General features: G+C 31.5%; 1 protein-coding gene and 1 pseudogene across 2 annotated transcripts; one reads left to right on the forward strand and one right to left on the reverse strand.

The window, feature by feature from the left end:
• Positions 1-7,621: 7,621 nt before the first annotated feature.
• On the reverse strand, positions 7,622-9,555 carry LOC106770159 (annotated as a pseudogene).
• A 25,390-nt stretch (positions 9,556-34,945) lies between these two features.
• Positions 34,946-60,534, forward strand: LOC106769788 (chromosome transmission fidelity protein 18 homolog). 2 transcript variants are annotated; one of them, XM_014655542.2, is made up of 23 exons: positions 34,946-35,713; positions 36,380-36,441; positions 36,616-36,753; positions 36,880-37,155; positions 39,769-39,855; positions 42,376-42,477; positions 42,565-42,630; positions 43,446-43,553; positions 43,644-43,705; positions 44,618-44,662; positions 52,007-52,080; positions 52,769-52,836; positions 55,966-56,034; positions 56,136-56,230; positions 56,316-56,397; positions 56,522-56,600; positions 56,681-56,768; positions 56,862-57,015; positions 57,626-57,814; positions 57,910-57,969; positions 58,654-58,916; positions 59,923-60,028; positions 60,307-60,534. In XM_014655542.2, the coding sequence occupies exons 1-23, from the start codon at positions 35,194-35,196 to the stop codon at positions 60,358-60,360; spliced, it is 2,847 nt and encodes a 948-aa protein (XP_014511028.1). In that variant the 5' UTR covers positions 34,946-35,193; the 3' UTR covers positions 60,361-60,534. The 2 variants fall into 2 exon arrangements, with proteins under 2 accessions (XP_014511028.1, XP_014511030.1); XM_014655544.2 differs by having other exon boundaries at positions 35,571-35,713; positions 36,380-36,454.
• The last annotated feature ends 414 nt before the right edge of the window (positions 60,535-60,948 follow it).

Here is a 60,948-nt window from a genome sequence, read left to right on the forward strand (position 1 = left end):
TTGTGATAGAGACTACAAACATATTTTTTAATAATATTTTTTGTAGTATTTTTTTTGTCCTTTTAAAGTAAGTTCAATTGTTATTGCTCCACTCCATTAGTATACTAATTATGATAATTGGATAATTTGTTTTAATTATGTAATTACTTGTCATTATTATCATAGTTGAAATGATCTTAAACTCCAAACTAGGTAAGTGATAAACTATTTTACAAACTTTTCAACAATGTATTTCATTGAAGAGGTTGAACAATCCAAAAACTAAATAATATTCTACATTATGATATTAGTTTTTAAAATACGTGTCAAAGTTGGAGACAAAGACCAATTTCAATTTTGTATTAGTATAATGACTAAAAATATATTTAATTATTTTTTTTATAGTATTCCTTATTTTCTTTTAATTGTCTTTTTAGTTAAAGTAAGTCGAATTATTATCGTCTTCACTTTATGAGCATATTAATTATGATAATTGGATTTTTTTTTACTTAAATAATTATTAATTATTATGGTCATAATTAAAATAATCTCAAACTCTAAATTAATTAATCGAGATTATGTGAGTTATCTTATAAACTTATATGATAATACATCTAGAATGATAGGTTAAATAATGAAAAAGCAAACCATATTGTATATTGTAATTTTACAAACATTTTAAAAATTTGAAAAATTGTTTTATAACAATAACTTGTAAAATATAAATTCAACCTATTTTCAATGTTGAATTAAAAGTTATTTTAAGAATAAGAATTAGTTACTTAATTTTAGTAAAACACACACGCACACACCCACCTACCTACATACACATCTACACATATGTCCACACACACACTCACCCGCACCCACACGCATGCTTGCCTGCCCGTTCACACACACACACACTAATTAGACAAGTCTAGCAATATATATTAGAAAAAATTATTTATACACAAATTAGATGAGTTTATTCACTCACTAATTAGACGAGTCTTATAATACACATTACACGAATATGAATATACACTTATTAGACAAGTCTAGCAATACACATTATACAAGTGTATTTGTATAGTGATTAAACAATTCTAGCAATACATATTATGTGAGTTTATTGATATATTAATTATACGAGTCTAGCAATACACATCAAACAAGTATTTCCATACACTAATTAGAAGAATACAACAAAAGCAAATTACACAATATTGTTCATTCAATAATTAGATTAACATAACAAAAAATATTAGACAAGTCATTACATACATTGATTAGACGAGTATAATAAAAATTATTCTTGATAAGTTTGAAAATATAGTGATTAGATGAGCAAAGCAAAAAACATTATACGAGATTTTCGATGTATTGTTTAAACGAGTCTAGTAATACACATTATACGAGGCATTCATATATTTAATGGATGACTCTAGCAATATACATTAGATAAGTCTTTCCACACACAATTAGATTAGTCTACTAATAAATATCAGATAAGTCTCTTTATTTTGCTTAAATGAATCTTACAATACACATTAGATGAGTCTCTTCATACATTAATTAAATAAGTACAACAAAAAACATTACATAGGTATAGCACTTTATATAATAATTATCTCTTATTTTAGATTATGATTATGACATGTTGGGTTGTAAACCATATTTCTTTCCCGTGATTCCTAATAATAAGCTTCATTGTAATTCAAGTGATTATTTACCTGACCTAAGTATTTATAAACATTTATATTTAACTATATTTAGACCTAATATTTGTTATATAATTCATAAACTAAGTCAATTTGTAACCTTGTTATGAGTATCTAAATGTTGTATATTTTCTTCTTAGAGGTACTTAAAAACACATTGTTGGTCAATGTCTGTTATTTAAATCCAATTATGATTGCTCTTTACATACATATGTGGATGTTGATTGGGGTTCATGTCTTGACACTAGGAATCTATTACTGGTTTTTTACATATATTTTTTGGGATTTCTTTGGTTTCATGGAAAGCAAAGGAAACAACTCACCATTAACAAATCTTTCACAGAAACTGAGTATAAATCCCTTGCATTTGTTACCAATGAAATCACTTAGCTTAGAAATTTACTTACTGACTTTCACATATTTACATACCTTTTGTTGCAATATACTGTGACAAAAAGGTTATAATCAATATTGCATCCAATCCAACACATCACAAATGAACAAAACACTTGGAAATTAATCTCTATTATGTTCGTGAACAACTAGACAAAATTGCTATCAAACTTTTTCACATTAGAAGAAATCATCAACTCGCCGATGTCTTCACCAAATCTCTGCCAAGACATGTGCACCGAACGACTCGGCCACAAGCCCAACTTCTAAAGCCACATGGATGAGTTCCACAAGAGCTTGGCCAACTGACTTGTTCAATAACTCGACCATTAGGTCGTTTGTCCATGGTCGATCTCCCAATGGTCATCCATGACAATTTAACTCCTTAATGAAGATTAAGGTATGATTGAGTCGTTATTAGGCCAATAAAAGGTAAAAACCCATATCAACTATTATATAAAGGACTTAAGTACTTTAGATCAGACACACAATATGCATCTTTAACCATCCAAACGGTCACCTACTGACTTAAGCATCAGAGTGCCTGCTGCATGTACCCTCTTACATGTTCTGGATAAGCAGAACAAAATGTAGCCAAGCTTCCTAATATCTTGGCCAGTCTCCTCAGTATCCCATTTGATATGCTATAGTGTTCGGTAAGTCTCCTGCACTTCCTGTCTGGTCTGCTATAATGCTTGGTTAGTCTTTTGTACGTCTTGCTCGGTCTATTAGAGTGCTCGATTAGTCTCCTACACATCCTACTCGATTTGCTACAGTACTTGATCGGCTTCCTACACGTCCTTCTGGTCTACTATAGTGCTCTTCAACCATCTCCAACCTCAAAATCGGTAAGACCCCTACACCTAAAAACAACATTCATTTTTATCCATCATTTCTAAGATGATAGTTGACAACATTTTCCTCCCATCTTGAGGGGTTATATTTGGCTTTATAGTCTTTAGGCCCATTTTCCTTTTTTCATTTCTCCTGCCTTTACATTGAGCGTGTAACACCCTTAACGGAATGCCACTTGTAAATAATAAAATATGAAAAAACACAGACTATACCAGTCATTTCATCACATTATCTCTATATACTCAAATCATAACTCTGACTAAAACACTCGTTACAATACGATACATCCCAATATTGAACTCATAACTCAGGGAATACATACAAGCTTATGTTGTTTCCTTGAATTTTGTCGTACCTGTTTACCAAAACAGGACGACTTGAGCCGTCTTCCATCGCAACTTCAGACCTATCTCCCCGACTTCTCAAGGAATTAGGAGTAAAAAATTCGGTTAGGCGCACCTACCGAGAACTATACTCAAACGAGCCAAAATCATTGAGCGAGGCATCCAACCCTTTCATTCCTCGCGCACGAGAAAGGGTAACACTCGAATCTCTATCTCCGTAGAGACCCAACACTTTATCATATACCAATACGAAATCAATCGCTCGAAAAAATTCCAAGGAAATAACAAACACTTGCTCTCACCACCACACCACCAAAACCATACACATTTCACAACACCATGTACATATTTTAATATTTATAAGTGGCATTCCGTTAGAGGTGTTACAGGGCGTGTGTGTAGTGTGTTAAAAACATGATACTTTTGTATTCTCTTTCATGATTCAATTATACTTTCCTTTCTTTTACCATAATAAAAAAACCTTTTTAATATATTATAAATAACTATGTTTTAACAAATGGAAAATAATTTTATCCCTTTTGATTCTTCTTCCTTCTCTTCCATAATCATTCTTCCAACGATTCTCTAGATTGAGTGAAATTCAAGCACTCAAGTTTATGAACACGTGGATAATCAAAAGAACCATGCAGTGAATGCCATACGCTAGATTGCAGAGTCATGTATGCATGATTGAAAATTCTAGAAAGGATCGATGTTGCTTGCCCTATTCTTCAGAACCTTCTTGAGTGGAACACAACCCACAACTTTAAGAGCCTTCAATTACAATGTAACATGTTGTGTTAATTATTGAACTACTTACAATTGTTTGTATATAAGCCATGTTCCTCCATGTACAAACCTATAATTTGAATGAGCAATAGGAATAAGCAATTGGTTTTATAGGTAAGGATGATATTTTTCTTCCCTTTAAGGTGTGACATGAGATAATGTCCTTAAAAAAAGGCTTTATTGGTGCCACTGTTGTTTATCCTCTAAGTGCTAGTAAAGCGCCTTTTTAATCTCATAACTTGTGTTGTGAAATTTAAAATTGAGTTTAGGTATACAAATTTTAACATTTGATCTATGTTTTGCTAGGAAGGGACCTAAGGATTCTTTGCTTCTTAGGTAAACAGAACTTGGACAATGTGAAAAATCCATTATTTTTAATAGGTTTCATAGTTGAATTTGGCTTTGAAATAATCGATTATCTTGAGTCACAATTGATTATCATAAGTTATGAAACCTAAATGAAGAAACATTGATCAATTAATCTCAAATGATCGTCGATTATTGCAAGTTTCATAACATTATGATTTCAAAAACTAGTCGTTGGAATGGCTAGTTTTGCAATTATGATGGAGAATCTGACCACTGAGCACCTGGGATTACAAATAGGAACTTAAAAATTGATTATTATATCAAAATCTCTCTTATTCTGAGTTCTCCATCTTTAAACCCTAATCTCTTCTCCCCATCTCCAAAATTTTTGAGTTCTTAAAATCTATACTCTTCTCCACCTACATTTAGTTTCAAAAAACCTCATTACCATGATTGAATCTTCCGTAAAAAAAAAAAAAAATCAACAAGAAGAAGTGACTAATCAGCTTCTAAAGATGAAATTAGGCTTACAAGCATTAAAGGATGAGTTTTTGACCTAGAAAGAAGACAAGAATTTATCCCTTTTTGGAAAGACAAAAAATTGATAGCTCTCAAGTTCATCGGCACAGCTTGGTTCAACACTATTGGGTTTCAATTTGCAAATTACTGGTAGACCAAGGGCTCAAATACCTTGTGGAACTACAAGGTTCTTATTACCATGATCTCATTCTAACCTTTTACTACAACTTCAAATACAAAAATAGGGTAACATTCACCAAAGTAATTGGTATTGATATCATTCTTGACAATGATATATGGACCAATGTTGCACATCTTCTTGTTCAAAAAGATGCAATAAATGTACAAATAAGGCTTGAAGGATTCAATAGGGTGTTAGCATTTAGGTCTTTTTTAAAGAATCCTCAACAATTAATAAACATGCAATTCTTGGTTGGTGGGCTCAAAATGGATGAGCGACTCATCCATTATCTAATTGTCTGGATCATATGTCCTAGGGCGTCAAATCACACACAGTGCTCTGAGGCAAACCTCTTAATCATACATGGACCACTGAATCATGTCACTATATATTGATTGGTCCATTCTAATAGTTGACACAATGCTTAAAGCAAAGAGGTTTTTTGCCTACCTTCTTCCTTACTCATTGTTGATTTCAAGGATATGTGAGTATAAAGGAGTGACATTGTTGGACAACTGGTTCAACGCACTCTAGCATCCAACAAAATTAGCACAAGTGCCCTTAAGTATTGTTTTCCTTAGGTTGCATTAAGGTTTTCCTTAGGTTGCATTAAAATTCGTTTTAAATCAGAAAACCTCATCTTATACTCAAGATAATTTATTATCACAAGAAATTATGATAATTTTTAAACAAGTTTTTTACCGTTGTGCATTCATTAAATGCATAATCAATTACCATAAGTGGATAATTGATTATTACACATTAATTAGTTAACAATGGATTTTTGGATGTATCATTCAGTGAGATCTCTATAAATGATTGAGACTCTCATTCTAAAATACAACATACGAAATAAGTGTATTTCAAAATTCTTATCTACAATGTGCGGTGATAAATGTTTTAGGATTTACAGAACCCTTGTGCTTTGGTTTTAAGAACTTGGCGTGTTGACATATAGAGCGAGAACTTTCACTAGGAGTGCGATTGAGTGTTGTTGTTGTTGCTGAGTTGAAAGTCTGTCATCCTTTGTGAAGATTCAAAGGAGGTGTTCATCCTTTGTGAAGATTCAAAGGAGGTGTTCATCCTTTGTGAAGATTCAAAAGAGGTAGTCATCCTTCGTGAAACATTCGAAGGAGGTGTTAATCCCTTGTAGGTTATGGGAGAAGTGAGTTTAATCTCTTGGGGTAACAAGAGAGGTGTTCTAACCTTAAATTGTTTTATTTTCTTTGTGATTGTAAGAATTTGTTAGTTTGTGTTAGTGAAGCGTTAATTCTCGGCTGAGATTAACAATTGGACGTAAGATCTCTGTGATTTGAACCAGTATAAAAATTACCTGTGCAATTTTCTCTCTTCCTTACTCTTTTATTTGTTTAATTTGGTATTAAGGAATTTATATTTAAAAAAACATTATTAAAAGAATGATTTGTGATAACAAACCAATTCACTCGCTCTTGGTTTATTGAACGTGTTAACCTGCGCCACTCTGACAAAGCTACTTACCATTATTTTTACATAAGTCATGTTTCTCATTTACAAACCTATTATTTGAATGAGCAATTGGGTTTATAGATATGGATGATTTTTTCTTCCCTTTAGGATGTGACAAGAGATAATTGTTGATCGTCCATATGCTAGTAAAACAATCTTTTCAATCTTATGACTTTTGTAAAATTTAAAACCGAGTTTAGGTATTTGATCTAGTTTGCGTTGAGGAGGGACATGAAGATTCTTTGCTTCTTGGGTAAATACAACTAGGACAAGGGGAAAAATCCACTCTCTTTTTAGGTGGAGTTAGAGGTATGACTATCCTTACATAATTTTTTTTAGTTCTTCCTAAGATGAAATACTTGAGGTATATATGAGGAGCAAGGCGTAGTAGAGTAACTGGAGAAGAAGAAACACAAAAGATAAATTTACAGAGGATAGAGGGAAGTAGCACCACATTTACAGAGGATATAAAAACGAAATAAAAATCACAATATAATATAGTTTAAAGACAAAAATATATTTATCTTTAAAATAATTATATCATTCTAATACATTAATAGTTTTTTCATCAAAGTGTTAATAAAACTGATTTGATATGCAATGAAAACTTATAGATATGGTTCTATTCATAAAAATAATATTTTGTTTAAATTTTATTAATATAGATAACATAATTAAATACATGTTTATGGATGTATTAAAATGAGTATGAACATTAATATACAAATAAGACGGGAAAATGATAAAAGGTTTATTTAAAAGATAATTGTATAGTAAAATTGATTTTTTTCATAATAAAATGACGTAAAAATTATTAAAAAAATATTTTTTTGCACTGAAACAAAATATATCAATATTTATCATAATGATTATTTACCTTGGTTTGATATATATGTACATATTTAACAAATATTAGACATAAGGCCATTCATAGATAATATAATTAACTAAAGAATAATGACCAATGAGATTAAGAATATAGGCACAAATGTAACAAATTAAATCTTGCAAAATTGATCAAAGGAAAGGAAAAAAGAAAAAACAAAAACTCTATTGTAAGCAGCTGATGCCACGACATATTGACATAAACATGACCAAAATTAATGCTAAGACGATGCCAAAAACAATCAATTTGATCTTCATATTTTGAACCCACATCTTCCTTTTAACCTTTGTGCCCTGTGTTCTAAAGTCTTGTGCCTGCGACAACAAAACATATTCTCAATTTCTGCTTCTTTTCTTACTGCTTTTAAAATCATTTCTATAATGTTAAATATTTCTGTTAATTTCTATAAAGACTCAATTAAAAATTACATAAAACTATTTTTAATCTTGTAAGGCTTTTATCTTGTCTTTCTGCTCNAGTCCTTTCAAAATTATATTGAAACAATATTTCATCGTTATGTTAATTTTTACTATTTCATAGGCATCGGTAAAGATAATATATATAGACTAAATGAAAAATCATATATTTTTTTTCTTTATTAATGTTTTTTTCCTATGTTCTGTTTTAGTATTTTGTAAAACAATTTTGATGGCATTTAGTTTTAGTATTTCCTTTTACTAGTCATTAGTTTNTGGGTGACTGGAGAAAAAAATAAAAATAAAATCCATTTGTAAGAACTAAATTAACAATTATGTAAAAGAACATGTGATCACATGACATGTTGCAAAAGTAATTAATATATCTAAGTAAGACATAAGCAAGAACTAATGTAAAACAAATAAATATTAGGAAAAAATTATCATATTATAGACATTAAACATATATTCATCTCAGATAAAAAAAACAAAGAAAAATTAATGGAACCTGTGAGCGAAGACTGTCAGTCTTATCCACCAACATCTCAATCTTTTCTCCTCGATCAAGCACCTACGAATAAACCAAATTCATACATATATATTTCAATCAAATCAAATCATCAATAATAATAATAATAATATTTAATGATAACTCTAAATTAACCATTTTTATATAAATCTTGCCTTCTCGATGTTTTCCATCATTACANCCTTCACTTCAGAAACTTGAGCCTTCACTTTGGCAAGTTTGTTGATCTCTTCAGGATGATCAACACAGTATTGCATTTGCTGTTTCAGTTTTGGCCTGAGCATTTCAAAAACCATGTTTAAATTTTCCAAATTCTCATTATATATAACTCTTTTATAATTAACAGCATATAAAATATGATTTGTTTTTGGTGCAAGTCCATGAAAATGTACCCAAATTCTCTGTTTAGGCTCTTAGCAGAAGCAGTTGCAGCTTTTCCTGCACCATATTTTTTGCTGAATTCTTCCTTCACACGTTCCAGAAAAGCAATAGGAAGCTGTCTACCAGCAGATTCAACAGCCACCACACAGTAGGCTACAATATCCAAAATTTCAACCAAATATTTTACAAAAAATCCGTTATATTTTCATTTGTTTTCACATCATNTTGTTCTGTCTGATGTTAATTCACCTTTTATCATGGTTATCAAACATGTGCAGTAATTCAAACCAAAATGGAAAAAACAAAGTATAAAGAAAAGCTAGAATCATCAAGATCTAGATGAAATCACAATGAAGCTATAATGGATGATGNAATNCATGAAATGGAAAGATGCATGACGTACTGAATCCACTTTCAACAAGATAATTGAAAGTGTGGCCATCACAATTGTAGGTGAATCTGTTGTTTGTAGAAGGAAGCTTCTGNAGGCATTGAGAAGCAATGGTGGTGAAGTTGCCAGAAAATTCAGTGTACTCAGCAAGAATCATGGTGCCTCGAGCGACAAAGCTGTAGATCAAAGATTGTTGCCCCATCTTCAAAAACCACNGAAAAAGTTTTGAATATCTGAAAATGCAAAGAGAATGAAGAGAGGGGCAGAATGAAGAAGAGACAAAAAAAAAAATGGTACAAGACTTTTTGTTTGTAATGATACCCCAAAAATGCGGCTATTCAACCTCTTCGCTAACAATTTCTAATCACATTCTGCCACATCTCCTCATTTTTCTCTTCTACGAATTAAACTTTTTCACTCGCCTATTTTAACTCAATGCTCAATTTATATATATATATATATATATATCACACTCGATTTAAATGATTATATTTACCTACTATAGTATTTTTTAACATTTTACAACCTCATTGAAATTTTAATAATTATAATTTCTTTTGTCATATTTAATATTAATGAAAAATTGAATAGTCACCAAATTAATGTTAGTTGTTGTTACACAATGTAAAATTAAAGTACTGGTCAAGTTTTCGAAATGTTTAAAATCTAAATTTAATAAAAGTAAGTGATTTGATTTGTCAGGTTATCGTTAATGTGTAATTATATATAATTTAAATTAAATTAATTGGTTACATAAGAAAATAAAAGATAATTATTCATAAACTTTGACTGCACACTATAAAATATTATAATATAAAAAATTAAAACGAACTAAAACATACATTTTTTTTTATAATTTACTAGATACACTAGCAGGAAAACTAAGAGTAGTAAAATAATGATTTAGAAAATAATAAAAATAAAATAATATAAGATAAAAAATAAATTTTAACTTTAAAATCTACCAGTAACATAAAATATAAAAAAAATAGTAATAAATAAAATAAAATAATATCGGTTTCTTAAAGCCTATGATATTGTGAGTGAGCACTCTTATTGACAATGGTAGCAATAGTGCAGAAAAGACATTTAACGTCACCTATTATACGTTGGATTTCTAAATATCTAACGTAACAAATGGCCGATGATATTTTTGTAAATAAGTTGACTATTTAGATCTCGATATGGGGGCCACCAACGTCTATACTCACGAACACGTCAGGCCCCCAATTGGACGCCAAAAATGTGGTAGAAATTAATTTTTTACTGCTCTTAGACATCCGACTAAAGAGCCACCAACGTCTATTGTCCATTTAGACGTCAGATTGTTCAATTGGACGCCAAAATGGATGCGTCAGAATCCCAAAAGTATTTTTTTTTCACTATTTAGACGTTGTCAAAATCCCAAAAGTAATTTTTTTTTCACTATTTAGACGTCCTATCCCGCCACCCCGACGTCTAAATACGAATTAGACGTCAGTCCCCTAAATCTGACGCCTCATGGCCTGCAGAGGTAGTGAAAAGGTGATTGTTCCATTGTTTTTGGACGACGGCTCATCAGCCCCGACGTCTAATATGTATTTAGACGTCGTCTCCTCTCATATCGGACGTCGATAGGCTCCGCCCAAATTAATTTTTTAAATGTTTTAAACGTCATATTAGTAGGGCCCCGATGTGTGAACAAATATAAACATCAGCCACTGAAGGGGACCAACATCTAAACCCATTTTATTACCCAAAGTGCGAACTCGTGTGTAGTTACGCGCACTATTCATCATCTTCCTCCTTACGTTTTCTCTTTGTGGCTTTGCTTTTTCACGTGCGTTTTCTCTCTTTTGGATAGTTTAAACTTACTTTTACTTCGATTAAATTACTCTTTGATGAATTATCTTCCATTTGAACCGATCAAAATGTGTTTTCGTTACGTTTGCAATTTCTGGCATGTTCTTGGGCGACATTTTTTACCCTTTTTGGCCTGCGAGTTCTTGCATTTTTGGACGTGCACTCCTCCATTTCCCTCCACTGCATTTTTAATCTACTAAGAAGGTTAACTTTCTTGTTGAAAACTTTTTGTGTGTGCATGTTATTGGCTTTTGTGTAGGCATGTTATTGGCTTTTCTGTATGCATGTTATTGACTTTTGTGTATGCATGTTATTGGCTTTTGTGTATGCATGTTATTGGCTTTTGCGTAGAGCCGTCAAAATGGGTCACAACCCGCGAGCCAACCCGGCCCGTCACGGGTTCGGGCCGGGTTAGGTTTGAAAAATACAACCCACTTATATGCGGGTCGGATTTCAACCCGGCTCATTTAGACCCGGCTCATGCGGGTTGAACCCGTGGTGAGCCGGGTTGACCCACCAACCCACCTACCTAATTTTATTTTTTTAATTTATTATTTTATTTATGAAACCCTAAAAAATAAAATACTTTCTTCACTCACTATGTATACCAAAAAAGTAACCTCTGCTCTCACAAATCACTCTCACGATACTTGTTCTCATTTGACGGTGCTCTCACCCTCACTTCACTGAAATTTTTTAAGGAGAAGGTAAAACACCCTTCCTTTTTTCTTCTCTTTTCTCCACATTTTTGTTTTCTCACTTCTTTTTCTTTTTTTTTTCAAAAACCCTATAATGACAAAGATAGGGGTTTGCGAATTTGTTTTTTGTTCTGCGGGATTTGAAGACATGGAATGATTTTTTTCATATTCTGACATGCTTGTATCAAATTTTGTTCATTTTATTTAAATAATTTGAGTATATATTATTTGAACAAGCTCTTTTTGATATCTTTGAATTTGGGAAATTATGTTACAAATTCAACTATTAATTTTTTGTTGATGTTGTTGAGTACTGATGCTCTTTTTTTTTACTAATACTTTTTTATTGATTGTCGGAATTGTTCTGATATTAGGAAAATCTTTATTAGTGAATTTGGAGACAACAAGAACAAGGGTCTAGGGTTACAACAAGAACAAAAAATGATGAATATAAAAAACTTATTTGTATGTTTTTTGTGTTTGTTTTTGAATGACATTTGGATTATATTGTACTTTTTATTATTATTTTGAATTGTCTTTAACATAATTTTTTAGGAGTGAAAATTGCTTAAATTTAAATTACAGAAAGTTTGTATTTTTTTATTTTAAAAAAAATGTAATTAAATGGGCTAGTGAGCCAACCTGTTTACCCACCAACCCGTTTACCCACCAACCCGTGGTGGGTCGGGTCGGGTTCAAGTTTTTCTGGCTCGCTAATAAATGAGTCGGGTTGGGTTGGCTCACTAAGTGACCAACCCGTGGTGGGTCAGGCCGGGTCGAGCCAGGTTACCCGTTTTGACAGCTCTACTTTTGCGTATGCATGTCATTGGCTTTTAGGTATGTATGTTATTGGCTTTTGAATGTGCATGTGATAAAGTTTTGTTGTGTTATTATGATTGACATGTTAGATTATAAGTATCAAATAAATGAGTGAAACTTAGTTCCCGTTTGAAATTTAACACAAACGATTAAGATTAATCGTTTGTATTAAATTTTGAAATTTCTGATTGGACAGTTTGGGAAAATTATTTTTCATAATTTTCTATAACATGTACGTTGGAGTTTATGGATAAGATTGATAAAATTTCGGTTTAGATTATTTGTGTTGTTCTCCGGATGCATATTTGATTGTGATCATCCCTAACCACTCTCATTTCGTGTATTTCGAAGTCTAATGAGAAATTTTGCTGAAATCTTATCAAATTTATTGTGTTAGACTTCTTTGCACGTGACTTAGCAAATTATGAAAAATAATTTTTCTGAATGGGTAGGGCCTAACCTTGTGAGAGTTAAAAAATTAAAACTAATGAAGTATGTTATGAACATAGTATGGATCGAAGCTGGATGAATGAACGTCGCATAAGTGAAGAATATGAGAAGGGTGTTTCAGAGTTCTTGCAATATGTTGAACAAAGCTCATGACAAGATTACCCATGTTAAACAGAGGACCGGTAGAATTATATTGAAATTTGAGAATATTTGACCTCCCCCCATATGCCAGTATATATCACATTCAATTATGCATTGAAGATCATTGGGGGAGACAAGATGTTGAATATTTCCATCCTTCAACTATGGTGCATGTAATATAGTTAATTTTGTCTTCTATATTAGTTATATTTAGTTTCTTAGTTTCTAACAACTTGACTTTGTTGTTTTAAGTACATGGACACAATCATTGTAGACCAAGGTCGGTCTTCCATGTACGAATTTTTTGAATCTCGGACCATTGAACCTTCTGGTAACACAATTGAGACCAAACAAAATTATTTGTAAACATGGATGGTTGAGTTAAATAGAGACGTATACCTCATGCCATACATTGATGGGTGTGAGTTGTTTTATGTAAAAGTTCATTAAAGTTTACTTAATTAGTTTACTAACTATTTATAATTCATGATAGGTCTCACTGGTAGCTGATGGTCATCATTCCCAAACAATGCAAAATTATATGGTTTTGTTCGTTGCACAAGAAGATGAAAGTTGACTTGAAAAACATGCTTCAATGGTAAGTGTTTCTCTTTTTATGTTTCAAATTGGCTTAATACCTCCCTTAGTCCTTGTATTTATGTGAAAATCTCAGTTCGTTCCTAAAGTTTTGAACTGTCTCAATTAGGTCATAATTTTTGTAAAAATGCACACATTTTATCCCAACCGTTAACTGATCTCAAACGGCGTTAAGTTTAGCTGACGTATGCTGACGTGTTGGCTTAATCCCTTCTTGGTCCTCGTATTTATGTGAAAATCTTAGTTCGGTCCTTGATGGGTGTCGCGGCCCATACAAATTTGATTGCATAATAAGAATGCAGTATAGTGCTAGGAATTGACTCCTAGGTCGTCTCTCAAGGACCAATTTTGCGGTTCGAGTCTCAGACCAAACACAGTGGGGGGGTTTTGAAATGTTGTTTGTGGATGCGGAAAAATTAAAATGAAATTAAAACAATAAAAACGAAAATTCACGCTGGAACTAGGCAGCTCTGACCTTTGCTCAATGTTTTAACCATAACTTTTTCTACAGAGCTCTAAATGAGATGAGGTTTTTTTTCCTGGAAAGTAGACTCAATTATCTTTCATTTGATATATAAAACGTAGCATTTGGANCTCTGGTNTGGTTGTAGTTATTTTTTTAAAATCGAGTCCAGAGAGTGAAAATGCTAAACCAAATACTAGACTAAACAAATATCTAAACACAGTTAAATTAAATCAAATGCAAAACTAAATTAAAGAAATTAAAAACAACTAATCCTACAATGTAAACTAATTTAAAGCTAAGGAAAATAAGCCACATTTTTTTTTACCAATTCAAATGACACATGCACCTACTAAGTAAATTAAATTAAGAATAGACTAAAAGTTGAATCTTGACCGTGACTTGTGCTATCTCCAATGCAATCAACACACTTCTTTATCCTCAAGCTAAAGCAATTTCCAAAGCATTTAATCCCAACATGAATTCAGCTACTGGACGTGACATATCCCTCTTTCCAATTAAAAACTAACATCTTATATACTTCAAAGTCAACATGTGAATAAAATTCTAACAATGCACAAGCAAAGCAAAGATAGTAAATCATTTAACTNTTTGAAACCGTTCCCAAGGAAACAAGTGGCACCTGGACCGTGCCNTTTATTTCTCATTCCAAAGTTAAACCCATGCTTTCCAAGAGACAATAATCACGATGAGACAATGCTGGACAGATTCCTTTTACCAAATAAATTCAATTGAAAATGTACTCTACCATTTCATCCAATTACAAAGCGCATGGCTGCTGGAAACATTGGCTTGATGGGACCCTTTCAGCAAATAAAAAAAATGAATTCCTTGGACACTTTCCAGCCCTCAAACCGAGAGTAACATTCCTTTCAAAGAAAACGTTTCCAGCCTCATTCAAATTTGCGTGTCAGCTTCATACTTTCATTCTATGACAAGCTAAAAACAAAATTCCAGGACAACACAAATAAAAAGGAGAAAAAGAGAATGGAAATGTTCTTTTTCATTCAACCATCAGAGAAAAAAAAACGTGAACACCATTGCCATTTTCTCTCCTTCACCACGCTGTCTATGAAGCAAAAATATGTTTTTGCCAAAAAAACAGAAAAGTCCGTGGCGGCTGTAGCCCCAAGGGCCGTGTGTCCTATTCACAAAAATTAGGGTGGGATCCACCCTAAACCCTAGTGCCAAGTCACCCTTTTTTTATATTGGGTTCTACAATATTTTTCTTGCAACAAAAGGGTCCAAAGACACAAAAAAATTCATTTACACAATCTAAACTACTAAGCTAAACTAGATTAATTCTAAATTGTCTTGTGGAGAGTCTTCACTTAATTGGTGCCCTTCAAAAAGTCCCACAGTGTGATTCCAAAATTTCCCTGAAAATAAAAATAGGAATAATTAAGCTCAATTAATTCAAATTAATTAAAATATGAATTATTGGTCTAATTAAGCCCAAATGGTGAAAATGACACAATAACTAAGAATTAAGCGCAAATCATCAACACAATTCGGCGCGAAAAACTAAGCTAATGGTATAAAATATTGATTCATCAGTCCTCAAGTTTTGAATTGTCTCAATTAGGTCATAATTTTTGTAAAATGCACACATTTTACCCCAATCGTTAACTGATCTCAAACGACATTAAGTTTAGCTGACGTGGTAGCCAGAGGACATGCTGACGTGTATTATTTAATTATGAGTTATTTTTTAAAATAAGCAGTGTTTCACGTGACACAATGCCTATTATTTAGTTTATTTGAATTAGGGATTTTATTCATCTCTTTGAGAATCAGGTATTTTACACAGATTATCTCGTCGGCTCAAAAAATAAAGTCACTGAAAAACTCGCGTAACCAGTTCAATCAGTCTCACAGTCTTTTCTGCAAATGAACCAACTTGGTAACCTATAGGTTCATCACCAGCTTTTAAGCTATTTATTCCACTGATAGTAGAAGATAACTTTTGCACAGTGAGATCAGTTAGCGATTGGGGTAAAATGTGTGCATTTTTACAAAAATTATGACCTAATTGAGACAGTTCAAAACTTCAGGACCGAACTGAGATTTTCACACAAATACGAGGACCAAGAAGGGATTAAGCCAAAACGTCAGCATACCACGTCAGCTAAACTTAACACCGTTTGAGATCGGTTAACGGTTGGGGTAAAATGTGTGCATTTTTACAAAAATTATGACCCAATTGAGACAGTTCCAAACTTGAGGACCGAACTGAGATTTTCACACAAATACGAGGACCAAGGAGGTATTAAGCCTTTCAAATTCATGTTGACCTTCAATTTTTATGATAAATATAGTTATATTAATATTACCTTATGTTTTCAATGTAAATAGAGCTATGGGTAAACTCCGAGGTCAGCTAGTTCAAATCTTGTATCCGAAAGTTGTAAATCATTTATAGTTCTAATTCATTTTCTATGTTATTGAATGATCTGAAAGCTTGACTATTTAGTTTGTCATTTTAGTGTAACAATCAACTAGATTCATGGAAATGTGACTACTATGTCATGTCTTGGATTAAGACCATCATTCAAGCTGCCATTACAAATGACTGGATTGAGGTAATGATTCTTAACTTCAATACATTATAAATCAAATTCATCTTTGAACATATGAAAACATAATGAATCTTTCTTCATTTTGCATAGTTTCAAGAGTACATCTCCTATACCAATAGACACAATTAAAAAGATAAGATACGAGTGGGCAGTTTATCTTATGCAAAGATGGATCTAGGAAGATTTATTATTGTTGTTGAACATTTACATTTAGTTTAACTTTAACTTTTGATAGTTTAGGTTTTGGTTTGTTTTTTAGTGCTTTGTTAATTTGAAATATATATATATATATATATATATATATATATATATATATATATATATATATATATATTTCATATTAAAATTATTGTTAGAAAAATTTTAAACCTTTAATTAGGAAGTGTAATGAGAAACTCTCATTTGTAATAATTGTTTTTTTTCTAAAAAATATCATGCTCACCCTTACCGACACAATGGACTAATATATAAAAATTTCTTTTGTATTAAGAGTATTTTTAAACAAAACAAATTTAGTTATAATTTTAGTAAAAATATCCATCATAGCAGTAAAGATAAAATGTAAATGAATATGTTTTAGAGAAGAAAATAGTAAAAGTTATAATCCATTGAGTATCAAATTTAAAAAAGATATTTCATATTAAAAGTATTGTTAAAAAAAGTTTAAATCTTCAATTATATAAAAAAATTTATGAATTTAACCATAAATTTTAAATTCCAAAAAATAAAACACATATTTTATTATACCAAAATAAAGTCTATGATATATACAAACAAAAGAAGATAAATGTTCTTTATATAAAATAAATTTCATTTTTTTTTAATTTCTCCAACTAATTAAACATGGAATTAACCATAAAATTTAATTGAAAAATAAAATATATACTCTATAATACCTAAAAAAAGTCCATGAGATACTAGCACATAACAAAAATGTAAATGTAGTTGAAATTCAATAGTTTTAAATAAATTAATTATAGTATTTTTTTTTCTAGTATCTTTAACTCATAAATTAAGTAATATAAAAATAAATAAAACAATGAGACATAATCAATAACATTATTGATTGATTACCTTAACAATATATATTGTAATATCACTTTTTTAACTGTAGAAATACAAGAAGAGATTAAGTCACCTACCTAGATTAGTTAGAAAAAGGTGTGTTTAAAATATCCATATTTTGAAAAAGGAATAGATAGAAAAATATCATACTCATCTTTTGCTAGATTTATTTGATGGTAATTAATATTTATTTCAAAAAACTCTTGAACAACTTTTTAACACTAAACATTTTTGTAATAGGCTTAAAATAAAATTTCTTAAGCATTATCATATAGGAGACTAATAGATTGTTATTTTCTTTTCTACGAACATAAACATTTTTCATAATAAACTCAAGGATATAATATTAATTTAGAATGCAAATTAAAAAACATAAAAAAAAAACTCACTAGGGATACTATAGAATATAAAGAATTTATGATCATGTTTATTGACAAATATAAAGATTGCAAGTTTTTCCATATCACCTTTAGAAAATATCCTTCTTAACATCATCTCTCTTCTTATCACAATAAAAAAAGTTAGTTAGAAAAGTTGAACACATAAATTTTTAACTTTAAAAATGCCTTAACATTATTGACCAAAAACTCATATCAGAACCAATTTAAAGTTTAAACAAGAAAACGTTATTATACATAATTCACAATTAAGAATAACATAACTTTTAAATTTAAATAACATATATACAAATCAGTTATGTTTCATCTAAATGTTACTTACATAAAACACATTACCAAATTAAAGAATAAGAAAAATGAAAAAAAGATATTTATGCATTAAGAAATTAAGGAGGTAAGAGTATATATAACTTACCATCTATCTGGTTCTTCTTCTCCCCTCTAGTAAGATTTTCTTTCACTCTTTCTTTCTCTGGTTCTTCTTCTATCTGGTTTTGGCTTTTCAATAAGAAAAAATAAACCACCGTTTATGACTGTCCATACAAGTGTCTACCACTTTTATCGCAGCTAATAAATGTGTCTATCTATTAAGAAATCTTTCTCTTGAATTTTTCTAAGAAAAAAGAAAAGTACCGTTGTTACTGCCAATACAGTATGTGACACCGTTATCACAGTCAATAGAAGTCTCTGTGTATCACGTATTTAAGTAATCGATTTAGACTGTTTTATTATATTTAATTTTATTTTATGAATTTTAAGTTATGGTTGTATATTAAAATTAACAATATTTTTTCATCTCATATTATTATTATTATTATTATTTTCTAAATTATTATTTTACTATTTTTAAATTATGAAAAATGTACGTTTTGGTTTGTTTTAGTTTTATATTATAATATTTTATAATTTGCAGATAAATTTATGAATAATTATCTTTTATTTTTTTATATGATCAATTGATTTCATTTAAATATATATCTCTGATGGTCATATTGAATTTAATTCTTTTTTAATTTTTTCTTTTAAAAAATCAAGAAATAGATAGATTCTAATATAATTAAAAAATAATTATTCATAAATTTTATCTGCAAATTATAAAATATTATAATATAAAACTAAAACGTACAATTTTTTTTTTTTAATTTAAAAGTAGTAAAATAATAATAATAATATGAGATAAAAGAATATTGTTAATTTTAAAATACAATCATAACTTAAAATACATAAAAAAAATTAAATATAATAAAACATAATTGCTTAAATATGTGCTAGACAGACATTTCTATTAACTGTGATAACGGTGTCACACACTATTGGCAGTAACAACGGTGTTTTTCTTTCAAAAGAAGGATTTTTTAATAGACAGATTCAATTGGTTGTGGTAACGGTGTTAGGCACTTGTATGGACAGTAATAACGGTGGTTTGTTTTTTTCTTAAAAAGCCAAAACCAGAAAGAAGAAAAATGAGAGTAGGTTTCTTGTTTCAAAAGATACCCAACTCATTTTATTTTATGAGAGAAAGAAAGAGTGAAATAGAGAAAGAAAATCTTGTTAGAGAGGAGAAGAAGAATCAGAGAGATGGTAAATTATATATACTCTTACCTCTTTAATTTCTTAATGCATAAATATCTTTTTTTCATTTTTGTTATTCTTTAATTTGTTAATGTGTTTTATGTAAGTAACATTTAGATGAAATATTTGAATAAATATTTCCATAACCGGTTTGTATGTTATTTAAATTTAAAAGTTATGTTATTATTAATTGTGTCAATTATGTATAATAAAGTTTTCTTGTTTAAACTTTAAATTGGTTCTGATATATATGAGTTTTTGGTCAATAATGTTAAGTCATTTATAGTTAAAAATTTATTTGTTCAACTTTTCTAATGAGGTTTTTTTATTGTGATAAGAAGAAAGATAAAGTTAAGAAGGATATTTTCTAAAGGTGATATGGAAAAACTTGCAATCTTTATATTTGTCATGATGATAAATTCTTTATATTCTATATAGTATATGTAGTGAGTCTTTTTTGTTGTCTTTTTATTTGCATTCTAAATTGATAATATATCCTTGAGTTTATTATGAAAAATGTATATATTTATAGAAAAAAGAAATAACAATCTACTAATCTTCTATATGATTATGCTAAGAAATTTTGTTTTAAGCCTGTTGCAAAAATGTTTACTGTTAAGAAATTGTTCAAGAGCTTTTTAAATAAATAATATTAATTACCATCAAATAAAGTTAGTAAAAGATAAGTATGATATTTTTCTATCTATTCCACTTTCAAAATATGTTGTTTAATTATTAGTTACGATAAGTTGATGATAATAAAAAAGAATTTTTTTTTATTTAAATTTAAAGAACATAGACCATTTCATAGAAAAATAAACACATTTTCTATTTATCATTATTAACTTATGAATTTTTACAATTAAACATGAGATTTCATAAATGTGATAGATAGAAAAATTACATGCTTTTTTCATTAATTTAATTTGATGGTAAAACATCATTGATATTGTTAAATTTTAAAATTTTTGAAATATTTTTAACTGTAAGCATTTCTGCAACATACTTAAAGTAAGTTCATTGCCATAATGATATGTAATACACCAACACGAGACTAGTAGGCTTTTCACTTTGATTTTTTTTTTCTCTATAAACATAACTTATTTTTTAAAATGAACTCATGGATATAATATATCACGTTAAAACACAAATAAAAAAACAAAAACAAAATCACTGACAAAAACTACAGCCAAAATCACATTGAGAAAATATACTTGTTAACCTCAATGCACTAGAAAAGTAAAATGAATAGATTTTAAAAATTATTGTACTTAAAAAAATGTCCATTCCTAGACATAGGCATTTTAAACACACCATTTTTCTAACTAATCTAGTGCATTTTCGTAAATGTTTGAAATAAGTAGGATTTTATATAATACCTGATCTTTTTTCATTGATTTTTTATTCATTGATTTTATGAAATATATTAAGTGTTGATTTTTTTTGTTATGTACAGCTGCATTGGCTGCATGTTTTAATCTTCTCCGTGGATTTGAATAGTGAGATATGTTAATATATGATTTTGTTGTAAAAAGTTAAAGCTGATCTTCTTGTAATCTTTCGTATTTTTGAAGAAAGTTATTCTAAATAGCCTTTATTCTTTCTGTTAGAGTGCTTGTATCTTAGAAATAATGTGTAATATTTTTCCTTTTATTATATTTTACCATTTGAAATTAAAGCAAGTAAAATTATCCATCCTATTTTAATAAGATCTTACCATCACATCTATCGTATGCATCATATCAAATATATATATATATATATATATATATATATATATATATATATTAATTTTCCACGAGAATCAGTCTGTTCTTCTGCTGCAAGGTAATTCTCAAAATTCACGAGCACAATTTTTGTTTTTATTGATGATACCATCTTGATTTTGGGATTTAGAAAGTTTTCTAAAAGAAAGCAACGATGTAGATATGAAGATACAATATGAAACTCCTACTTTACCTGAAGAAAATTGGTTTGTTTACAATTCAACAGAGAAGGATCAGACTGATAAGTATATTTATTCAATGTGAGTTCTTTTTCTAAATTTAAGTGAATTGTTCTTGTGGTTTCATATACTTGACATCATATTTGAAAGTTTGAATTGCTTATATTTTGTCAATAAACATGATGATGAATTTTTAATGTCTTATTTTTCGATGTTTATATTTGTAGACTAAGCCACAACTATTGAATTTATGTTTCTTTTCTACCTTGGTTGCAGGGCTAAAAGACTCTAGAGTCACAATTCTCAATGTAGGTATTGGAATTATTTTATTCTCTGTTCATATCTGTGCATTTATGTTTATATATTTTTATACTTATATTCCTTTTTTATATTGTTCTGAACAATTATATATATCAATTGTACTCTCTCCTTATTATGAATAAGAAATACAATATTTTATTCTTTCTTCTTTTCTAACAGTAGGAGTTTATGTTTCATGTTAATTGTTCTTATAACATAATGCAAGTTTGTACAAGTTTACGTTTCATGTTAATTGATCTTAACATAATGCAAGTTTGTAAGAGTTTATGTTTCATGTTAATTGTTTTTATAACATAATGTTGGCCAAAACACTGATGACACATGGGTCTTCTTTCAGGCTTTGTTCATTTAAGTAGATTTGAGGGAGAGTAATTGAGTAAATTTAAAAAGATTTTATTTTTTTTTTTGTTTATTTGAGTGAATTTGGAAGTAATTAATCGAGAATAGATTTGGAAGTAAATTTTTTTAATTTATCACATAAAATAAATCCTACGCTAATTAATTTTTTTTAAGGCCTTAGTGATGGAGTATTGGTATTTGATTAATGAGACTCTTGTAAATTTATCTACTAATAATACGTTTTCAAAAAAAAAGGCAAGTTTTATTTTTATTGATGATACCATTTTAACTTGGAATTTAGTAAGTTTTTTAAAAGAAAGCAACAATGCATATATAAAGATACAAGATGAAACTATTACTTCATGTTTATAGGAGTTTATATTTTATGTTAATTGTTTTTATGGAAACATTAGAAAAAAAAAAGTTCTTAATATTCATGAGTTCAAATAACAGACATAAAATCATATGGGAATATTTGTTCACATGCCTCATCCAGATGTTACTCATCTCTCGAGAACAATATGTAATATCACTCTTAAATTATATAAATACTTAGTAACATCACTCTTAAACTATAAAAATACAGAATCACATTTAATAAATTTAATTTTAACCCTACCATGGTTAGACAATAGTGAGTAAAAGAATTACAAAACTAGTAATATATTTTCTTTTGAAAAACTATGAATAAACTTAATATTGAATGTTTTAAAGTGACTAATTTAACTCTAAACTATTTACTTAAAATATGCTTTTTTTTCATCCAAAAATGAGAATTTAAAGCATACACTAAGATGCTCCAGTTGAAGAGTAAATAGTTTTTATCATGCATTTCATTAAATTTTTTTCTTATCTTTGTAAACATAGTTGAAGAGCATGTACTTAAAAAATTGTCCATTCCTAAACATAGTCATTTATTTTAAACACACCCTTTTTCTACCAACAAATTAAATGTATTAATGTCTTTTTGTATTTCTACAAAGTGATGTTACCATATATTGTTAAGATAACCACCAATCAATGTTGTTGATTATTTCTCATTATTACTATTTATTTTTAAAAAATTACTTAATTTAGAGATACTAGAAAAGAAAATACTATAATTAATTTAGTTAAAACTATAATTTCAACTAGAATTACTTTTTGTTATTTTTGAATAAAATTTTATGGTTAATTCCATGCTTAATTAGTTGGAGAAATTAAAAAAAAATGAAATTTATTTTATATAAAGAACCTTTATGTTCTTTTGTTTGTATATATTATATAGACTTTATTTTGGTATAATAAAGTAGGTGTTTTGTTATTGGAATGTAAAATTTATGGCTAATTTTATGTATTTCTAGGTGTATTTAAATTATCATATTATTTTAATCTAGTTGACATTACAAGAAAATGTGACATTTTACCGTGTCAAATATATTTTTACAAGGATGAATTTTCTCCTGCCATTATCTTTCCTGAAACAAGACACATAAAAGATGTCTTGAAACTGAAGAAGATATCACAACAGAAGAAGAATACTGAAATAATAGTTGGAACAAGGACAGTGATAATCTAATAATCTAATTGTTTAGCTACTGCAAATGTAGATGAAAATTGCTAGAGTATCTCTATGAAAAACAAAAGATATCTTGCAAGTAATTTTCTAGAAGTTTGAGTTTACGTGATTGTTGGTTAATGACAAATAAATCAGTATTAAAAATGATTTATTGACGTCAATGTTTTAAAATTGTGAGGCGGAGGCAGAGAAATCTTGTACTAAGATGAAGGTGGAAGGCGTGAACAGGTGTGGACAAGAGAGGAGAAAGTGGAGAAAAAAAAGCGTTGTGTTATGTGAAGAAAAAGTAGATTAAAGATGAATTTAGGTTTAACTGATATAAAATGAAAGTCTTCTTTTATTTGAAAAGAGTTAAAATATTAATTTAAGTTTGATAAAAAATTTAACAAATACAAAATTAAATCTGTTTATATTTTAACTAATTTAAAACTAAAATTCAAGTATATGATGAGATTAGAGATGATAAAAAAATTTGTGGGGGGTATCTGCAGGTAAAACCCGCGGCAAGTAGTTACTACCTACAGATATTTACTATCTGCGGGTGACGGATAGCGGGTATTTTAATACCCGCTTCTAAACGGGTCGGGTACGGATAGTATACTATCCGACTCGTGGGTACCGTTACCTGCAAAAAATAATAAAAAAAATAATTTATATATTTTTTAACTAAATTTAATTAAAAATAAAATAAAATTATATTTTATTAGGTTAAAATTAAATTTTAATTTATATTATATTATATTATATATATATATATATATATATATATATATATATATATATATATATATGTATGTATATATTGTTATTTTATTTTAAAAATTATAGAATATTTTTTTAATTTTTTGCGGATATCCGCGGGTACCCGGCCGGTGGCGGGTACATTTTTATCCAGCGAGTCGGGTTGCGGGTAGACACTATTTGTGCCCGACCTGACCCGTTGTCATCCCTAGATGAGATTAACAAATTTAAAATACAGATTTTTATTTACAAAAGTGTGTGTGTCTATATATATATATATATATATATATATATATGGGGTTTGCTAACTTGCGTACACCTGTTTTAAAGTTGGTACATTTTAGCAATGTGTACCGGGTTTCAGTAGACAAAAATATCCTTATATCATGAATTCTAAGTTTTAAGGTTAAGGGTATTTTAATAATTTTCATTCTCAAAATTAAAAAAATAGAAAAAGAAACCCCCAAACCCTTGCCCACTTCTCTCAACCCTTTCTCTTTCGTCTCTTTCACTTCAACTTTTTCTCTGTCATCCCTACTCTAGCTCCAATTGAAAAAAATAAGAAACATTTGCCTTATTTTAATAATTTTCATTCTCAAAACTAAAAAAAGAAACCCCTTACTCATCTCCTTCATCCCTCTCAATCCTTTCTCCTTCATCTCTCACACTCAAACATTTTATCTGTCATCTCTACACTAGCCCCAACTAAAAAAACAATAATTATTAAATAAAATGGTTAGAGAAAAAAAATAATTACATAAATAAAAAAATTAAAGTACCTAATTTTTTCTTTATATAATTTTAAATAAAATTTCAAGATTTAGAATTTTTATTGTTTGATTTTATTGAGAACTTTCTTGTATTTTGATTTGTTTTTTCTTTAGTAAAGGAAAACAAGTTAATGAATTTCTACCAAAAAAAATTAAATGGTCACGAAGCAATGTTACGTAGTAGTCTTAGAATGTAAAGGAAGGATACTCATAAGTCTTGGTGCAAGTTGTACCCGTCGGTTGTAATATATACAGTGAAGATAATGAAACTAAAGAGATTTTGAATAAACTTTTTTCGGAAGGTGAATATGTCAATGACTCAACTCTTTACAAAAGTAAATCGTTTAATAATGAGTATTTTTTTAGTTGAGGCTAGTGCAGAGATGACAGAGAAAATGTTTGAGTGAGAGTGATGAAGGAGAAAGGATTGAGAGGAATGAAGGAGGTGAGTAAGGGTTTGGAGTTTCTTTTTTTAGTTTTGAGAATGAAAATTATTAAAATAAGGCAAGTGTTTCTGATTTTTTTCAATTGGGGCTAGAGTAGGGATGATAGAGAAAAAGGTTTGACTGAAAGAGATGAAAGAGAAAGGATTGAGAGGAATGAGAGAGGTGGGTAAAGGTTTGGGGGTTTCTTTTTTATTTTTTTAATTTTGAGAATGAAAATTATTAAAATACCCTTAGCCTTAAAACTTAGAGTTCATGATATATAAGGGTATTTTTGTATACTGAAACCCGGTACACATTNCTAAAATGTACCAACTGAAAAACAGACGTACGCAAGTTAGCAAACCCCTATATATATATATATGGGGTTTGTTTATGTATGTTTGTTTTTCAGTTAGTACATTTTAGTAATATGTACCGGGTTTTAGTAGACAAAAATACCCTATCATGGATTCTGAGTTTTAAGGTTAAGGGTATTTTAATAATTTTCATTCTCAAAACTTAAAAAAAAAAAAAAAAAGAAACCCCGAAACCCTTGCTCACCTCCCTCATTCCTCTCAACCCTTTCTCTTTCATCTCTCTCACTCCAACATTTTCTTTGTCATCCCTACGTTATTCCCAATTGAAAATATCATAAACACTCGCCTAACCCTAATCTACCTTCCTCACTTATCCAATTTGTTTCTCCCTCATCTTCATATTTTCTCTCACCCACACACAACAACCTACGACACCACAATTTGTTGTTCTTGTCTGTTCGTTCATTTGTTTTCCAGTTTAATAACAAAATAATTGATGATGTTGATGTTTATTTTTTATTGGAGAGTTGTGTATATATTTTCCCTTATGATTATTATTAAATTTGTAAAAACTAAAGTCTAGAATAATTTCAATAATTGTAGAGATAGTCTCTTAGTCAACAGAGATGACACAATTATTAGTTGATAACCTTAGGTCATTTGCCAAGAACCATGGCCTACAAATTTCACTCTCACCATATGTGAACAATAATAACCATGGAGTACAAGAAGACCTTCATTGTATTGACATAGGCGATGATGTAGACACAAATACACATAATGCTAAAATCCAAAGCCATAAATTTGTTAAACGAAAGGGTCAACCTATGGCAAAAAGGTTTAGGTCCACTTCTGAGAGACTAGCAAGGAAGAAACCATAAAAAAAACACATAAGTCGAACGTCCATTAATATAGTAGGAAGTTGTTATTTAATCATTTGTTAGTGTTAAAATTTGTAAAATAGTGCAATTTAAACTAACTTGATACTGACTATTTATAAAGGAAACATTGATGAACGTCTCAAATACAATGTAGACCAATAACATTGATGTCACAATAAACACACATTACACAACAAGAAATTCAAGTGTACGAGTATAATTCAATTACAATTTCATATTTTATTCATTTCACATCTACTAGGCCATACATATATTTACATGTCATGCATTGGATGTTGTGATGCAGGTATCAAGTGTGTCATCCCTTGGGTTCATGTCATTGCTCACATCCTTACACAATGACATGCATAATACCCAAACATCAACAACGCAACACTTACATCATTTTTCAACGCCATATTTCACAGTGACGTTTAAATTCCACACATGTATCGAATGACCATTTTTTGTTATGTCCTTTGAAAGAAATGGTTACTTCAACCAAAATGAATGTCATATTGACCCTTATTCAACATATGTCATATTTATGTCATTATGTTTTTCAATGATTATACCCTACCACTTGTACCCATATTAACCATTTTTGTTTTTGTACGAAATGACTGTCACAACAAATCAAAAAACATGAATTGAATAATCACTTATTATAGTAAGAAATAAGACCACTTGAAATCATCAACATTTTCTTATTGTGCACAATGACCATTACAACTAACCATATAACCTCACGTAGATAACCAGTTACTGAACCAATATATAAGAGCACTTGAAATCATGTTTAGCAATTTATTGTTCTACAAAATGACTATATCAACTAACCACAGAACGTTGACTGGATAACCATTTATTACACCAATCAATCTGACCATTTCTATCCATGTTAACAATTTTGTTTTAAAATATAATGAGAATTTTGGAGCACCAATCATTTATTTCAGTGTGCGTCTGACGTTACTGTGTTATGAATATCAAGTATTCTCCATTACTCAATTCAATACTTTTAAGTTAGTGGTTATCTATTATGAAGGATATGGTTACATTAGGTTCGCATTCTAAACATAAACAAATTCATAAATAATGTCTTTACAAATGAATTTCATTGAAATTAAATAACTAAAATGAATGAAAACTTCATCATCGGAATTTTGGGACACAAATCATGCTCCATCGAACCTGACAAATTAAACGAATGAATTTTAAGAGGTCACTAACAAACATTAATGAACCATCAATTAAACCTTTATTCATTGAAAATTTAAAAACTTAAGGTTATTCAAAATTACAAATGTGCTTCATAACAATAATATCAATTAAAATTGTTGATAGGGGGAGCTTTGTCTCTTTATATCTTTGTTTTTTATGATGAATGTTTAAAAGATTAATAATGGTTTCTTGCACAACAAAATGGCATAGCAATTGTTTATATCTTTAACATGTTTGTGCTAGATGATTGAATCCATTAATGTTGAATGATTCAAGTTTAAAACAAATGAAAAATCTAATTTCTGGTATAAATAATAAATTACAAAAGGTATACAATCTATTAAATTTAGCTAGATCACTTAGAAAGCTAACAGGGGTAAATTGCCCTGTTATAATCGATTATACCAGGTACATAACCGATTAAAATAGAGAGAAAGCCATAATTTGTTATATAAGTGAGATAATTTGTTAAGGATGACAAATGGATGACTAATATGGTTAAGTGTTGATATAATTGATTACATAAGTTTGATAATCGATTAAAACAAAAAGAATAGTTTAATTCATTACATAAATAGTCTAATATGTTAAGACTGTTAAAAGAAGCAATAATAGGCTTAAGTGTTTAAATAATCGATTACACACATAGGATAATGATGACCTAGCAAAGCAGTAGGTTGGGTCATGGAACTCGAGCTAAGTAGATGTGAAAATAAATGTAGCAAAATATGTGGAGCTTTATGGTGAAAGTGTGGTGTGAAGTGCTTAGGGAAGATGATCAGCTTAGATGACCCTCCATCGTTCGAAGGAAGCTAGATGGATAAAAGGGAGAAGCAAAGTAGAGATCACTCTTGGTTAGAGGGGGCTGGATGCAAATCAACAACAAATCTCTACAATAATCCAAAAGTGTTGATACAAGGGAGATAGGTGCTAATTTATAGCATTTCCAGCAACCCAATTCAGTGCCCTATGTTAGGCTTATGATTAGTTGTGTTTAATGGATCAATGGCCACGTGTACAGGTGTGAAACATGTGTTGGAAATAGGATTTGCACCAATTACATGTTCTGGAAAATGAGGAGCAATGTAGCGGGCGCTCAGCGCCCCAGAGTTTGCACTAAGCGCTACCCGGTTGAGCCTTTGTAAATCTTTTATTGGTTTATCCCTCTCTATGGCCAAAGATTGCCATTGAAAGTGAAAATCAAGGTCTTAACTTCCTTGGTGGTATCTTTAAGGTCCTTGTAAAGCCTTCTTTGCCATTCTTGTAATAATTGGGCTTTGCTAGTTGGTGGGCTTAGGCCCAAGTCATCAGATAATCTGTTCAAACAGAAAGGAAAGCATAACAAATTACATGAATAACATAATTGATTATACTGCGACGTGATTTGAAAATCCTATATATATGTGACTTGAGACCTGTTTCCATAACGTTAACATTTTAAAATACTGGTAAATCTTCTAAGTTTGTGTACAGGTGCTCTCAAAGAAACGTTCTTGGAGGAATCAAAGCTTTCTTGGTGATCAAACAACAAGGATTCATTCAAGGCAATTAGACTACATTGGTTCTAATTAATTATGCACTTTGAAGAATGTGTTAAAGACCAAGTTCTTCAAACAATTTGTATTGTGTACCTGTGCAGGGTTAGCCCGGTTTAATGTCAGAGCAGCTGCAGCGGAATGGTTAGCATGGAATAACAAACCAAGAAGGACTTTAATATAAACATGTGCCTTTTAATTTCTTCTCAATTTATCTTACTACGCAAATAATAAATATTAACAAAAGAGTAAGGTTGAGAGAAATTTGCACAGATGATTTTTATACTGGTTCGGATCTTACCAATCCTACGTTCAGTCGCTTATCTCAAATCAATATAAACAGTTCACTAAGCACAAAACAATTACAAATTTAATCACAAGGAAACAATTTGTAAGAGTTTAGAAACCACCTCTCTTGATTCCACAAGAGATGAACCTGCACCTCCTTTGAATCTTCACAAAGGATGAGACACCTCCTTCGAATACTTCACGAAGGATGAAACACCTCCTTCGAATACTTCACGAAGGATGATCCTCTTCCACACACCTCCTTAGATGCACCGATGATGAACCAGCTATTCCTCCGTCACCGTAGTAGCAATGTACCAACACCACAGACAAGAGTTTCCTTAGTTGAGTAAGAGCACACAATTCTCAAAGAGTTCTGAGTATTTTAGCACAAGGGAAGAGTTGTTATTGATGTATAAAGGGAGCCTATTTATAGACTCAAGCAAAAACTCTTCCATTCTTCGTAACTGGACATTTAACGCTTTTAATCGATTAATATTAATGTTAATCAATTAAAATGAGTACAACGACTAGTTTTAATCGATTATTCTAAGGATTAATGGATTAACTAATCGATTAAAAAGGTATTAATCGATTATTCCCTTGCTAGTTGAGTTTTCAGCACCTGTAACGTTTTAATCGATTAATACTTGATTTAATCGATCAAAACCATGCGTTTTTTATTCTGAGCTGAAAATATAAAGTATGAAGGTACAAGAATCAAAACCTACTACAAATCTAAGTCCTAAACATTTAAACTACAATTATTACAAAAGCTTTTAATAACAAAAATAAGTCTTCAAAAGATCTTTGTGAATCATGATATATCTTGACTTGATTTGGACATCATCAAAACTTCATCTTCATCATTTTGCTAACATTCTCCCCCTTTTTGATGATGATCAAAAACTCCTCTGAATTAAAGCTTTTAGTAATAATCTTAGTAAAAACACAACTTATGGAAGAAAAGAGCATTAGAGAATAATAATAAGTTTTAAACATTTTCTCCCCCTTTTTTATCATAATTAAAAAGTTGTGTTTCATTTTTTTAGGATAAAGAACTTTAAAAAAAAAGCATACATTGAACCATACAAGATAGGAATTTTAATGAAAAAAAAAATGGCTAAATTTTCAAAATGCAAAAAAATGCACAAAATGGATCAAAATGTAATCCTAAGAGATTTCTAAAAATCCTAGATATCTTCTAAAGTTTACCCCTTTAGATATGCTTTCAAATTCGTAATGATACTCCTCTAGGTTGTTGACAAATCGTTTAGATCTTCATCTTGAGGATTGTCATCATTCTTTGCTTCATTTGTTGTCTTCTGCAAGTCTTCATTATTACCTAGATCTGAATCCATTGACTCAAGAGGTTTTGACTCAAGGTCCACGATTTTATCAAAGACAACAAGTTTTGGAATAAAATTTCTCAAATTTTGTTTTTTTTTTAAAATTAAAATATTTTAAAAAATCTTAAAAGTTAAACAATGTCCTTTGGGTTATATAAAAAAATTGAGATCATTTTANAANCCAAATATATCTACCACTTGGAACACCAAAATGCTTAATTTTACATTTATTTGAGGTATGACCCTTTTTCATACAATAAAAGCATGATATAAAGTTTGTGTTTCTATAAGTTGTTCCTTTTTCTACCCATATTCTACGGGTTCTATTATTATGCTTATTTTTAATTTTAGGAACATACTTATTTTTAACAACCTTATTTTCATTATTTTTACTGCATTCTCCTAAGGCTGTGTGTTCTAGCAATTTCTTAAAATTTTCGCAAGATGTACATTCATCACTACTAGTAAATTTACCCTTTTCAAAAAATAAAACTTTATTTTTCAAATCTGTATTTTCTTAAAAAATATTTTCAAAATTTAATTTTAAATTTTTATTTTCTTCAAGAATATTTTCAAATTCTAATTTTAAATTTTTATTTTCTTCAGAAATATTTTCAAAATTTAATTTTAAATTTTTGAAATCCCTTTTCAATTTCTTATGAGCTTTATCGAATTTTTTAGATTCTACAAGTAAAGCAACATAAGTTTCATGTAATTCACTTTCACTATATTGAATATAATTATTAGAATCGCTAGATGTACTTACTTGGCTTCCAGCGTCGTCTGCCACTAAACAGATGTTTGCCTCTTCATCAGATTCGCTCGAATCAGAAATTGTTTCATTATCATCGTCTCATTCGATGTAGGCTTTCTTTTTCTCAAAGAACTTCTTTTCTTTTATTTCTTCACTCTTCTTTTGATTTGGGCAGTCCACTTTTAAGTGCCCTCTTTCTCCGCAACCATAACATTTATAGTGTGAGGAAGATCCTTGATTTTTTTTTTCTTTTCGAATTTTAATCTTCCTTTGTCTTTTGATTTCGTGAACCTGTTGAACCTTTTTTATCATGAGTCTCAAATTTTCTTCATCTTCTGAGTCTTCATCTTCTATTTTGTTCTTGCTCCTTTGTACCTCAGATTTTAAGGCTAAACTCTTTTTCTTTGTTTTTGCCATTGTTTTTCCTTCATATCTAGTCTTCCAAGGTCAAGTTCATGCTCTCTCAACTTTCCAAATAATGTCGCCATAGTAATTGTGTTGAGATTTTGTGACTCATAAATCATAGTCACTTTTGGTTGCTACGACATGTCTAAAAATTTCAAAATTTTTATATTAAGTTCATCATTTTCGAAAGACTTACCTAGTCCAATGAAATGATTAACGATGTTTGTGAAGCGTTTCTGAACGTCTGATATTGTTTCTCCTTGCTTCATCCTGAACATTTCATATTCTTGGATCAAGGTATTCTTTCTCACTCTCTTCATATCATCTGTTCGTGGGTTACTCTCAGCACTTCCCACATTTCTTGAGCAGTCTTAAAAATAGATATCCTGTAAAACTCATCAACGGTTAAGACGGACGAAATAATATTATGAGCTTTTACATCGTTTTGAAACCTTTTCTTTCTTCAGCAAATTGTTAGTAGGAACAGACGAACCAGATGTAATAACATCCCAAATCTCACAATCAATAAACTCAATAAAAATTTGCATTATAACCTTCCAGAATGCATAATTTTCACTTGTGAATAATGGTGGTCTATTGATAGAAGCACCCTCTGCAAAAGTTTGATATGATACTGCCATTTGAATAACTATCAAATCGAGCTTTGATGCCAATTGTCAGAGCGGCTGCAGCGAAATAGTTAGCGTGGAATAACAAACCAAGAGGGACTTTAATATAAACGTGTGTCTTTTAATTTCTTCTCAATTTATCTTTATCTTACTACGCAAATAATAAATATAAATAAAAGAGTAAGGTTGAGAGAAATTTGCACAGATGATTTTTATACTGATTCGAATCTTACCAATCCTACATCCAGTCGCTTATCTTAAATCAAGATAAACCGTTCATTAAGCACAAAACAATTGCAAATTGCAATCACAAAGAAACAATTTGTAAAAGTTTATAAACCACCTCTCTTGATACCACAAGAGATGAACTTGCACCTCCTTTGAATCTTCACAAAGGTTGAGACACCTCCTCCAAATACTTCACGAAGGATGAAAAATCTCCTCCGAATACTTCACGATGAAAAACCTCCTCCGAATACTTCACAAAGGATGAAACACCTCCTTCGAATACTTCACGAAGGATGATCCTCTTCCACACACCTCCTTAGACGCACCGAGGATGAACCAGTTATTCCTCTGTCACCTTAGTAGCAATGTACTAGCACCACAGACAAGAGTTTCCTTAGCTGAGCAAGAGCACGCAATTCTCAAAGAGTTCTGAGTATTTTAGCACAAGGGAAGAATTGTTGTTGATGTATAAAGGGAGCCTATTTATAGACTCAAGCAAAATCTCTTTCATTCTTTGTAACTGGCCATTTAACGTTTTTAATCGATTAATATTAATGTTAATCAATTAAAATGAGTACAACGGCTAGTTTTCAAAAATAAAAAAACTCCAACTGCTAGTTTTAATCGATTATTCTAAGGATTAATCGATTAACTAATCGATTATAAAAGGTATTAATCGATTATTCCCCTGCCATTTGAATTTTCAGCACCTGTAACATTTTAATCGATTAATACTTGACTTAATCGATTAAAATCGTGCGTTTTTTATTCTGAACAACAAATATAAAGTATGAAGGTACAAGAATAAAAACCTACTACAAATCTAAGTCCTAAACATTTAAACTACAATTATTACAAAAACTTTTAATAACAAAAATAAGTCTTCAAAGGATTTTCGTGAATCTTGATATATCTTGACTTGATTTGGACATCATCAAAACTTAATCTTCATCATTTTGCTAACATTTAAGAGCTGGGATTGCTCTTGGTATTTGTAAGAGATTGAATGTGTTCATATTTTATGTTGTTATTTTGATTTTGAGTGGTGAGAGAAGTGTATTGAGAGAGTTGTCTTTGTAATCTTGTACATTCAATCATTATAGTTGATTCCCTTCAATTAAGATTGTCGAAAAAAGACTCAATGTAAGCTTGTGATAACTGAACCCATATAGATTGTTTGTGTGTTATTCTTTCTCTACTTGTTAATTCATTATTTTTTGACTCCTAGGATTACTTTCCACTCCAAACAAAACTCTTGTGTATCCAATATATTAGACTTCATCCTTTGAGGTTCCTTTGCACTCTCAAGGATTGAAATTCTCTTTGCTCATAATGTTCAATTCAAGAGAACCGAGAAGGGAAAGAAAAATTGAAGACGATGGTCACAAAACTACACAAAAAGAAGTTCTCTCCACTCTACATTTTTCTTTTCAAAATTACCCTTTCTGAATATTTTAAAAAATGAACGCCACATGATGTAAGAGTAATTATACGTCTCAAAGTATTACTTTTGTATAACATAACCCAAAACACTACAGAGCACAGACATTTCACCTTTCTGCCTCATTCCCGCCAAAACCTTCTTCAGTTAACATATACACAAACCCTTTCTCTTCACACAAATTGAAACCTCATTCTCTCTCTCGTTTCTTTGTACAACGAATCAAACTCTAACAATGAACATAGATGATATGGAAATGGATATTCCGCTCCCTGATGAACTCGAGTTTCTGGAATCAAATTTTCACGAACCCGAGCAAAATCAAGAAGAAGGAGAAGATCATCATTATCACTTCGCAGACCTCGAAGCCCCGGCTGAACCGTACTCTCCGCAACCGCCGCCAGATCTCGAGGCTCCTTCGGTGGATATCGAATCAAGCGGTCACAAGCGGTCGCGTTCGAGTTCACCTCCCGAAGAGGACAAGAGAGCGAAAGTTAGGGTTACCGTCGAGGAGGTTTCCTCCGCCGAGGAGGCCGCCGACGAGGACTGGCTTCGCTACTCTCCTCCACCGCAGGAGCCGGCGGCAAAGGAAACAACGTTCGCGAAGGAGAAGACGTTGTCGAGATTCGCGTCGGAGATTGACGGCGAGTGCATGCCGATCACCGCGCCCAACGGCGACAGGGTTTATGCGAAGCTCACCCGGTTTCAAGGAGAAGAGCGCGTGAAGACGCTCGATTGCAATGGATATTCTGCTGGTAATTTTCTGTCTCTCGAACTGTTACTCTCTCTACGTTTTTTTATCACTTTTAATGGTAAGATTTGAGATTAGTATGATGTTTTTATTTTCTTTCAATGTTTGAGGTACATGGTTTTTAATATTTCTATGTCTACATGAGTAATTTATTTTCATGAAGAGCTGCTTAGGGGAGAGGCTAATAGTTTAGTGGTTGGGATGAAACTGGTAAAAATGAGATTAATGTTTTATCTGAAAGAAAAAAAAACCCTGAACTGAATATGCACTAATATTATTTGTGTTTATCACAATTTCAAGTCCTTTGGGCATTTTTGGAGGAAAGGTTTTGGAAAAAAAAGAAGGAAGGGTAACTTTTTAACTAAGGGGACTGATTTAATTTTTGTAAAGTAAATAGACGCATATAATCAGGGGAGATTTTTTTCCTCTAGGTAAGATATGACTTGCTTATAAAAAACTATTAAATAAATACAAAATATTCGATTTGATTTTCAATATAAATAAATATATTCCTTTTTTTTTCCAATGCAAAATCCGTCACCCAAACATGACTTAAGGATTCCAACTTTGTAGAAATCCTATTATTTAGGTGTGAGGTTTTGTCTTAAATTTTGATAACGAGCCTTGTTGAATACCTGAGCTTATTTGCATGAATTGTATTTGGTTGCAGAACTTAGTTCCGAACCGATTAATGTTATACTTGAGAGGCTGGAGCAAGAGGCTTTTGCTAAGGTTTGGACTCAAGGTTAATAATGTGCTTTCTGAGCTTCTAAGGGCGAAACTTGAATGAAAATTTCAATGTTTTTGTGTTGTGTTGTTTATTACTTGGAATGCATCTGAATTTGGTAATTAAATGTAGCTTTTTGATGTTAGTGATTGCTTATTCCTGTTCTTGTGATGCTGAAGGCCTTGGAAGCTAGTTCTGAAGGTCAAAGTGTTCCAGATGTTCCTGAAGTGCAAATGGTTAATGAGCAACTTTGGGTTGATAAATATGCTCCGAAATCCTTCACCGAGCTTCTTAGTGATGAACAGACAAATCGTGAGGTATCTAAAGTACCATTTAGTTATGGAAATAATTTATTAGAACTGCTGCAGTTAAGGACTTCATTCTTTGGTTTTCTAGGCTTGGCTTATGTTGCCGTGACTAATTTGATTGGTTGACTAGGACAGGTACTGTTGTGGTTGAAGCAATGGGATTCTGTTGTGTTTGGATCTGAAATTCGAAGCACATCAGATGATGTTTTGTCTGCTTTGAAACGCCATTCTTCTATTGTCCACCATCAGAAACCTTTGAATTCAAAGTTTCCTAGGAAGAACGGAGGATCCAAATGGAGTAATGGGGGAGGGTATGTAAATTCTGTAAGTATGGATGACGGTGGTAGTTCAAAGAGTATTCAAGATGCATGGAGTACGAAGTCAAGGAATATTGGTCCCCCAGAACAAAAGGTATTCATAAGATTCTCAGTTTTCCATTGTTATTGTGCGCAACAACAGGGACACTCCCTGTGTTGATTTTTTCTTGATTCAATAAAAATCTCAGTTCCTATCAGAACATAACCATCTTTGGTTAGCTTGCAACCTCCTACCACTGGTGAGAAAATTGGACTAGTCGCTAACATGTTGGTCTTTGAAAGTATATCCTGAACATACTAGGACCGAGTAAGATAAAAAGATCCATTAAACTAATAACAAACTTTAATCCCAAGAAAATAATCCAAATCACCTAGTTTCTTGAGAGAAAATCCTGAATTGAGTTTCCAAATAAGAGTTTACATAAGATGAGTATTATTTCCGGTGGTGCTAATATCATTTATTGGCAACATATTGAAGTTGTGATAAGGCTGCTTGTAATCTTTCTAACCAAGCTTGGGTTGCTTGAACCGTTAATGGCCTTATTTAGTTAGCACTCCAAAGACTTATCAAGCACTTCAAATCCAGGTGGTTGACACATCTACCTCCTTTTTATGGAGCCCATTTGAAAAGGCATTGTTCACATGCAACTGCTTTAAGGGCCAATGATGAGAAAGAGCCAAACTAAGGATTGATCACTGCTGCAAAAGTCTTATGATAATGTAGACTAAATTGCTGATGGAAGCCTTTGGCCACAAGATAGCTTTTTTCTTGTTAATAGTGCCATCTAAGTTTTCCTTAATGCAATAAACCCATTTGCAACTAGTAGGCGCGTGTCTAGAAGGAATTGTAGTTAAAGCTATGTATTTGAGGAATAAAAGTAGAATATATTGTTTGCATGCAACAGTGAAGCGGGATCATCAAGGGCATGTTTCTGAGGAATAAAAGTAGAATATATTGTTTGCATGCAACAGTGAAGCGGGATCATCAAGGGCATGTTTCGTTGATTTTGGTTTAACATGACGGTTGGAAATATATCAATTTGACATAGGACAATTAACTACATATTAGTCGGAAAAATTCTTACCTTATAAGACATTCTTGGGAAGGATGAGTTAGGTTTAAACTCACTTCCTAATATGATATCACCTATTATTGGACTATTATCCGACCACCCTCAAATAATTAGTCCCACACATTAGATGTCTATATGGCATGAGAGAGTTGTGTTGGGGATTCTACATTGACTAAAAGTAAGACTAATTCATAATATATAAATAAGGACAATCTTTGTCTTTTAAATTGGTTTTGTGAGGATGAGTTGGGTTTGAACTCACTTTCATATATTTTGAGGAATAAGAGTAGAATATTTTGTTTGCATGCAACAATTAAAGTGGGATCAACAAGGGCATGTTTCATTGATATTGATTCAACATGAGTAAGTAATTGAGTATGATGAAGATGTCTTTAAACTATGCCAAACTTGGTTTATATTTGAATAGGATTGACGATTTGTGAAAGATGTGTATATCAAAAGTTGAGGATGGAATGAGCATATAGGAATCAACATAAACATCTTGAAAATGGTGTAGATTGGTCATGGTTTGTAATGATGAGTAAGGATGGTTGGGGTCACAAGGAGAAGCATATGAAGTTAGTAGAGATGGGACAAATTGAGAGGGTTAGAAACTAGGCAAGTTTGGGGTATATAAGGAAGACAAATAGAATGAGATGATGAGTGTTAAAGATCCCACATCGATGTCAGATAAAATCAAATTATTGTCTAAGTGAAGTGCAAATATTACCAGTTTTGTGAGATTGAATTGGGTATAAACCTATTTACGAAAGGATGATGAGGTTGCAAGTAAGGAAATAAAGTGGGATTAGGAAACTTGTGCTCATTTTAAACATAATCTTTGGAAACAAAAATGTGACCACGGGAAGACAAGCACTTGTCTCCTTTGTGAGAGACAAATATCATAGAAAGACACACTCTTGGGACCTAAAGGAACATTTTTGTGTTTTTCATACGGCCTAAGGGAAAAAAAGAACAACTATGGTCTTAGAAAGTGATAGTGAAGTTGTTTATTGATAATTTTGACAAAATTGGTTCTTGATAATACTATTTTCAGTTCTATGCAAAAGAGACTTATAAGTAATTTATCAAGACCAATAAAAGTTGGTTAGTTTTGATTAGTGATGTCATAAATTTGAGTTTTATTTCAAAAGTACACAGAGATTATGTTTTGCCATTGTTCCAATGATTTTTCTGCATATATAAGCACAAGAATAATGGTTTGCCGTTCTCATACGTATATTATTACCATTGTTCCTGTAATAATTTTCTGCCAATGTGTGCCTTATGCTGTTAATAGACCAAGAAATACATGTCTACTTTCATGGAAAATGTGTGGATATCTCATTAACAAACTTTACAATAAATTAAGCCATGTGGAATTTAGCAATTAATACACTTGAAATGCATGTATCCTATTGTAAGTATAAAAAAGTGCTCTCTTTTGTTTCTATATAAAGGACTGGAGGTGGTATTATTATCCTTGTAGTCTTGCAATTGCAGTATGCTCTTTGGTTGTTTGTACATGACATAAGATGGAACTATTTTATATATATTAATGTTTTATGATATCAATCATACTAGATGCCGAGTGTTGAATCCCATTGGTAACTAGATTTTTAAAATGATTACAGATCCTTCTGCTATGTGGACCACCAGGTCTTGGAAAAACAACACTAGCACATGTAGCTGCTAGGCATTGTGGATATCATGTGGTAGAGGTATTTTGAATTATTTAAATATGGAATCACAAGTCTTCAAGTTGTGAACTCATTTACTTTTTTAGAATAATTTAAATTATTTTCTAAGCAATAATTGTTTTTGTGCTGTAACCATATGTATTCTAGGTTCTAGTGATGAAGTCTTTTTTTTTTTTTATTTATTTTTATTTGGTTTGCTCTCTCTTTGCACTTTTGTTATGTATTCTAAGTTCCAGTGAAGTCTTTTTTTTATTTGTTTTGCTCTCTCTTTGCACTTTTGTTACAAGATACACACCCCCATAAATATGAAAATGAATCTAAAGAGATCTAAGTTGATATCTCTGAAGTTCCTTTCCTCATTTTTTTTGAAGTTTGTATTAGAGCAAGTAGATTCTGCCATGCTTGTCACTATTCGACAAAGGAGAAGGAAAATAAAATGTAATTTGCCTCTGCTTGGCTGATGACCACCATATCTACAGCACCTTTTCCGAGTAAAGTCAAACTTGACCAGTCACAAAGGATGTTTCTTCGCCACCTGGCAGCAAGCACACTTCTTTGCGTGGCTTACATAGCTGGGTGACATATACACTCCAACCTTCTTCTCATCAGGATGATGTTGTGACACTTCCGTTGGTTTTGTTGACTTCCCTTGTCCCCATTTCACCTGCCTTTTGTCTTCTAGCTTTGTTGGAATGCAGGTCCTCTTCAACCTTTCTTTTGGTTCCCGATTATATCTTTCCTCCATTTCCTTTTCTTGGTCAGAGGATGGGATATTTTTCATCCCAAGTCAAAAATTTTGGATCCTCATTACCCTTTTCCAAAACATGACAAAGGCATCCCGTTACCTTACGATAGGTCCAAACAAGTCAGGGACCATTTGAGAGTGCTTTCTTTGTCTAGTCTGTATGAAGCCTTGGAATTCCCCAGTATTGTTTGAAAATTTGGATCCTCCATTTTGGTTTTTGGATAAAAAATCAGGGAGATGCAAATCAATGACTTATTATCTGATGAGTGATTTTACAAAAAAGTAGCTATAAAGATTGTCAAGACGAAATTGCAGCAATGGAGGCTGCACCCACCTGAAGATAAAGTGTCAATGAAAGCCACATGTGGTAAGAACAAAGACAACAACTCTAGGAAAACCTAGAGCTGAGATGCTGCAACAGAAATTGTGTATGCAGTACGCAATAATTGTTGGATTATTTTCCTTGATTCCAAAATTAAAGGAGCATTGGTGCAGAGATCTGAACTAGGGTTGGCTTGGGGTTATGGAAGCCACAAAAAGAGAAAATTATGGTTGGCTAGGATTCGAACCTAAATTATTATTAATAGTTGGAGATCCCACTTTGATTAGGAATGGGATCAAATTATAATATATAAGTGGAGTGCGATCCTCAAGTTATAAGTTGAGTTAAACATAAGCCTACATGTTAAGATGACATCAAAATTTCTCCTAGTCAAGTTTTTTGGAGCTATTATGTCATTGTTATCGGGCTCTTGTTGGACCATCCGTAAATATTTAATATCGCACTTGAGATGTTCTTTCCTTTATGCAATTGAGTGTGTTGGAGATTACACATTAACTATGAATAAAACCAAATTATAATATGTAAGTGGGTTACAATTCTCACCTCACAAGTCAATTTTGTAAGGTTGAGTTAGACATTAACCCACTTATTAAGATAACAAGTTGAAAAGATGAATGTTGGAATGTTGAATTTCAGAGGTCCACACATATATAGTTGAACAAAAGGGATAATTGAATTTCATAAACACAAATTGCAATAATAATTATCTTACAAATATTAATAATGATTATATTACAAATATTAACTTGTTCATGTTTGTATTATCATGTGTGAAGTTTGCTATACATGTAGTAGAAAAGGCTAGTTCCCCATAATATGGTGAACTGATATTTGAATCTTTGTCGAAGAAGATGCCTACGTTTAGTTCCTAACCATACATTGAACAGAATTGCTTCAGAAGGAGGGGTATTTGTAGGAATGAAAAAACAGTGGTGACTTATCTCTGATGATGAATAATACTACTGATCATTTGTATTGGCTACAACTCACATTTGTTGTCTCTGTCCCAGTTTCAGTTTAGCCTTGTCTTTAGTCCAGTATTCCTTGGTTTTTTCTTAGTTGCTGAATGCCATTATGCTATATTTACTTTTTTTCTCTTTTAGCTGTTTAGTTATAACACCCTTAAAGCTTTGTGAGATTTACATTGAAGGAGAATGTTATAGTATCTGGATAATGTTCTCATGTTCTTATATATGTTAGAATATTTAAAGTATCATAATGATCTCTAAGGAGTGGCTTTGGTCATTGTATATCAGGATATGCTTCCTTATTTAATTGGGTCTAGATGTCTAGTATTATCATAAATAGGAGTTAGTGGTAATAGTTGTATTTCTTATCAACTCGCATCAATACCAGATCCTAATTATTCATAGGCTTGCTCTCTCTTTCCTCCCACTCTACATAAATTCCTATAATTTCAATGTATACTAAACAAGAGTTTTAAATTTTGTAGATTAATGCTAGTGATGATCGTTCCACATCAACAATTGAAGCCAAGATTCTTGATGTGGTTCAAATGAACTCTGTCTTGTCTGATTCAAGGCCGAAGTGTCTGGTATCTTTTCTTCCTTTCAATATTTTCATTTTGTATCTTAGTATCGACGCATGAAGGTGAAATGCTTATCTGTTTCCATTTTCTTAGGTGGTGGATGAAATTGATGGAGCTCTTGGTGACGGTAAGGGTGCTGTGGAGGTTCTTCTAAAGATGGTTAGTGCTAGATGCAAATGTTGATCTGTCTCCTAAAGTGTGTTGTCTAAGCAAACCTACTTAATTGTAGTCATATTGAAGATTCCTTTAATATTGTCCAAGGTCGCAATTTCATCTCAATGATCAAACAAGTTTTATACCTTGATGTTTTTGTGGTTTCAATATAATTCATTTACTGGTTGTGTTCACTATTCATGCTAGACATGTGGTTTCAATATAATTCATTTACTGGTTGTGTTCTTCTAAAGATGGTTGTTTTCATCAATGAGAACAATACAAAGAACATAAGTTTTCTTACTAGACATGTGATAGGCTTGCTGACATTTGTATGTAACTGAATGCAAATTTTATGTTTTGCTGGTTTTCAAAAGTAGATATACACTTTTGATAGGGTAGAGTTGGCAATCTGAACAAAATGATTATCTGAAATATTGTTCGTATGCATTTTGTTTTAGAATTGTACCTTTTTTAACAAATTTCCCTAGGTTGAGAGGACTGAAGCTCCTTGCCATTTGTTTCACTTGTAATTTACTAACTACCTTTAATTAAAATAAAAATATTTACCACTAATATGTAGCTTCTTCTAACCAAATAAAATTATATCGGTTGTTAGAGATCCCGCATCAGCTATTTCAGTTGAATGTCTTTCTATTTGATAATATAGTTTAACATCAGTAAACCTACAATGAATAGGGTAGGGGAAGTTGGTGGAGCCCCCTTTTTCTAGGAAAAGTATAAACAACAGTAAATGGAAATATTTTAATGAAAGTTTGTTATATGAAATCATAAATTTCTATTCAAACCAAATCATGCAGATTTCTACCGAAAGGAAGCCTTATGCGGGGAAACAAATTGTGGGCAGAGGACAACAGGAGAGAAAGTCATCAAAAAAGGGTTTGAAAACTGCTTCGCTTTCAAGACCTGTGAGTTTTGGATGTTCTGATGTTCATATTGTTAGTATTGTTTACCAGACAAATCATTTGCAGTGATGATGATGTTGATTGTTAATGTAGGTGATATGCATTTGTAATGATCTATATGCACCTGCCTTAAGACAATTGCGTCAGGTTGCTAAGTAAGTTTCTGATTCAGATAACTAATCTCCTTGGTTTTTTAGGTGTTAAATATTCAATACTATCGTACATTGTTTTCTTTGCAGAAATTTACTATTATTATTTCCCACAACTTTAAAAACAAAATTCAGCCCTAACAGCTGCGACTGAAGTCTTATCCTGCTATTTGAGAAACCTTTGATGGAAAACTTTCATTGGAAATCAATTCCTGAGTTGTTAGAGAATCATGGTATCTCCTTAATAGGAAGGATTCCTGTCAGTTACACTATTTGTGTCTCATTCCTAGTTATTAGTGTTGAAAATACTAGTTAATTTTGGGAATATTTTTTGTTTTATTTCTTTTCATTTTCTTCCTTCTTTGTATATAATTTATCTCTGCTTATATGAAATAATCGATGGAATTATTTTCTTCATGCTAATATTTTTTTTTCTCTTTTAACTGAAGTCATGTTCAAGCCAAGCACTTTGAAAAACTAGTGTCATTGCCGGTGGTCAATTGTCAACCACTCTACCAACAGCATCGCTTATGTTTTGGCCTTTGCTGAGCAGATGCTTACAGCCAGCTACTATCATCAGCCAAACCCCTCCTCACCTGATACAAACTTTTTCTTCCCATTATTGCTGAAGTTAAAGTGTTCCTCTAGGCTCTAACAATCTATTTATAATAAGTTCCTTGACTGTGCTCAACCACACAAGGATTCTTCCATAGGATAATATTCTTATATTCTTACACCTTTTAATATATTGAATTTCAGATGGCGTTTCTTTTGCTACACCTTTGATTCTTTATCCCTAAATACTACTCTTTTCTAAGCTAGTATTCCTGTCTTTCCTATTTGCATCTTTTTTTAATTTGTATGTCCAAATGTGTATATAATCTGATTTGCTGACAACATAATTTTGTTCCATGTCAGGGTTCATATATTTGTTCAACCAACAGTCAATCGTGCAGTGAGCAGGTGATGATTAGCTTGAAATAGTTCATACCTCATACATATATATTACAAAATTGACGTTAGTAAGACTGTTGATAAAAAAACATTTGTATTGATTATATTATTAATGTTTAAATTAAATTAGCTTTGGACGACAATGGTGGAAAAAGAATGTGATGCGAAAGGGATGGGGTTTAGGTCCATGAAAAAAAATTAAGGAGCTTTGGATACCATGTTATAGAAGAAGAAAACGTAAAGGGGGTTTTCATGATTTCAATCCATAAAAAATAGCGAGCAAAGGGAGCATTTTATAGAAGCTATCTTTAAGGTATAGTTGAAGAACTTGAATGAAGTAAAAACAGTGTATTTTTTCTTATTACAATGTTTACTATTTACTACTTTATTTATAGAGTACAAAGGAGCAGAATACAAAAGGTCTGACACCTCCTAAAACCCTAACCTAACAGTTGGGTTCCCATACATAAATAATAATAATAATAAAGAAACATTACATTTGAAGAGGTATAAGAGTGCTAATACAAATATCAAAATAACAAAAGGATAGTTTTCATAGAAAACCGAGAGTACAACAAACAAGAGAATATTCTAGAATAAGGGAAAAGTAACACGGTGTTATTATTCTCCAATATTTGGGTTGAGGTTCTGTCAACAATTGTCTTAGTTAAATCTTTTTCCTTCTCAGGTTCTTATGGTTGATTCTCTTTTCTTTCACCGTTTTCAAGTTTATCTTTGATTATATTGATCTACACTCCAATGGTTGTGTTTGTTTTGTCCAACTTTCACCTCCTGAACGTCATAAGCATGGGTTCTAATCAATTATGTGTGCATTCTTAGGCTATTGTATCGTTCAAAGGATTTTGTGTTATGATGCAACCTCTTGTTGTCACTTTAGTATCTCTAGGAGTTTGGTTCTTTTACCATTAGATATTTTTTTTTTATATTTTAACTCTTTTAACGATTTTGTTATCCTCTCTAAGTTTTTTTTATGTTTCTCATTCTCTGGAATTTTTCAAACCATGTATGTTTATGTTAGATGCTAGTCTACTATGCCTCTTCACAACACTATGCTGAATCATCCAGAGTACTTCTCCCACACCTTGACCAAAGGCTTGAAATTCAGTTTCAAAACTAGAATGAGATGCTCTATCTTGTTTTTTTTGCTTCTCTAGGTTACCAAACTTTCTCCAATAAACATATAATACCCGAAGGTGGATTTTGATTCATATTAGAACTTGCATGCTTTGTAGTAGTATATATCCCAAGGTTCAAAGTGTGTTTTTTTTTTTTTGTCTTGAACAATAACCCCTCAGACATTATTTTGAAGTATTGAATTTGTCAACTGTTTGTACGCGTCTTTCTCTTGGAACATGCACAAAATGACTTACCACACTTAGTGCACAAGTAATGTTTGGTCTCATGTGCAATAAATAAGTTAATTTTCCTACCAATATCTGATATTAAGTCTTTTCTAAATGAGAACTCTCTTTAGTTCCGATTGTGATTCGATTCAACAAGAGCTTTTGAAGTTCTACATCCTAGCTTATATGTTTCTTTGAGGAGATTGTTAAGAAGTAAATTTTAAGTCTATTTCAAACTTACAAAACTGGCTTGTAAGGTGAGGTTTGTGTCTATTTATATATTGTAAATTAGTCTTATTTCTAGTAGATATGGAACTTCCAACACACCCTCTAACGTTGAGGCATATACATCTTGAGCATGAAACTAGATGGGTGGTTCAATAGCGGCTTGATATTAGGTAGAACAATAGATTCAGGAAATTACAAACTTTGTTAGGTTAGATTCTAACTCATGACTCTAATACCATGTTAAAAAGTACAAAGACTTGTAGGGTGAGGTTTGTACTCATTTATATAGTGCAAATTGACCTTATCTCTAGTTAATGTGAGATTTCCGATAGAGATTTCAAGTACATATTTTCCCTTAGGGATGGAAATCTTTTTTCTTTTTTTCAACAAGCAGCCTCAATTCCAAGGAAATTCGAGTTTTCTAGGTGCTTCATTTCAATTTGGGCTGCCAATTTTTCTGTTTTGCCATATCCCGCAATAATTATATCATCCAATAATAGAGTGCTTTATAAATAAAGTATGATCTCCTTGGCTTGGCTTGTATAATAGGGAAACCATTGCTTTCATAATGTCCCAAACCATGTTCTTGGAGATTACTTTAGACTATATAAAACCGTCTTTAGGAGGCATACCTTATTCCTTCTCTAGTAGTTTCAAATCCTGATGAAGGAATCTCCATGTACGCTTGTTTTATATTTCCATGAAGAAAGACATTTCTTAAATGCTAGAGTAGAATAGAGTAATTTTATTGATATACAAGATTGTAAAACTAGTTTTGGAAATATAATAACAACACTTAATGTGATCATATCCCTAGGATTTAGGATAGAATCAAATACCTATTATATAGGGACAAAATCAAATCCATATTATAAAGGTATATAATCAGACCCCAATTATTCTTGATATAATTAAATTCATTTGATTCACGGGTATTTTAGTTATACACTTTAATTATATCTTCACATACAACTAAGGTAAGTCCCAACCAAAATGAATAGCTAGAGCAAGAACAACTTGAGCTGTAATAATTTTTACATTAGAAAATGTCTCCTTTTAGGTAACTTCATAAGTTTGAGTGTATTCTTTTTCAACCGAGCTGGCTTTATATTTGTCTGTTGTATCATCTTCCTTATATTTCACTATAAATACCTATTTGCACCATACATCTTTCTTGTCTCTTGGTTTGTCAACAATCTCCCATTTTAAGTCCAAGGTTCACTTTTTATGGCTTCATGGATTGAGGTAGGAATTTTTGTGGCATCAATGACCACAATAAAGTTTTGATGTTTATTAGAAAGATTGTTAATGTAGAGTTATTGAGAAATAGGATATTTAGCACACTATCTTTTCCCTTTTTTCGATGGAATGTGTAGATGCTCTCAAATGAAGAAGGCAAACACCCTAAGACAAAGGGCCAATAGCATTAAATGTATAGGGTATATGATCTAGAGGACTTAGTCATTGATTGACTCATTGTTCTCAAACGATCAAGTTCTTCTTTATAAGCTTTTCATATCAGACCTTGAAGAAAACTAAAACAAGGACATAACAAAGAACCTATTTGGCAAAAGAACCAAAAGGTTTATATTAACTCAAATTGGAGCCAAAAGAGATGTCATCACTCCTTGGAATGAGCTGAAGAGGTTCCGTCAACCCTCTTTGTGGCAGTGGATAGTGTTCTATGTGTTGATTTCAGTGTTGGCATGTGATGGGATTTGGCAACTCTATTGTTGATGCAACTATCTGTGTTGTGATCGCTGAAGTGGGGTACACCTTTCTGGGCCTCCACTAACCTCAATGGCAGTGATGGAGAATAACAACGGTGATGGCTATTACAGTGGCAGAAGAAACAAAGCTCTCAAGATTAGGTGCTCCAATACTAACTTGAACTATGTAAGAAAATAAGTAGTTATTTTATCGGTAACAATCACACTAGTTACTAGAGCTGTCAAATTAGCTCATTTGATAGGTTCTAATCCTAATTCATGTGGGTTGGGGTTAAAAAAGTCCACAGGACAAAAGATAATTCTTATTGAAAAAGCCCATAGGGCCAAAAACTCCTAAAGTTCTGTGAGTCAGGATTAGTTCATGAACTTTTCTTTTTACCATGAAAAAATATAACAATAAAAATAGAAACAAAAGATAGTCAATTTTACGACAACAAATCCAAACCTAACTTAAACTGTATAACATACAGTACTTATTACCACTACTATTTAAATTGCAATAATGTACACGTGAGTTAAAAATGATTTCATAAATTGTAGATATAGAATTGTATAATATAATTAATTAATTTAATAATTAAAAGTGATGAGAATAATTGTATATAAGTGTGGTTGAATGCAGGAGTCTCGGAAAGTGGATAAGAAATGAAGGATATTTATTTTTATCACTTCTCTTTCGTTTGAACCTCTTTACAATTCAAACATCATGAACCCCGATTTTTCTTTTCTTTTTTCCTAAACTCATTTTCTTTATACATCTTTACTTTTTCTTATATTATTTTGAGTTTAAGTACACGCATTGCACAGTTAATGAAAATATACTTTTTCCAAGTTTATGATAATTTGATGTTACACAATAAAAATTAAATTAAGGCTACATTTATGAAAAAGTTTTTATGGTGTCAATTAATTGTTTTTCTATCTCACCTTTTTATCATATTTGTTTGGGTTGAAATATATGTTCACCTTTACTGATGAAATAGTTATTTCATAAATTAGAAATGTTCATGTGCTTTTTCTTTTAATTTCATGCACTTGACTTTGATTAAATATCTCTTATTCAAAACTCTTTTTGTTTCGTTAAAAATTTTAAAAATAAAATATTACATTTAAAGTACTGCATTTATATAGAATAATATTTCTAAATACAATATAAATGCCATTATTGTAATAAACTTTATAATTGGTTTTAAACACGAGCAAATTATAAATTGTAGGGGCAGGTATGATAACGTATATGTTTGGTTTCCAAATGAGTATAAAAATAAAAATTATAGTTGTTTCTCATTTGTAAATATAAAATATAGGTTGAGTTTTTTTTTTTTTTTTCAAATGCAGATATTAAAATAAAAACTATAACATCTGCTGCTGAGAATATATCTTTTTTTCATTACCCAAAAATTATTTTTAATTCTCTATTTTATACATACATATGTACATACATATATACATACATATATATATATAACAAGTTTAATGAGAGAGTAAAATTACAATAAATTATATATATATAAATTATATTGTTTCTGAAATTTAATTAAAGTTCTGCAGTGGGACGAAACCCAATTTAACCCTGATCCTGACCCACTTGAGAGGGGATTTTGGAGGTTGGGGTTTTTTTCTGGCCCCGTACTTAAAGAGCTTCTTAAAATAGGGTTTTTTTAATAATGGGTTGGGGTTGGCCCTGGGTAGAGCTGTCAAAATGGGTAACCCGGCTCAACCCGGCCCGGCCCACCATAGGTTGGTCACTTAGTAAGTCAACCCAACCCAACTTGTTTATTAGCGAGCTAGGAAAATCTGAACCCGGCTCGACCCACCAAGAGTTGGTGGGTAAACGGGTTGGCTCACTAGCCCATTTAATTACAATTTTTTTTAAAATAAAAAATATTACAAACTTTCTATATTCAAATTTAAACAAATTTCACTCCCAAAAATTGATGTTAAAATGAAGACAATTCAAAATAATAATAAAAGGTATAATATAATCCAAATGTCGTCCAAAAACAAATAGAAAAAACATACAAAAAACCTGCTCCTTGAAGAATTTCAGTGAAGAAGTGAGAGTGACAGCATCGTAAACGAGAGCAAGTTCCGTGAGAGTGATTTGTGAGAGCAGAGGTTACTTTTTTGGTATACACAGTGAGTGAAGAGAGTATTTTATTTTTAGGGTTTCATAAGTAAAAAAATAAATTAAAAAAATAAAATTAGGTAGGTGGGTTGGCGGGCCAACTTGGCCCATCACGAGTTCAACCCGCATGAGCTGGGTTAAAATCTGACCCGCATAAAAAAAATTCAATTTTTTCAAACCCAACCCGGTCCAAACCCGTGGTGAGTTGGGTTGACTCGCGGGTTGTGATCCATTTTGACGGCTTTACCTGAGGCCATGGGTTAAATTGACATCTCTACTAGTTACATTCTTATCATCTTTGTTTGTAATAATTAGTTCCTTAATATAAGGAAATGAAAATATGCTGAAATAATTAAGAAGATTCTAGATATACTTTTCCTAATCACTATGGGTTGTTGAGAATTTTTTTAAATTAATAATATGCTATTTACAACATTACCTCTCCAAGCTGGTCATTGGCTCAAATTGTTCTGAAGGTCTTTCTTCACAATGACTTGGTAGAGGATATTTATGTGACTCTTCTTCCGGGCCTGTTTTCCTTATCTAATGTCCTGTGCAAGCTTAAAGGTTCTTTGTATAGCCGTGACAAGCTCCTTGTACATGGTTTGAAATGTTTTTTTCTACTCTCTTTGGCTTTCTGTGACTTAGTTATGACTTCATTCATCATAAAAACATTAAGCGGGAAACCATTCAATGTCTTAAGCAACAACTCCAAGCTTCTTTTCATTTGAAAGATTGAGTTGTCTTCACTAGTTTATGGCCCTTGAAGTTTATATTGACTCCCCAAGTGTTTTTCTCCAATGGACACTCCTCCTGAGGTTAGTGTCAAATTTCATTGCGATGAGGGAGGTCCTTTAATAGACCCTTTATTATACTACTACTTGGTTGGAAGTCATAATTATATGACCATTACATGCCCTGCCATTTCATTTGCGGCCCAACAAGTAAGCCAATTTATGCATTCCCCTTGCATCTTCATATAGCCATTGTTCAACTTATTTGTTTCTTTGAAGACACTTCTACTTGCAACCTATTCCTTCCTATGGAGAAGCCGGCTAGTGTGGTTGGCTACAGTGTTGCAGATTTAGCTGGTTACCTTGATACAAAAAGATCTATCACTAGTTGGTGCGAGTATCTCGGCCCCACATTGCTCTCTTGGAAGTGTAGAAAGCAATCTTGTGTATCTAAGTCCTCAACTGAATTAGAGTATTAAGCTAAATCTATGGTTTCTTCTGAAATCATTTGGCTCCATGGACTCTTGACTTAGCTACGATTCTTGATAATTCAATTTTTCGTGAACGTATGGAGCATATTGAGGTGAATTTCCATTCTATTCAAGAGACATTCCACATGTTATTTCTTTCCCCGTGTTACATCTCAATTCAGCTTGTAATCATCTTTACCAAGGCTGTACCTTGACCAGCCTTACAATCAATTTGTTAGCAAATTGATAATCAGCCTCATCAGTTTGAGAGCGGATGCCAATAAGGGATTCTGTTATTTATTTCGTTTACTGTTATAAGTTGTACATATTAGGAGTAAATATCTGCCTACTCATTGTAGAATATAAGCTTTGCTAATTTGGATATAATAATTAGGAAATAGAATTATTAACTACTATAATGGATCTCTGTATTTTTTAAAGAAGAGAAATTTTGACTCCAAGCTTAGAACCTAGTCACAAATTTCAGAAACTTACCAAACTAGCTACTCACTGTTTTTAAGCCACATATTAATAAGATATGGATTGAGGTTGTACTTATAACTTTGATTGAATTGTAAACTATATGGATTAGAGCTCGTTGTTTCTAGACTACATATTTGATACCTCATTAATCGTTTGCAGTGTCTTCTCTGTTCATTTAGTTTGATAAATTCATCCTAAAACAAATGATGTTTGTAGGCTGACATACATATGCAAGAAGGAGGGGATGAAAGCCAGTGCAATTGCACTCACTGCTCTTGCAGAATATACAGGTAATTTTTCTTATAATTTTTAATTTTGTGCAAGTTAATATTATTTGGTGCTGCTCATACATTTTTGCATGCTTTAGTGTCTGGCGTTAATTATAGGGGAGAAAAGTGGAAAGAAGTCTATATAAGGAGTTTTTTCACTCTTTATACTATTGAATATAGCAGAGAGAATCAATTAGCTGCTGTGTTATAGAAAATGAAACAAAAGGTACTGCTTTATATATGGTTATAAGCTGCCGCTAAACTTAAAAGACACTAATAGATTGCAGCAATTAAAGAAATGTACAGTGCAAAGTAAAGGGAAATGACGTTCACTCACTGGCATACAACAGACTGTCTAGGCTTATGTGCAGCATACAAGAATTGCTTTTCTAGATCTGCCTTGTCTTGACGTAATAATGGGTCACCATTTTGACCACATTCACAACCTCTCCCATTTCAGCAACAAGAACTTCCATTTTGTGATCTACCACATCTTCTCATGTTCAAAATATTGTGTTAATCTTTATGTAGTAGGGATAGTGTTTGTGACATCTTGAACGGTTGATTCATGATAAATGTAATGATTATGTGATGTGTCCATGTTGAGAGCTTGTCTTGTTAAAGATTTTATTTTGCTCAATGTTACATTCTTCAATTCATCTTTGCAATCATTTAATCCTTCTCTTGCTCTCCTGTTTATTCATTACAGAATGTGATATTAGATCATGCTTGAACACTCTCCAATTTCTCTCAAAGAAGAAAGAAGCTCTCAATGTGGTAAGATTTAGTGTGATCACGAAGTTCTGATAAATTTTTTAAGGCTAGTGAATTCATACAAGTATTAAATTTGTTTTATGGATATTGTGTTAGAATGTTTTGAAAGTTGGTGCAACAACAGTGATATTGTGTCGTTTGAAATGAGAGTAGAGTTTGTAAATACTAGAGTTGTGGTTTGAGTGAAAAAATGTAATCAAATAGAAATATAACTTTTTTACATTTGAGATGTCTCTAAAACAGAAAACAAGTTTGAGAAGAATAACATTTTAAATGTGCTCTCATTTTGTGGTTCAAAAATGGATAAGGGAGAACAATATTTCAGAGATATGGGTGCCTGCAATACATTTTGCCGTTCTTCCCAACAGAACCTATAGAAAGAAAGAAGTTGAGTAGTCATGGGTGGTTACAAACTAGTGTATAACCTCCAAAATTACGGAAATAAATAGAAAATAAAGAAACAGAAAAAGAGATACAACTGTATGACAAAATAAGAAAACAACAAACAAACAATGAATAAACATATAACATTAATATAGTGGCCACACTCTAGTTAAGATGATCAACATAACTTCTTCAGGCTTCGTTTCCTTCTCATTTTTGGGTTGAGGCATTGACCATTGTTGCTACTTGATCAATTGCCTTCCCTCCCAAGTTCTTGGCCTCGATTCTCCTTTCTTTTGTCTTTATTCCATACAGCCGAGTTATGATCTTCATCCTTTTGGTTGTTTATGATTTATACACCTTCCACCTTCAGAACGACACTAACTTGAGGCCCAGTCTATCCAATGTGCATTTATGGGTTATTGTACCACTCAAAGTGGAACGGTTTAAACCAGGCTATGTATATACTAGACACCAACCTACCCCACACCTTCCCAACTCTGAACCGTCACCTGACCATACAATAGCATCTCGTCAATCAGTTGTATTTCTCGTCCACTAATAAGTATGGTTATTTCCCTACTTCTCTTACTGCCACTTTATCTAGCATTCCTATTCCTACCTGCTATTCGCAGAATGTTAAGGATGTGTGTTGGGTCAAAGCTATGCAAGAGGAGTTGTAGGCACTTCAGGACAATTATACTTGGGATATTGTTCCATACGCTCCTAGTGTCAAACCCATTGGTTATAGATGGGTGTATTCTGTGAAACTTAATTATGATGATTTATTTAATCATTACAAGGCTTGTTTGGTTGCTTTGGGTAACAAACAGGAATGTGGAGTGGATTAATGAGACATTTTAACCTGTGGCCAAAATGACTATTATCTAATCAATGCTATCCATTGCTGCCTCTAAAGGCTGGTCTCTCCATCAAATAGATGTGAAGAATGTCTTTCTTCATGGTGACCTAATTGAAGATATTTATATGACCCCTTCCCAAGGTTTTTTTTCTTATTCTGTTGATGTATGCAAGCTCAAACATTCTTTATATGATATGAGGCAAGCACCGTGGTCATGGTTTGAAAAATGTCGAACTACTTTCCTTGGCTTTTCTTTTACTTAAAGTTGATACGATTCTTCTTTATTTATTCAAACCATTGTGTTAAAAAAGATGTATTTTGTTTCTTACACCAAGAGGAGAGTGAATTGGTAGTTTTATAAAAGTGATAGCTTTTGAAAAACGAATCACGACACTAGTTAGCTCTCCTTGGATTTTTATTCCTGTTCTAGCTCTTGATATTTCCATGCTTGTGCTTAACTCTCCAAACCCAATATTTTTCTCTCTTCTTTTACCCTACTGACTCCCTAATGGAAAAAAATAACATATCCCAAAGTTTTATCACTAATAAAACCATAATGACTACCACATGCCTTATCTCACTCTTCCTGCTCTTCTCCAAGCCCGGAAGAAATAAGCCCAAATTCATTAGCCTCCCAAATTTAATTTTAGAAAACCTCAAAAATAAAAATGTTCCTAGTGAATGTTGAATCTAAAACCTCTCATACATTACCCAATACTCTATCTAAATTAGCTATGTCACTTGTTTGGTCATTTTACTCATTGTATTGAATTAAATTTTCAAGGGCCATACATATCTCGCATTCCTTGAAGAAACAATCCTCCCTCCTGCTTGTCCACCTCCTTCTAGCAATTCTCTGCAATGTTGTGCACATGGAAGCTCGTTTGGCAGATGGTACTTCTGTTGCTGATGGGTTTGGGTTTTCTATCTTTAGTAATTATTTCAATGTACCTCTTTCCATTAACAAGTTAATAGCAGTAACCATCACGTCTGGGCCTCTCATATCAATGGCTTAAGGGATATGATTTTGTTGGACATCTCAGAAGTATCATAGACCCTCAGTGTATTAATGTGTTGAAACAAAATCAATACCTAAGATGGTATTTTGAAATAAAAGGATGTGTGTATGAATTATGTATAAGGTCAATAAAAAAGTATCAAGATACAATTAGATATTTTGTATATATTAAAATTATGGTTTTATAACACCTTACTTGCACACAAAGCTCATATTGAAAAGTTCAGAAAGTCAACAAATCTGGTAAATGTTGCAGAACCTTCCTTATCAGCCTGTGCATCATCCTCTTTATGGTTTTATAACACCTTGCACACAAAGCTCATATTGAAAAGTTCGGAAAGTCAACAACTCTGGTAAATGTTGCATAACCTTCCTTATCAGCCTGTGCATCATCCTCTTACAATCCTCTTTACACCTTGCCTAACCACATTACTTTAAGGCCATCAAATCTCTCTTAACAGTAGTCGTGGAGGTTTCATTAGAAGCCACTTTACAGGGCGTTCCGTAGGCTGTGGTGGCAGAATGCTTGTCCAGTGTTAACCATGTTGTAAATTTGGCCATGTTTTGTCCATTTGCTTTCATTTCTGAAGAGTGACCTCATTCCACAAGCGCTCAAGTACTTTACTCAATACAGGGATTAGTGGTTAACAGGTTACTAGTTTTTTTGTCATAAAGCTCCTGTCACCATATAGTACTATAAAGAAGAGAAACCTGTCTCTTTTTGGCCTTATAATTCATGAGCGTTTTTGTGGCTTTATGTTCACTTTAGAACTTGGAGAACATTTTTTTTTTTTTGAGTGAGGAAATGTGGTTTTTTTTTTTTCATTAGATGCTGCATTATTTTTTACTTGTTTTACTTGGTGCACAGTTTGATATTGGTTCTCAAGTAGTTGGCCAGAAGGACACATCAAAGAATGTTTTTGACATCTGGAAAGAGGTAAGATTCATCTCTACTAAATTTGTCTATTTATCCAGTAGGTATCTAATATTACAACTTTAAATTGACCTTGTTCATTATTGATGGTATTCTTTGTGTAGATTTTCCATAAGCGAAGAACAAAAAAGTTAGAAAGAAAATCTCATAGAGGGAATTCCTTTGACTTTGACTCATTGTACTCCCTTGTGTCAAAACGGTTGGCCATGTTTTACTATCTTACTTGTTTCTTCCTCTCTTGTTCAAATATATCTTCATGGTAAAATAGGAATATTAATATGCAGAGGTGATAGCGACTTGATTCTGGATGGAATTCATGAAAATGTTTTGCGGCTCAATTATCATGACCCACTGATGCAGAAAACTGTAAGCATTTATCAATCACAACTTATTTCCTTGGATTCATTCACTTTTTCTTTTGAATCATTTAGAGTTTTTTTTTTTTTTTTTTTTTTTTTTTTTTTTTTTTTTTTTTTATATCTGTTTGAAGGTCAAGTGCTTCAACAATCTTGGAGTTTATGATCTATTGCATCAATATATAGTGCATACACATCATATGTCCCTTTATGGTAAGAAGATAATTGGCCTACTCTAATTTTTGTTTACAAGTTAAATATCGCTCTTATTTCTCCATCTTTCCTTTCACCAGTATATTTGCCCCTAGTTGCAATTACTGTACATCATATTGTATCTCAAATTCAGAAACCAAACATTGAGTGGCCAAAGTCCTATCAGAGGTATATCTTGTTCTTCTTGTATTTTGTTTAGAAAAATTTTATGGTGCACTTTTTGTACAAAAAGTTCTGAATGTATCTTATAAACATCTTCAGATATCGTACATTGATGATGGAAAAGATGGACATTTTGAATAATTGGCACCACAAAATCCCACCGCATATTGCAAGGCACTTATCAGCTAGTTCCTTTGTAGAAGACTTAATTTCTCCATTGTTACATATTCTGTCCCCGCCAACTATAAGACCGGTGATGTACTAATTCTATTTGTTCTGAATATGGTTTCGTTATTCAATCAGTTTTGTCACCTTGTCTTCATCCTCTATAGTAGCTTGAGTAGATTTAATTGCAGATTCCTTGTTATTTGATGTTCAAGTGTATTGGTAGAGAGAGACTATTCTTTGTTGATAAATTATTTGTGGAATTGTTTATGACAAAGAAATTGTAAAGATGAAGAAAGCCTTCTTCTTATTATTTATTATTGAATTCATTTCGAACAAAACCTTATTCCAGTTTGATTTAATCACTAGAACTTATAAATCCCCAATCTCTATATTCGCCCAGCCTTGCAACAGACTGTAAGACTGTTTTTGCAGTTTTGTTTATGATGATCCTTCATTGTTAGTTTTCTTTCATTAATTCTGTTTTTTAAATTAGCTCTTCTCATGTATTTTGTTTATGTTTTCATTAATAAATTCCTAACTGTATCAAGACCAGTTCTTTGATTTTTAATCCAGTGTTTGTAGTAACGGACTTGGTGTCTTTTTCTGATAGACAAGTTGACCCTTTTACTTGGTTCAGCCCCAGTTGCACTGTAATTTTTTTTCCCTTTTTTGATGTGGATTTCTTTTGTCTTTAGGTAGCATTACAAGTACTATCTGACACGGAGAAGAATGATCTTGCTCAACTAGTTAGCAAAATGGTATCATATGCTATAACATATAAAACTGTGAAATCAGATATGCCGCATCAAACCCTGAAGTCTGAAGTAGCAGATGGTTTGGCACTGTCTTTTGTTCCTCCTATCAGTGACTTTATAAACTTCAAGGTTTGGACTTTGGATTATCGGTCATACTTCTGTCTTTGAAGTATGTCAATCTCCGCCAGATTTTAATATCTTTTCTATTCTCTACATTTCTGCAGGATTATACTTCAAATCATTATGTGCTTTCTGTAGCTATGAAGCAGCTTTTGGTACATGAGGTTAGATTTCATTAACTCTGACGTTTTAGTTTAGTTACATATTTTTCTCATCCTTTTCTATTTAAGGAGGATATTCAAACCTTGGCCTCTGTCTCCTCTTGTATAACTTATTTTTTTATATGCAAAGTATGTCTGTTGACCAATGATAGTCCTTTTTGTTTTTAAATCGAAGGAAAGAAAGAAGGTTTTGGCATAACAATATAAGTTGTAAACTCAACTAGGTTAGCTCTACAACTTGTATCAACACCTATAGTTATACCTATTTGTATAATTAATGCTCTGACTGAAAGGTTAACAACTAATTTTTCCTAAAGCTTCAAGTTTGAAAGAATGAAAATGAAATTTGAATGTCAAATATAAGGTGCGTTTGTTTATGCTTGTTTTTTTGAGAAAGAAATATTTTTTAGTAAAATAAGCAAATTTATGTTTTTTTTTGGTGTTTATCTAACTTGCTTATTTTAAAAATAAATATTTTTATGCTTTTTTTAATAAGAAAGTTCCATCTACTTGTAAATAAGTGATTTTTAAAAAAATTTCTTATTTCAGAAATACTTATTTTTTTAGTTTAAACAAACTGACTCATAATCTGACTATCCAAAACTTATTCAAAGTATTGTAGTTATGTTGGGGATGTCTATATCCATTTTTCATCTGTATTTATGCTCCATTATTTTATGGTTACAGGTTGAAAAGCATAAGATTTTACAAGTTGGTGTTGACAAAACTAGGGCTTTAGCAAATGAAGGGCATGGAATCATTGAGACTGAAACTCACAACATCCCATTAGCCAATACCAATGCTGTGGCAAGGAAATTAAATGCAAATCCCACAATAGTTTCATCAAACTTGAATTCCCATAAAAGTTCAAGTACAACAGATATTGGGAAACCACAAAACGTGGGAAATATTAAAAAAGCAACCAGAAGTTCCTCCAGTTTCTTTGATAGGTGATTCTTCCTGAGTTATTTGTATGTCTGAGTCAATTATTACTTCTTAAAGCAAATAATGATATATTAGAATCATGTTTGCTAAACTAATCTATATACTGTAATAACAGCTTCTAATTTGGGAAACTTAATTAAGGGTCTGAAATTGGAAACTTATTTTGTCTTTTTAAATTGAAACCTAGCTCAAGTTACATATTCCTTAATAAATTTGTATTGTCCAGGTTGAGATATTTCCTGGGCTTGCATGGTATTGATTTCAGTACCTAAAAATTATTTCTAGAATTTAGTTCAAATTTGATGTGCTTAATGAAATCACGTCTTAGACCTCCTTTTATGGATTTTTTATACTAGGAGAACAGAAAAGGGCTCAACGTGAACTGGTTCTTTAACTGGGTGAAGTTTCTTTGGAGAAGTTACTTGGTTGATGTTGTTATAACTGTTGTCAAATAGAAAAATTTAGGAGGGAGAAGCACCTTGGAGTTGTAAATGGTTGATTAGGAGAAATCACGCACTCCAAAGTCCTTTTTCCTAGTAGGTTCAGTGCAATAAATCTCTTTGATCTTATCTTCCATAGAAGTTACCCAGCATCATGATTCTTGAAACAGTTATACATTTTCTTACCTACATCTAGTACGAGAGCACATTATTTTGTCTTACAATTGTTCATAGTATATCACTATGTTTATATCTGGTAAAATGATTGATTCTGTTGGCAGCTACATCAAGCCTGGATCAAGGTTATTTTAATTATTGGTTTTTTCTTTCATTTTTATTTTTGACTTTGGTAAAATCGGGCAAAGACAATGCTTCACAGAAAAAAATGAAAATCTCCTCGTCAACTGATTAGTACTAATTAAAAAAGATTTTATGTCCATTGGTTTTTGTAATGGTTCCACTTGGATGTTTATATTGTACTGTTGGGCTAATGGATGGCAATTGTTCCTTACTAAATGACTGTCTTTATACAGTCCTTATTTACTGTTTATCTTTCTTTGCTTCATGACAGGTTTAAAAAGGTAAATACTAAGGGCGTACAAAGTAATGACAGATCTCTACCAGAAGAATCTATCTTGGAGAAAGAACGATACCCTTTACTTTTTAAATTTAATGAGGTACACTGCATTTCTTTAGTAATGAATGAAAATGGAAGTTTCTTTATTTTATCTTGCACTTGATAGAAAAATAAAATGTAATTGCATTTAATTAATAAAGATGCATCGTTGTGGTTTCAAAGCCATATTCGAGAGCATTGGAGACGATAAAAGAAAGATATTTGCAAAATTATTGCATGTAATTTCACTAATGTTAAGAAAAATGGAGCTATGATTCAAGTTAATAGCAATATTTGTTTCGTTAATACGGTCATTGTGTCTTGTTGATTTCTTCGCAGGGCTTTACTAATGCAGTCAAAAGGCCTGTCCGTATTCGGGAATTTCTATCTTAATGGGTTTAGCAAATAATATGTTCATCTTCATGGGCTCCCCTTGTTGCCTTTCGATTAGCTTTCTTGTATTTTTCAGAATCAAAGTTCTTATCAATTTAGTTGTGGTCTTTTTGGCTGTTTATCATTTTCACTTGCAAAATGAAGGGTCAACCAAACTAATTGTTTATGATTTCAGTTACTCATCTAAAAGTTAATTTGTTCAGCAAAAACTAATTGTCAATGTTTACTGTTTATCATGACATTGCCAGATAGCACCCAACCAGCCCCTTGCTCTACAGAGCTAAATTTCAATGCAGATTTTTATAAGATAATGCAGGTTAATTGAATCTTGTCAAAATGTGATTTGGAATTTAAATTTAGGAGTAAACTACTATTTTGCCCCTCAAAATGTATCCCATTAAATTACAAAACTAAAGAAATATCATGTTTTTCAAACTTTCTATTGTTTTACCACTTAATATTTTGGTTCCTAAATATAAGTTAACATCAAATGCTTAAATCATACATATCTTTTTAAATTTTAATATAATTGACAGACTATGATTTTAAAAACTCATTTATGAATTCTTTAATTTTAGACCGTAATTT

Source organism: Vigna radiata, chromosome 8 (assembly GCF_000741045.1).
Source record: "Vigna radiata var. radiata cultivar VC1973A chromosome 8, Vradiata_ver6, whole genome shotgun sequence".
Taxonomy (NCBI): Eukaryota; Viridiplantae; Streptophyta; class Magnoliopsida; order Fabales; family Fabaceae; genus Vigna; species Vigna radiata.

Excerpts from the sequence above, each read along its gene's own strand:
- LOC106769788 (XM_014655542.2), top strand. The coding sequence starts at position 35,194 with ATGAACATAGATGATATGGAAATGGATATTCCGCTCCCTGATGAACTC. Across the intron at positions 52,081-52,768 it reads TGCTCTTGCAGAATATACAG|AATGTGATATTAGATCATGC; the intron begins GTAATTTTTCTT and ends TATTCATTACAG. Across the intron at positions 57,815-57,909 it reads GTGACTTTATAAACTTCAAG|GATTATACTTCAAATCATTA; the intron begins GTTTGGACTTTG and ends ACATTTCTGCAG.